General features: G+C 42.3%; 1 protein-coding gene across 1 annotated transcript; it reads left to right on the forward strand.

Annotated features, from left to right (window-relative positions):
• The first annotated feature begins 51,355 nt into the window (after nt 1-51,355).
• Nucleotides 51,356-60,125, forward strand: acta2 (actin alpha 2, smooth muscle). The gene is made up of 9 exons (XM_048551199.1): nt 51,356-51,486; nt 52,871-53,016; nt 53,882-54,010; nt 54,166-54,276; nt 54,524-54,608; nt 54,695-54,856; nt 55,774-55,965; nt 56,590-56,771; nt 59,420-60,125. Exons 2-9 carry the CDS (start codon nt 52,888-52,890, stop codon nt 59,561-59,563), a joined length of 1,134 nt encoding a protein of 377 aa, XP_048407156.1. The 5' UTR covers nt 51,356-51,486; nt 52,871-52,887; the 3' UTR covers nt 59,564-60,125.
• The last annotated feature ends 823 nt before the right edge of the window (nt 60,126-60,948 follow it).

A 60,948-nucleotide genomic window follows, 5' to 3' on the forward strand; every position in this document is an offset into this window, starting at 1 on the left:
ATTTGCCAACACAAGCTCTAATAATGTTTTGGTGAGGATATGGGAAAGACAAGAGAATGTGTAAACTTGGGCCTCATATCTAAAAAAAGGATATCTCGCCTCGGAGGCCTCTACAGGAGTTTACAAGATGGATCCTGGGGATAAAGGTCTTGCCATATGTGGAATAGTTGAGGACTGTGGGTCTGTGCTTGATGGTGTTTAGAATGATGAGGTGGGGGATCTGATTGAAACATACATCAAACTGAAAGGCTTTGATAGAATGGATGTGGAGAAGATGTTTATGCTAATAGGAGAGACTAAGATCCAAGAACACAGTCTCAGAGTGAAGAGACAACACTTGGGAACTGAGATAAAGGGAAATTTCTTGAGCCAAAGAATGGTTAATCTGTGGAACTCATTACCAAAGTCATTGAGTGCATTTAAAACAGAGATAGATGAGTTTCTCAATTGGAAAGGGGATCAAGGGTTATGGGGAGAAGGCAGGAGAATGGAGTTGAGAAACATGTTAACTATACTCAATGCAACAAATGGCCCAATTCGGTCCTTATATGTTATGGACTTATGGTCTTATGGAGGTAAAACCAACTCAGTCACATAACTTCAAGCAACTGCTGCCAGAAAGCATGCAGCATGGGGCAGTGATGAGGTCAGGTGATGCAAAGTATCCTTCTCCCAAAGCTGTCCTGTACTCAGTTACTACGATTCCCAACCTTCCTGGTGAAACCCTTTCAGTGCCATTAGCAGCTGAGCCGCCATTTCCAAAGCTCAGACCACCCCTGTCCACATCAGCATACAGCCATATGCATCTGCAAGACATCTATCTCAATTTTTCTGGAGCTCTTCGAAATTGAACACCATCATTTGCAAGAACAGGGAAAGGATGCTATGGCAGCACTTTGCGATACCTCCAAGAATTCTTCCATTATTTCTCCTCATTACCTACCTGTATCATTGACAGTGTTGCATCTTTGTCACGGACACACGTTCCTACAATGCTGCTGTTTGTCCACCCAAGGCCTGGCATGCTGCAGCCAGCGATGCCAGGTTGAACTCATAATAGAAAAATCTCACTCACCTCAGCAGAGTGCAAAAGTTCAGTGAAGCACTCTCAGCACTTGCCCACTGAAGACAGTCACCAGCAGAGACTAAAAACCTCCAGGGCCTTCATTTGAACTCCTTTTGTGGTGGCAGCCGGAACTTCAGTGAGCAGGATGTTCCTGGATATATTAACTTCTGTAAAGAGGATGTCCATGTAGTGATCTATAAAGCACGGATGTGCCCCAGGATTCTTCAGTCTGCTATCCTGAGATGGGGAGGGGGGGAATGTAGTGGGTGGAGCCTAGCTCACACTGTACGGTACTATAGTGTGCCCCACATTAGCTGTGTGGAGTGTAATATTGAATGACGGAGTGGCATTGTTCTGTGTGTGCCATGTGAAGAAAGGTTTGCACGACATGAGTTTAATGTCCTCAGCATTCCATGTTAGTTGATAGGGTGGCAATCAGGATTGTTCAGCAACTGTTGCCCAGTTGCACAAGCTCTATCTCATATTGGATACCATGGGCTTTTGCAAGCACAGGCTGATTGGATACAGTGACTAACAGACATGCTGTGTGATGCCATTCCCAGTCTTTGGAACATATGGCCTACATGCTTAACATCAAGCCAGCAGTGTTCATCAGTGTGATGGGCAGAATGCCTTTCTTGCTTAATAGAAGCTCCTGAATACCAGTCATGTTGCTGTTGCACAGTTGCCATGTGAAACAGTGAGCTTCACCTGTTGCTCAAATGTCATCCATTTTTGGCCCTGTGAGGTGCCCAGTCTACATCAGCTTACTCTAGAAGGCCAAGGAATTTCAAACATTTTAGCTGGAAAATGAGGTTATGGGATGGGACAATTGAGATGCTATGGCAGAAATTGAAGGAGATGTTTCAGACTGCTCAGAAAAGATATGTTGCAGTGAGGAAATAAATAAGGGAAAGATGTGCATCGATGATTTAAGAAGGAAGTTAGAGATAGAATCGCATTAAAACAAGAAGTGAATAATAATGCAAAAAGAAGTGACAATTTAAAAGAATGGACAGAATGTGAAAAACAGCAAAGAATGACCAAATGACAAATAAAGAAGAAGAAATTGAAATACAAATGAAAGCTAGCTAGAAATATAAATACAGTCAGCAGGAGATTCTACAGGTATTTGAAAGGAAAATAGTGAGTGTTGGTTCTCTAGATAGTGAGTTTGGTGAATAAATGATTCAAAATAAAGAAAGGATAGCTCAACTTAACAGATATTAATTGAACTGAAATATAAATAACATTTCAAATAACTGCAAATCAGAAGTGAACGGCAAGGAAGAACTTAAAACAATTATTCACCTGGGAAGGTGCACTTGGAGGAGTTATCAGAACTAAAAGCTGATAAGTCCCATATCCTGATAGACTTTATCCCACGATCTTAAAAGAAGTGACTCCTAACATGGGTCAATACAGAGGATTTTATTTTTCATAATTCCTCAGATTCTGGAAAGGCCACATCATATTAAAAAACAGCAACTGGGACTTCTCTATTCAAGAAAGGAAGAAGTAAGAAAATAGGGAACTATAGGCTCATTAGCTTAACATTTGCCGTGAAAAAAGTACTGGAAACTTCTTTCAATGCCAATATACCAGGCCACGTGGAAATCCTTCTGCAACCCAGCTAAGACAACATATTTTGGTGAAAGGGAAATGACAATGAATTAACTTATGAGAATTTTTCTGAGGAATTAACAAGCTGTTTAGAAAGGATACAGAAATGGCTGACCAGGATGTTGCCTGATTTGGAGGGTATTAGCTATGAGGACAGATTGGGCAAACTTGGTTTGTTTTAATTTGAACATCAAAGATTGAGGGGGCGACCTGATAGAAATTTACAAAATTATGAGAGGCACAGATAGGATGGATAGCCAGAATCTTTGTCCCAGGGTAGAAATGTAAATTACTATGGGACATAGATATGAAGTAAAAGGGGTAAGTTTAAAGGAGATTAGATTAGATTAGATTCCCTACAGTGTGGAAACAGGCCCTTCAGCCCAACAAGTCCACACCGCCCCTTGGTCCATCCCTCCCAGACCCATCCCCCTATAACCCATACACCCCTGAACACTTTGGGCAATTTTTATGTGAGCAATTAGTGTAGGTTAGATGGGCTTCAGATCGGTATGACAGGTCGGCACAACATCAGGGCTGAAGGGCCTGTACTGTGCTGTAATGTTCTATGTTCTATTTCAATTAGTTTATTATGCAGAGGGCAGTAGGTTTCTGGAATTTGCCGCCAGGGTAGGTGGTCGAAGGGTGGAGGTGAATACAACAGCAACATTTATGAAGCAAATTGACAGATTTATGAATAGGCAAGGTATAGAAGGATTCAGACCATGTAGGGCAATAGGTTTTTAGTTTAGAAAAGCATTATGTGTCAGCACGGTCTTGGTGGGCTGAAGGGCCTGTTCCTGTGCTGTACTGTTATTTAATACTGATAAAGTGGAGCTGTTGGTATACTCTATTTGGAATTACAAAAGATGTTTGACAAGGTGCCAATTTAAAAGTTACAATGTAAAGTGAGAGCTGATGGTGTTAAGGGTTACATAATAGTGTGGGTAGGGGATTGGACAGTGGCAGGAAATGGAATAGGCATGAATGGATCATTTTTGAGTTAACATGATTTGGCAAATGAAGCATCACAGTGGTCACTGCTGGGGTTTAAACGATTTACCATTTATATTAATTACTTAGGCAAAGAAATGTGTGATAGCTGCATTTTCTCATAAAAACAAAGATAGGTAGTAAAACAAACTATGAAGCAGACATAAGGAGTCTGCAAAGGAATTTTGATAAGTGAGTTGGCAAAAATTTGATGGAGCATAATGTGGGAAAGTGCAAATCTGTCCATTTTAGCAGGATGAGGAGGAGAACAGCATATCATTGAAATTACGAAAGATTGCAGAATCTGGGGTACAGAAAAATCTCTGTATCCTGATGCATGAATCAGATAAAGTTAACATGTAGGCACCACAAATGATTAGGAAGGCAGGTGAAATGCTAGTGATTGTTACACGAGGAATGTAATGTAAAAGTAGGCAGGGTTTTCTACAGTTGTGCAGGGCAGTAGTGAGACAATATTTGGAAACTGTGCATGGTCTCCTTAGAACACAGGATACAGAACTGTCCAGAACAGGAACAGGTCCTTTGGCATAAAATATTGTGCCAAACCTGATGCCAAATTAACCTAATCCCTTCTGCCTGCCCTTGGTGTATATCCGTCCATTCCTTGCATATTCATGTGCTTATCTAAAAATTCCTTAAACCCAGCTATTGTATCTGCCTCTGCCATCACCCCTGGCAGCAAGTCCCAGACTCCTACCACTCTCTGTATAAAAAATGCGCCCCTAACATCTCCTTTGAACTTTCCCCCTCTCACCATAAATGCATGCCCCCTAGTTTTAGACTTTTCAACTCTGGGAAAAAGATTCTTTCCATAAACCCTATCTACGCATTTTATAATTTTATAAACTTCTATCAAGTCTCCCCCCGGCATCTGCCACTCCAGAGAAAACAACCTGAAATTTTTTAGCCTTTCCTTATAGCTCATTCCCTCTAATCCAGCATCCTAGTAAACCTCTTCTGCTCCCTCTCCAAAGCCTCCACATCCTACCCTTAATGTGGCGACCAGAACTGGATGCAATACCCTAAGTATGGCCTCAACAAAGTCTTATAAAGCTGCAACATAACATCTTATCTCTTATACTCAATTCCCTGATCAATAAAGGCAAGCATGCCATACACCTTCTTCACCACCCTATGACTAGCGTGACCACTTTCAGTAAGTTATGGACTTGAACGCCTACATCTCTCTGTACATTGGCTGTTCAGAGTCCTGCCATTAACTATACACTTTTCCTTAACTTTTGATCTCCCAAAGTGCAGCACCTCACACTTACCCACATTAGACACCATGTTTTATAAGAAAGAATATAAATGCTTTAGAAGCAGCTCAGAGAAGGTTCACTCAACTGTTACTTTTGGATGGAGTTTTATCTTTTCGGAAACATTGGACAGGCCGGGCCTGTATCCATTGGCATTAAGAAGAATATGAGGTGATTTTGTTGACTTTACTGATTTTATATAAAATCCTGGAAGGACATCACAGACAAGACACAGAAAGGATGATTCCTCTTGTGGGAGATACTGAAACAAGTGGGCGCAGTTTAAAAATAAGGTGCCTTCTACTTAAGATGGCTTAAGAAATCCTTTTTTCTCAGAGGCTCATGAGTCGTTGGAACACTCTTAACCAAACAATGTTGGTAGCAGGGCCATTGAATAATTTTGAGGTGGATGTAGATTGGCTTTTGACTAACAAGGGAGTAGGTGAGAATATGGAGCAGAGATCACAACCAGATCAATCTGAAACAGACTGAATGGTGGAGGAGACTTGAGAATGCAGAATGGCCCATTCCTGCTCCTGATTCATATCACCATATGTTCAAACATCTTTTATTTAAATACTGGAATTGCCAGAAACATGGAATTATTTGTTGTCACTCTGAAGGACTCAAAAGATGTTTCAGTGATGATTCCCCAGTAACGTTCTTCTCAGTATGAGTAAGAATTAAACAAATTATTCACTTTCAAAATGATTAGTTCTTTTCTAAATTTGGATTGCCACCCACTCCATTATCACAGCTGCATTCAGACGGGATTGTAGTGTGACAACTTGCATCTTGTTGTATGGTGAGAATAGAGGATTTTCTTAAATAACATCCTGAGTGTAAAGTGATCAATGTTAGCATATATACCAGGTATTCTACTATGCTCATAATGATGTTTTCAGAATATTTTCATGGGATGTAGTTGCAATTGTCCATCCCTAATTATCCTCAGGAAGGTGGTAGTGATTTTCCTTCTTGAACCACTGCTGTCCATCTGGTATATGTACATCCACAGCGTTGTTAGGAAGCCAATTCCAGGATTTTAATCCAGTGACAGTGAAGGAATGGTGATATAGTTCCAAGTCAGGATGGTGAGTGACTCAGAGGGGAACTTGTTGGTGGAGGTTTACACACACATGCTTTCCCTGTCCTAAGTGGTGGAGGCCATGAGTTTGGAAGGAGTCAATAAAGAGAATTGACGTGTAACAGCAGTGGACCCTGTAGATGACACATTTTGTTGCTACAGTGCATGGTTGTAGAGAGACTGAACCTTTAAAAGTGTAGAAGGGTGCCAATCAAGCAAGCTGCTTTGTCCTGGATGGCGTCAGACTTCTTGAGTGTTGTTGGAGCTGCATCCATCCAAACAAGTGGGAAGTATTCCATTACATCCTGACTTGTGCTTTGTAGATAGTCGAGACCTTAGGGAGTCAAGAGGTAAGTTATACTACTGCAAGATTCCCAGTCTCTGACCTGAACTGACTTGCTATATACATGTTTATCAAAGCACCAATTTATACCATTCAGTCTCAGTGAAAACAAATGACCACATGAGATGTGATGTAGGAATAGATATTTATTTCTAACAGAGAATTCACTTTTAAATTTTGATAATTATAATTGCAATATTTCAAGTTGGATCTTCATGAAATATTTTAAAACACTGTTTAACCCACAAGTAAGTGAAACTTGCCCAAGCTAGTCAAATGAATCTGACTTATCCAACTTGATCCTCATACAAAGTCTATCTTTGGACTGCATGATTAATTATAATACAATTAATCTCAAATATAGGGGTAATGAATTCATTTTATTGTTTTAATGCAAATTTTTATACTTTAAATTATTTTAAATTTAATTATTATTATTATTATTTAATTATTATTAAAAATTATTATTTTAAATTTTTTGATCATTACTAATTTTCCTGAACGTCAACCCACTTTGATTACAAGGTTTATTTAACTATCAAATTCCATTGAAGTCATGGGCCTCACAAATCCCTGGGCATGATTGGTCATTTATTTCTTTAATGAGAGGCCTGTATTATAAGATTAGAGGATGGCTCTGAATTGCACAATGTTCCAAATGAATGTGATTTAATTATCATTTCCTACATCAGGCCATTTTTCTGGCTCAGAAAGGAAAATATGTTTGCCTGCATCTTTTTCATATGTGTCATCTCTTACTGGTGATCATTTTTAGAGTCATAGAGTCAAACAGCGTGGAAACAGACCCTTAGGTCTACCTAGTCCATTCCGACCATTTCCAAACTAAACTAATCCCGCTTGCCTGTGTTTGGCCCTTCAAACCTATCCTATTCATGAACTTATCCAAATATCTTTTAAATGTTGTAACTGTACCTGCATCCACCATTTCCATTTGCAGTTCATTCCACACACGAACCACTCTCTGTGTAAAAATTTGCCCCCATGTCTTTTTCAAAACTTTCTCCTCTAACCTTAGAAATATGCCCCCGAGTTTTGAACTTGCTCAACCGAGGGAAAAGATCCTTGCAATTAGGTGTATCTATGCCTTTCATGATTTTCTAAGCCTCTATATGGTAATTCCTCAACCTCCTACATTCCAGCGAAAAAAGTCCCATGCCATAGCTGGACTACAGTGTGCAGTTCTGGTCACCACACTATTAGGAAGGATGTGACTGTATTGGAGGAAGTGCGAAGGAAATTCACCAGAACGCTGCCTGACTGGAACTATGAAGAGAGGCTTAATAGGCTCAGGTTGATTTTGTTGAAGCAGAGAAGTTTGAGGGGGTCTTGATAGAAGTGGATAAGGATTTTGAGAAGATCCGAGACCAGGTTGTTGATGCAGTTGTTTACTCGCTCGCTGAGCTGGTAAGTTTGTTTGCAAATGTTTCGTCACCCTGCTATTTATGTGTCTCCATTTGCTGGGGTGTGTGGCGTCGTTTCTGGACTTGTTTCTTCGTGGTTGGTATATGGGCTCCAGCTCTGCATGTGTGTGAATGGAATTCCGATTTGAGTGCCAGGCCTCCAGGAATTCCCATGTGACTCTTTGCTTGCCATGTCCTGGGGTGGCTACATTGTCCCAGTTGAATTGATGTCCCTCTTCGTCCTCATGTATTGAGATGAGTGACAGTTGGTCACATCTCTTGGCAACTATTTGGTGTTCGTGAATGCTGATGGCTAGTTTCCTTCCCGCTTGCTCTATACAAAGACTGCCAAAAACATTAGAGATAACACAGTGTGGAGCTAGAGGAGCACAGCAGGCCAGGCAGCATCAGAGGAGCAGGAAAGTTGATGTTTCGTTTCGGGACTGACTAGTAAGATAGTTCTTACTGCCTCTGCTAAAAACATTACATGTTTTTCTAGTACGCACTGATGATGTTACCTAGCATGGTGACGAAATGTTTGCAAACAAACTTACCAGCTCGCTGAGTAAGTAACCAGGGTGAATAGAAAGCAGCTATTGTCCTGAATGGAAGACTCAATGACAAGGGCACACATTTTTTTAAAGTGAAAGGCAAGAAGTATAAAGGGGATTTGAAGAAAGTTATTTTTTCACCCAGAAGATGGTGGAGAGCAGAAATGCACTGCCTGAGAGGATAGTTGAGGAGCATTACCCCACAACTTTGCAAAAGCACTTGGATGTGCACTTGAAACATCATAGCATTTCAGGCTATGGGCCAAGTGTGAGAATGTGGGTCAGGTGTAGGTGGTAGTGCATTTTTTGAGGTACAAATCTGATTGACTGAAGGGCCTCTTCTGTACTGTATGAATTTATGATTCTGTGTAAACTCAGCTGTAACCTTTTTTCTTATGGCAGTGAATCCAAAGTCATTTTGAAAATAATCTACAAGCCAGGGACTTAGCCATAGAGTCATAGAGTCAGACAGCACAGAAACAAACTCTCCGGTCCAACCCATCCATGCCGACCAGACATTCCCAATCTGACCTAATCCCATTAGCCACTGTTACCTGCATCTTCAAAAAGGACATGTGAATTGTTATACTAAAGCTCTTATATCAGGTGCCTTCATCAGTGGGAAGGAGGTCTTGATGGATAGTTTAAAATCCTATAAGAGTTTTGTGTGTGCTTGGAGGCAGCATTAATTGGACGATCACCTCTTCACTGGCCATGTCTGATACCATGTTTCACAGGGTCTTGCTGCAAGCCTGACTGCACAGGATCAGTTCCCCACGACAGAACTCCCTGCGATATCGAAAAGCCCCAGTGGAAGTGTTTTGAATTTCATGACTGAAAGGTCTGACTCTCATTTTTAGACTGTGTCTTTGAGCCCTGGATTCCCCAACCAGCAAAAAACAATGTTCCTTCTATTTAGGCTACTCTTAATATGTACATTGAAAAGCTTTGGTCAAATCACTCCTTAACATTCTGAATTCTAGGGAATGCAGCTCTAGCTTGTACTATTTTGTCCCATAAATTAACTCTTGGAGTCCAGGTATCAGCATTTGACAGAATTAAAAGGCACTTGGGCAAGCACAAGGATCGAAGGTTAAAGGCCAAGTGTGGGGAAATGGGCTGAGCATGGATGGACATTTTGGTCGGCTTGGACCAGTTTGGACTGAAGGGCTGTCTCCATGTTGTAGGACTCTATGACTCTAATTACATACTATTAATTTAATAGTATTTAAATAAGGTTAAATACTCTAACACTAGCTGTTAAAAGAATGGAGCAAAGGCAGGTATATGCAATTATGTCACCAATCTCCTGTGGTGTTCATGATTGGTGAAACAGAGTTAAGGGACAGAATGGCCTCCCCGTATTCCTATGTTCTATTACCAACAAGACAGCTCACCCACTGTTGCACCCCCTACCTTGGCTTTCATTGGCATTACCATCAGCAAAGCCCTCCTCTGTGGTGAATGATTCATCTCCTGAATCCCCAAGGCCACATTTGTGTGATATTTGGTGAGATATTCTCCACTTGGTCTTATGTGTGGACTCAAAATGCTTTCACTCCTAATGTAATGGATTATATGTTTTCACCCTGTCACCCTCAAAAAATGCCCTGTGTTCAGTCACTTCATTTAAAACCGAGCACTCTGCAGTTAAAATGTATTTACAATAATTTGTAACACTCAGATACAAACAAATTGAAGCAGGTGAGGTTTTTAACGCATGTTATGAAATTGAAGTATAGAAATCTTTTTTTCATCTTCCATGTTAGTGAATGCATCGTAAATGGTTATAAAACCAGTTTTAAACGGCTGTGAACAGAGCAGCAAAACTTGTGAAACTGCAACGACTTCCTTCACTGCAGCAAAGCAATAGAAAAGAAGTTTTGTTTTTCTACAAAAAAGTACCTGGCCTTGTGTTTCACTCTCATGACCATCTTAACTTGTGCAATTCATGCTTTAGGGGAAGTTTTAGAGGGTTTGTATCAAACAGACTTGAAAGTCAGTGGAGTGATATATAATCATTCCCAATATGAATCATCATTTCAGGCCAATAATTCACACCGATGCATTAATGGAAGGTAAGAGATCAGTTTGTGGAGCCTGGAGGAAGAAAATGGCATCTGCTCAAGAAATGATCATACTGTCTTCAGAAGGTGCTGAACTGTGCATTTTAAATGTGTGAAACAGAGCATTGAAAACAAAACAGTGAACAGTGCAGTAAGTAAGTGAAATAGTGCAGGAAGTACCAATACAGATGGTAGAGACCAGCACAGGACTGCACACTTGGTAGAGAAGGATACAGATCATAAGAATGTAGAAAATAGGAGGAGGAATAGGCCATCTGGTGACTGAGTGTGCTCCACCATTCAATAAGATTTTATCTGATCTGATTTTTAGCCTCAATTCCACTTTACTATCTGCCCTACACTACTCCCCACCACTCCACACCTGATAGCACTTCACTCCCTACAGATCAACAATTGGTCTAGCGCAAATTCAGAGACCCAGCCTCAACTGCTTTCAATGATGGAAGATGATTCTAATTAAAAATAATTATTGGAGAGAAAATAAATCCTCCTTATCTCTGTCTTAGGTGGAAGTCCTCTTATTCTGGAATTGCTCCCCTTTAAGTCTACATCCTTCACGGGGGAAAATAGCCTCATAGCACCTACTTCGCCAGACCCTCTCAAAATTTTGCATTTCAATGAGATCATGTTTCATTCTTATACACTCTGATCAGTGTAAGCCCAACCCTCAGAACATTTCCTCACAAGATTACCCCTTTCACCTCAGGTATCAACGTAGAGAAGCTTCTCTGAATGGCCTCAAATGCAATCATATTTCTCCTTACATAAGGAGACCGAAACTCTATGTTTCTAATCATTAATGTATTAATATTAATATATTAATACTGTATTAATATATTAATAATAATATTAATATATAAATATGTTAATCTTCCTAATTATTTGCTGTACCTGAAGCATTAGCTTTTTGTGACTCATGCGTGAAGATATCTAAATCTCTATATCTGTCCCACAGCATTCTGCAATCTGACTCCAGTTAATTAATATAAAACACAGAAATGGGGATGCAGGACATCTGAAACAAAAACAGAAATTGCTGGAGATACTCAGCAGGTCTGGCAGCATCTATGGGGAGAAAATCAAGTTAAGGGCTTGAGTCTGGTAACTCTTCATCACGATTAAATTTAAACAATTAAATTATATAATTAATATTCTGCTTTTCTATCCTTCCCATCAAGGTGGACAACTGTACATTTTACGCCATTATATTGCCCATCCATAAACCTATCTATTTGCTTTCCTGTCTATTTTTGTATTGTCAGTTAAAGCGGCTTCAATAGAATTGGTTCATTCATCCAAGTCGTTAGTAGACTGTAAATAGTTGAGGCCACAGTGCTGATTGCTGTAGCACCCCAGTAGCTAGAGTTTCACCTTGAAAAGGACTAATTTATCCCATTTATCTGTTTACTCGTAGTCTGCCAATCATCTAGCTCTGCTAAATATTACCCACAACATTATACATTCTTGAATGGTACCCTTACGAGGAGGTGGTATAATGGTAATGTCATGGATTAATAACCCACTGCCTGGGCTGCTATCCTGGAGGCATCAATCCAAATTTTACCACTGCGGACAGTGAAATTGGAATTCAATGAGGGAAAAAAATTGGGATTAAAAAACTAGACCAATGGCAACAAGATAAGCACCAGGAACTATTGTTAAAACCTATCAGGTTCATTCATGTCCTTTAGGGAAGGGTATCTTTCGTTCTAACCCGGTGTGGCCAAAACCTGATCCAGACCCATTGCAATATGGTTGATTCTTAACTGCTCAGAGGGATGGACAATAAATGCTGCCATAGCTCGCAAAACCCAAACCTAATGAATGAATACAAACAAAAACAAACATCTTTTGGAAACCCAAACACTGTTTCCTTTTTATCCACCCTGCTTCCTACACACAGAGAAAATTCTAATAAATTTGTCAAACACAGTGTGCTTTCATTAATCCATGTTGATTTTGCTTGTCTGATTAATTATTTTCAAAATATCTAACTACAACTTCCATAGTAATGAACTCCCATGTTTCCCCAATGACAAATGTTCAACATACTGGCCTTTAGTTTCTTGATTTCTGTTTCTCTCCTATCAGAGCATTAGATTTGTAGTGTACCCATCATATTCTAGAATACGATTACTGGGCAATTACAAAAAATAATTCGAGTAATTCTTCACATATTTTTTGAGACCTTCAAATGCAGGCAACCAGTCTAAAAGACCTATTATCCTTTGGTCTCATTAGTTTCCCCAATACTTTTTGTCCAGCGATATTAATTCTTCAGAATTTCTCACATTCTTGTTTTTTTTATTTTCGACTATTATTGGAATTCCTTTAATGTCTACCATGTTAACAGTTGGAAAGTTTCCAACCAAAGTCTCTCTCATTCACATCATTTATTTTCCAGTCTCACGGAGCACTATTCATCTTAGCTACTAACTTCCTTTTCAAACATTTGTATGGGTTCTTGTGGTCGGATTTTATACATACAGTTAGTTTGTGCTCGTATTCTAATTTCTCAGTTTTGGAGCAGATTTTTCCCAGCCATTGCAATGAAGTGTCAGGAGTCACGAGACACCAGGTTATAGTTCAACAGGTTTTTTTTAAATCACATGTTTTTGGAATGCTGCACCCTGAAAGCGTGTGAGTTCAAATAAACCTGTTAGACTAAAGCCTGGTGTCATGTGACTTCTGACTTTGCCCACCCCAACGCTGGCATCTCCACATTTTTCCATGAATTAGGCATAGGTGAATCAGTCGGGAAGAACGTCCAAATCTCCAAACAGGTTTTGAATGGCATGATGCAAATCTTGCATGCATTAGCCTATCATTATCCTTCCCAATCTAATTTTATCAAACAGGCCCTATATCTGCATAATCAGCCTTAGTTAAATTTAATAGTTAGAAAGGTGTTCACATCTGCATTTAGGCAGGGTTTGGAACTTGCCCGTTCTAGACATATTTTAATGAACCTGTTCAGAGATGTTATTATATGCCACTAGTGCAGAACCCAGGAAGGACGAGAAGCCAGGCCTCCTAGATCAGAGATAAGGACACTACCACTGCTCTATAACAGACCCATCGTTTGCCAATTTTATTGAAGCAGCCAGATTGAAAACAGTGCACTGACTCCTCATGACAATGGTCTTAATGTCCAGCCCAACATGTCACCACGCTGCTGAGTAGAGGCGCAATCAACCCAGATCCCAGCAGTGTACAAGGCTTATGACATTCCAACAGCCTCCAGTTCTTAAAGGCTGTCTGTCCCTCTTAATAGAAAACCTGTGTCGAATCCAGGAAGGTTGCTTGTGTCGGCAAGCTGCGATTACTGTCCCATTAAAGGCAACGTAAGCTGTAACAATTTCCAGAGTGCTAAAAACATGACTCCTCCAAGTTAAAAGGAAGCGTTTATTTCTGGTGCAAATGTTTTTGTTTTAGAATTCATTTTATAGGTACAAAAACTAAACATGGAACAAATATAGAAACATTGGAAGTAGGAGCATGAGTAGGTCATTTGGCCTTTCATGTCATTTGGAGTAATAATCCAGAACCCATTGTTAACATTCTGGGAACAAATACACAAATTGCTGGAGAAACTCAGCTGGTCCGGCAGCATCTGTGGAGAGGATGCAGAATTAACATTGCGAGTTCATTATGACCTTTCCTCAGAATGTTCTGGGGACATGGGTTCAAATCCTACTATGCAGCTGTTTTAAATCTGAAATTGGAAGCTCACTTAATGGTGCCATAAAACCAATATTGAATGTAGTAAGAGCTCCATCTGGTTCTCTAATGTTCTTTACGGAAGGATATGTGACTCTAGACCTATTGGAATGTGATTGATTCTTAACTGCCTTCTGAAAATTTAGATATGGAAAATAAATACTGGCCTAGCCAGTGACACCCACATTCTGTGAAAGAATCAAAACAAATGAAGAATTAACATTGTGTAAAGCCATCTAGTGGTGTGAATTGATGCATGTCTATATTTAATAAAAAGCCACAGGCAGGATGGTTCAGGGCATGGCTGCCCTCTCCCCAAAAAAACGTAAAATGAGACCAAATGCCGGTGTGACTAGGCCTCACCTCAAATTTTGTTCTTGTTCAACCTTACCCAGTATACTGAAGTTATTTGGTTTGTGTCAGTTTTACATTAGCAGTGCAGAAGTTTTCACTACTTTCTATTGTGTATAAAGTGTAACACGTGCTGCAGGAGATTTCCTTTGAGCTGCTGTTGAGAAACCAGTGAGTTATATAAAATGTAAAAAGAGAGTACTTCAGTATTAAAAGCAGAAAGTACGCAACAGGTAAGATTACAAGAATGCTTAGAGATATAGGCCCTGCAAATCTATATGGTCTAATGGCACTTTTTGGTGGAAAATAAACTAGAAAGGCATTTATACAGCACCTTTCACATCCTCAGGGTGTGCTTTATAGCTAACACAAAGCTCAAATTTAGTCAATGCAACCAATTTATGAACAGAAATCTTCCATACAGAGCACTGTCATAATAGCTAGATAATCTTTCTGAACAATGTTGGCTGATGGCTGATATCTTCTGAAGCACGAGAGAGAAATCTTTGGTTGCCTTGCAAGTGTCATGGGAGTTTTTCTGTCCAATTGAGAGGAAAATGCCTCAGTCAAAAGGCAACATTGTATCTGTGCTACACTCCTGCAGTGTCAGCCTACATTTTGTCTCTGTTGGTCTTGAACCCATAATTTTATGATTCAGAGGTGATTATTTCATTTCATGTGGGTTGTCAGGAGTTCCACAAATGGGCCTACATAAAGGCAGGCTGGTGAAGGAAAGTCTCCATCCAGTCATAAACTGGGCTTTGATCACAGAAGGTAAGGGAAATTATATGCCAGAAATTCTCTTCACATTAACTTCTTTTTAGGACCGGAATGGACTTGTAATTGTTACCTGTACTATCCAATAGTCCAATGACTTTTAATGAGGAGATTAGCAACCAATATCAGAAAGACTAAACTCAATCATATTTTTCTATTTGGTCTAATGTATTTTTATGAATACAGTCATAGAGTCAAACAGCACCGAAACAAAACCTTGGGTCCAACCAGTCCATACCAGACATAATCCTAAACTAAACTAGTCTCACCTGCCTCCTCCTGGCCTCTATCACTTCACACCTTTCCTATTCGTGTACTTAGCTCAATGTCTTTTAAACGTTGTAACTGTGCCTGCATCCACCACTTCCTCAGGAAGTTCATTCCACATGCGAATCGTTCCGTGAACTTTGCCTCTTATGCCTTTTATAAATCTCCTTTGTCTCACCTAATGATGCAAACCTCTTTCTGTGAAACATTTGACAAAGACAAATTTACGGGATTGTCGTGAGAAACTGTCAGAAACACTTTTGGACATCTCTTAATCAACCTTGAAACACTTATACAATTAATATTTACAAATTACAGAGGCCTGTAGTGCTCCAAAGCAAAATTCTTGCATAATGGATGAGGTTGGAAATGATTCCGATGCCGAGCATGTCTACCTTAAATAGAGGCTTTGGACCACGTGAGGTTGTGAACTCACATGCCACCCCACCAACTTCCGAATACAACGCATCATCCTCCGACACTTCTGCCATCTACAATCCGACCCCAGCACTAAAGACATTTTTCCCACCCCACCCTTGTCTGCTTTCCAGAGAGACCAATCTCTCCGTGACTCCCTTGTCCACTCCACACTCTTCTCCAACCCCACCACACCCAGCACTTTCCCCTGCAACCACAGGAAGTGCTACACCTGCCCCCACACCTCCTCCCTCACCCCATCCCAGGCCCTAAGAAGACTTTCCACATCAAGCAGATGTTCACCTGCACATCCGCCAATGTGGTATACTGCATCTGCTGTACACGGTATGGCTTCCTCTACATTGGGGAAACCAAGCGGAGGCTTGGGGACCACTTTGCAGAACACCTACGTTCGGTTCGCAGTAAACAACTGCACCTCCCAGTCGGGAACCATTTCAACTCTCCCTCCCATTCCTTAGATGACATGTCCATCCTGGGCCTCCTGCAGTGCCATAATGATGCCACCCATAGGTTGCAGGAACAGCAACTCATATTCCGCTTGGGAACCCTGCAGTCCAATGGTGTCAATGTGGATTTCACCAGCTTCAAAATCTCCCCTCCCCCGACTGCATCCCAAAACCAGCCCAGCTCATCCCCGTCTGCCTACCCTGTTCTTCCTCTAACCTATCCACTCCTCCCACCTCATGCCGCACCTCCATTTCCTACCTACTAACCTCATCCCACCCCCCTTGACCTGTCCGTCCTCCCCGGACTTACCTATCCCCTCCCTACCTCCCCACGTATACTCTCCTCTCCACCTATCTTCGCCTCTATCCATCGTCGATCTGCCTCCCCTTCTCTTCCTATTTATTTCAGAATCCTCTCCCCATCCCCCTTTTCTGATGAAGGGTCTAGGCCCGAAACTTCAGCTTTTGTGCTCCTAAGATGCTGCTTGGCCTGCTGTGTTCATCCAGCCCCACATTTTGTTATCTTGTTGACTTGCTCACTGGGCTGGCTTGTTCTTATTCAGACAGTTTGTCACCGTGCTAGGTAACATCATCAATGAGGCCTCCGATGAAGCAATGTTGTCCTACCCCTGCTTGGAATTTATACTGTCCGGTCATAACTCACCATAACGGACCAAGTTACAAATCTTTGCTAAAAGCTTTGGACCAAATGCCTAAACCTATCCCATGAACAACTTTGAAATATCAACATTACAGACCAAATTATCAATAATTTGATGGCAGGGCTTTGGGACCCGAGAGCAGCCTTGTGATGATGGAAATGCTCCTCATGGGATATAAATAGTACAATGTTGGCAAAGTTTGACAGAGAGAATGTAGATTTGAAGAAATAGGCTCATGTAGAGAATTGCCTTAACAATATAACAGCAAGACTAGAGCCTGATATACCTCACTTTACTAAGTATTAGCATCGAGATTTAATATGCAATAAACAGAGTTCTAAAGAAGACCTAAATCTCAAGATAATACTTGACCATGCCTTCTTCATAACCTGTCTATGTTGGACCCTAACTCTTAGGTGTGAGCATAAAATTGCAGGATCAAGTGTATTAACAATGAAAGGATCCACTGCCTAGGAAATCATGACAATCATGAATATCGAGAAAAAAAATTGAGATTGTTCAGAGAAGAGAAGGACTTGAAACACATTTTTTTGCCAAAAACATATGTGTACAGCTTGAAGACCAGCCAGCAGCCAGAACTGCCACTGTGATGGGAAAATCTCTGAACAGAAAACAGAAAAACAACAAAAGACAACTTTAACTCAATCTTCCTGGCATCAGCAGACCATTCAGCCCACCCAGTGTGCCAGCCCTTTGAAAGATTTATCCCCTGAATTTCCCACAGCTCTCTGCATTCAAATCCAGCTGTGATGAAGGCCAGCTCACTATTTGCCATGCTAACTCTTTGTTGCAGCTGCACACCAGCTCTCACTGAGCCAGAGGCAGGGTGAAGCTACCCCTCTCACTGCTCACTGTGGGAGCAAGCCCCACATTCTCCCCACTCTGTGCTTGAAGACATTTTCCTGAATTCCCAACCTCTGCCTCCAGTTGATGGCCATCTTACACCTTTAGTTCTGATCTCTCGTGACCAAATCGCCCTGCCACAAGTGCAAGTTCCTTCCCATCCTTAACCCACCATAGTCGCTGACTACTCAGCTCCTCAGGACCTGCACTTGCATAAAGGAACAGGCTGTGGAGTCAAAGTTGGGAGAATGGGAAATATAAAGATATGGAAACTCAAAGGGGTAGGCCATTCAGCCCATCAAACCTGCTCCCTCATTCATTACGAACATGGACAATCATACAACTCATTAGCCTGTACCTTTTCTCCCCGTAACCTTTTCCACATCAGGCACTGGGTGAAGACGTTTCTCCTCATCTCATTTTTACCTATTCTGTGAAGAAAGACAGTTGAGTCAGCCAGAAAGGAGCAGGATTACCAGCAAATAAATGAATGACTTGCATTTAACAGCAGCTATCTTGAGCTCAGGATATCCCAGAGCATTTTACAACCATTGAACTACTTTTGAAATATAGTTTACTGCAGTAATGGAAGAAATGTGGGCAACTAATGTACATCCCACAAATTAAACATTACAATAATGACCAGAAATCAGAAGTGAGCACGCACCGTTGGAATTTATCAGTGGGTCGTTGCTGTCAGCAGGAACTTTCTAATCTGTTTTAGTCATGCTACTTGAGGGACAAATATCAGTGAGGTCCACCTTACAGTGTAGTGTGAGAGACAATCAAACAAATGCTGTCAGAGTTTAATTAACTTCCCTCCATCATAAGGTCAGAAATAGGAACATTTGCTGATGATTATATAATGTTCAGCACCATTGGTAACTGTTTAAACAGTAGATAAATGCAGAAAGTCATGGACAATATCCAGGCTTGGACTATAAATTGGCAAGTAACAAACATGCCACACAAGTGCAAGACAATGGACATCTTCAACAAAATGAAACTTAATAATCATCCCTTAGCATTCATTGGAATCATCATCTCTGAGTCCCCCATCGTCAGCATTCTGGGGCTTACCACTAATCAGAAACTCAACTAGGCTTGCCGCTATGACTACAACAGCAGGTCAGAGGCTGGGAATATTGCAGTCACTAACTCAATTCCTGAATCCTCAAAGCTTGTCAAGTTTCTACATGGCACGGGTCAGGAGTGTGATGGAATACTCTCAATTTGCCTGAATGTGTGCTGCTCCATCAACACTCAGGATGCTTGATATCATCCAGGACAAAGCAATTCACTTGATTGGCAACACATCCACAAAAATTCACTCCCTCCACTGTCGATTCACAGTAGCAGCAGTGTGTACCATCTGTAAGGTGCACTTTAGAAATTCACCAAGGTTCCTTAGACAATGCCCTCATGACCACTTCTGCTGAGAAGGACTAGAGCAGCAACACTTTCACCTGCAAGTTCCCCTCCAAGCCACTGACCATTCTGAATTGGAAACACATTGGCATTCCTTCCCTGTCATTGGGTCAAAATCCTGCAGCTCTCCAATACCCCCAACAATGGCATTGTAGGTCTACTTCCAGCACATGGACTGCAGTGATTCAAGAAGGCAGCTCACTACTTCTCAAACGTCACTGGAATCAAAAGAACCCCCGCAGCATGGAAGCAGGCCATTCAGCCCATCAAGTCCACCCCACTGTCCACAGAGCATCCTACCCAGACCGACTACACGTAGCCTACCTTTTCCATGGCTAATCCATCTAACTTGCACATCCCTGGACACTATGAGCAATTTAGCACAGCCAATCCACCTAACCTTCACACCCTTGGATTGTGGGAGGAAATTCCCACAGATACAGGGAGATCATGCAAACTCCACACAGACAGTCCCCCGAGGGTGAAATTGGATCCAGGTCCCTGATGCTGCAAAGCAACAGTGCGAACCACGACAATAAAATGTGAGGCTGGATGAACACAGCAGGCCCAGCAGCATCTCAGGAGCACAAAAGCTGACGTTTCGGGCCTAGACCCTTCATCAGAGAGGGGGATGGGGAGAGGGAACTGGAATAAATAGGGAGAGAGGGGGAGGCGGACCAAAGATGGAGAGTAAAGAAGATAGGTGGAGAGGAGAGTATAGGTGGGGAGGTAGGGAGGGGATAGGTCAGTCCAGGGAAGACGGACAGGTCGAGGAGGTGGGATGAGGTGAGTAGGTGGGAGATGGAGGTGCGGCTTGGGGTGGGAGGAAGGGATGGGTGAGAGGAAGAACAGGTTAGGGAGGCAGAGACAGGTTGGACTGGTTTTGGGATGCAGTGGGTGGAGGGGAAGAGCTGGGCTGGATGTGTGGTGCAGTGGGGGGAGGGGACGAACTGGGCTGGTTTTGGGATGTGGTGGGGGAAGGGGAGATTTTGAAGCTGATGAAGTCCACATTGATACCATTGGGCTGTGGGGTTCCCAAGCAGAGTGGTCTCTCCGGAAAGCAGACAAGGGTGGGGATGGAAAAATGTCTTGGGTGGTGGGGTCGGATTGTAGATGGCGGAAGTGTCGGAGGATGATGCGTTGTATCTGGAGGTTGGTGGGGTGGTATGTGAGAACAAGGGGGATCCTCTTAGGGCGGTTGTGGCGGGAGTGGGGTGTGAGTGATGCATTGCGGGAAATGCGGGAGATGTGGTCAAGGGCGCTCTCGACTACTGTGGGGGGAAAGTTGCGGTCCTTGCAGAACTTGGATATCTGGGGTGTGCGGGAGTGGAATGCCTCATCCTGGGAGCAGATGCGGTGGAGGCGGAGGAATTGGGAATAGGGGATGGAATTTTTGCAGGAGGGTGAGTGGGAGGAGGTGTATTCTAGGTAGCTGTGGGAGTCGGTGGGCTTGAAATGGACATGAGTTACAAGCTGGTTGCCTGAGATGAAGACTGAGAGGCCCAGGAAGGTGAGGGATGTGCTGGAGATGGCCCAGGTGAACTGAAGGCTGGGGTGGAAGGTGTTGGTGAAGTGGATGAACTGTTCGAGCTCCTCTGGGGAGCAAGAGGCGGCGCCGATACATCAATGTACTGAGCCACCATGCCACCCAGTAGGGAAGGACAATGAGTTAATAATAAGCAAAGTCAAATTATACCTTGCATTAATTACCTTTAGCAATTTAGCTATTAACCTTTAATAGTTTTCTCTTAATATATTTAAGACTCAATTTAAGCAAAACTTCAAAAAGAGACAATGAATTCCCATTTCATCAATGCAACCAATATTTTCCATTTTAAATCCCATCAGTGCCAATCAAGTTCTGATCTTAAATTGGTCCATCAGTCTAGCTCGCAGCTCTGACTGAACCAGATGTGGTGTTGCTTCAGCAGTTTACTTGACTCTGAGCTGACCTTCTATGAGTATCTGTGAGTATCCATCTGAGTCTGTATCTTTCCACTTCTGTAACTTTGTCCTCTCATGTTCTACATCTCTCCCCTTACCATATAAAAAATGTAAGCATCACCTGAAATGTATACTTAGGAGCAAACTGGCAGCAACTCATTTCAAATTTCCCATTTACATAGACAAGTTTCATTGGTTCCACTTAAACCTTACCACATCTCCTTTCAGTGTGTGAGAATACAATTGATGTTATTGCAGCAGATGCATTTATGAAAGGACGTGCAAGGAAATCAATTAATTTATAGACAATTAAAAGATTTTCTGCAATTTTAATGGAGGGGAGGGGAGAAAAATAAATGACACTTCAAACAATTTCCTGAAGCTTCCATTTCTCCTGTTTTACTGTCAGATCTCAAGCTACTCTCTTGCTTTATTCTGCACTTTTGGAACTCACATTTACTAACACAGTGATAATGGGGACTGCAGATGCTGGAGAATCCAAGATAATAAAATGTGAGGCTGGATGAACACAGCAGGCCCAGCAGCATCTCAGGAGCACAAAAGCTGACGTTTCGGGCCTAGACCCTTCATCAGAGAGGGGGACGGGTGAGGGTTGTGGAATAAATAGGGAGAGAGGGGGAGGCGGACCAAAGATGGAGAGAAAAGAAGATAGGTGGAGAGGAGAGTATAGGTGGGGAGGTAGGGAGGGGATAGGTCAGTCCAGGGAAGACGGACAGGTCAAGGAGGTGGGATCAGGTTAGTAGGTAGGAGATGGAGGTGCGGCTTGGGGTGGGTGGAAGGGATGGGTGAGAGGAAGAACAGGTTAGGGAGGCAGAGACAGGTTGGACTGGTTTTTTGGTGCAGTGGGTGGAGGGGAAGAGCTGGGCTGGTTGTGTGGTGCAGTGGGGGGAGGGGACGAACTGGGCTGGTTTTGGGATGTGGTGGGGGAAGGGGAGATTTTGAAGCTGGTGAAGTCCACATTGATACCATTGGGCTGCAGGGTTCCCAAGCGGAATATGAGTTGCTGTTCCTGCAACCTTCAGGTGGCATCATTGTGGCACTGCAGGAGGCCCATGATGGACATGTCATCTAAAGAATGGGAGGGGGAGTGGAAATGGTTTGCGACTGGGAGGTGCAGTTGTTTATTGCGAACCGAGCGGGGGTGTTCTGCAAAGCGGTCCCCAAGCCTCCGCTTGGTTTCCCCAATGTAGAGGAAGCCACACCGGATACAGTGGATGCAGTATACCACATTGGCAGATGTGCAGGTGAACCTCTGCTTAATGTGGAAAGTCATCTTGGGGCCTGGGATAGGGGTGAGGGAGGAGGTGTGGGGGCAAGTGTAGCATTTCCTGCGGCTGCAGGGGAAGGTGCCAGGTGTGGTGGGGTCGGAGGGAAGTGTGGAGCGAACAAGGGAGTCACGGAGAGAGTGGTCTCTCCGGAAAGCAGACAGGGGTGGAGATGGAAAAATGTCTTGGGTGGTGGGGTCGGATTGTAGATGGCGGAAGTGTCAGAGAATGATGCGTTGTATCCGGAGGTTGGTGGGGTGGTGTGTGAGAACGAGGAGGATCCTCTTGGGGCGGTTGTGGCGGGGGCGGGGTGTGAGGGATGTGTTGCGGGAAATGCGGGAGACGCGCTCAAGGGCGTTCTCGACCACTGCGGGGGGAAAGTTGTGGTCCTAGAAGAACTTGGACATCTGGGATGTGCGGGAGTGGAATGCCTCATCGTGAGAGCAGATGCGGCGGAGGTGGAGGAATTGGGAATAGGGGATGGAATTTTACTAACCGTGTCAGCTTCACTGGGAGGTGCCTGGTCTCATCCACACTGACAACATTGGCCTCAGTCCCTGTTTGGACAGTGACTTCAACGTCACAAAGTAATAGAAACTACTTCACTGTGACACTGAAGCTGACATACCAATGCACTTGAGATGTTCTTTGAAGAAGGGATATTAGGCACATAAATGATGTTTTCATCCATGCCATTCTGTTCTCACATTAATGGTGCAATCATGTATTCCTGTCAAGATTCTTTACTGATGTTTATGCGACAGTGGTTAGCATGAGCCTCGACAGTAATATCAGGTAAACACCCGTAGGATTTGTTACTGCAGAAAGGCAGGGGGAAGGGTAGTTGGGTTCACTGGTGAAATTACAAATTCGGTATTGGAAATGGCAACAGGTAGGTGACCTACTGAATGTGAAGGTTGAAGGTGGGTTTCAAGAAGGGAGACCCATTGTTTGTCTAGGAGGAGGGGAAAGGGGTGAAAGCAGAAGGATTGAGGGCCCTGTCAGCCATGATGTGGGAAGATACTTGCTCAAGGAGAAACGAAAGGATGTAAAAACCTCTGACATGGCAGGGGGCATCACTCAACAGATATAATGGAGGCAGATAAACCAGCAGAATGGAACAGATCCCTTACAGGGAGCTGGGTGGGAGGAAATTCAATGATTGACTGATTTGTTGTCACATGTATGGTGAAAAGCATTGTTTACAAGCAGTACAGGTAGATCATAGTAAGCAAGCATGTACAGATTTAAATGACTTGACCAGAGGTACAGGCTACATTACACAGAGCGTGCGCTAGGTGAAGTCAATGTTAGCAAGATCAGCATTATTTGAGGCTAGAAAGTCCATTCATCAGTCTGATAACGCCCGGGAAGAAGCTGTTCCTGAAATTGTTCGTACATGTGTTCAAGCTACTGCGTCTTCTGCCTGATGGAAGAGGTTGTAGGAGATCATTACTGGGGTGCGATGGGTCTTTGATGATGTTGGCCGCCTTTCCACAGCAGTGGCCCATGTAAATGGAGTCCATGGATGGAAGGTTGGCTTCTATGATGGTCTGGGCTGTGCGCACCACCTCCTGTAGTTTCTTACAGTCCTGGGCTCAAGGTAACTGCATTTAGGAGTTGACAAAATAATGGCTATTGGTTCAAAGCCTATCCCCAAAAATGGAGACAAAGTTATAAAGGAATGGAAAGGAAGAAGCTAGACCATGTGACGGTGAGGGAAGAGTGGGCATTGGAAGCAAAGTTCATGAATTTTCCCAGCGCATGGCATAGACAGGAGGCAGAACTGATACAATTACATTGTAATACCAATTAAAGAGATGAGTAATGGGACTTGATTACAATGGAATATAGAATGTCCCACTTCCCCCAAAGAAGGCAGGCATTGCTTTAACCCAAGATAACAAAGTGTGGAGCTGGATGAACACAGCAGGCCAAGCAGCATCTTAGGAGCACAGGCTTTTGTGCTCCTAAGATGCTGCTTGGCCTGCTGTGTTCATCCAGCCCCACACTTTGTTATCTCGGATTCTCCAGCATCTGCAGTTTCCATTATCTCTGATTGCTATAACCCATTTAGCTGAAGGGATGGGCTAGCAGGGCAATGCCAGTTATGCTTTCTGAGACAATTTAGAAGTGCTGTTACAACACTGACAGCAACAAGAAAGCAAACTGTCACCTTACCCGTCAAGGTACTATCGCTCAAAATCTAAAGATAACATCTAGAATAAAAAAAATCAAGAAGAATGCAGCAATCAGTAGAATTTTCTCAGATACAAAAAGTGATGGTGAAGTTTTCAAATATTGTACACAGCACTGCTGTAAAGAGCATTAGGTGCGAATGATCAAGGCACTAACAAAGGAGTAAACATTGTTCACATTTGCAAACTTCCAAAACTAATGGGTAACCTTGTGAATCTAAAATACATGACTGGCATTCCTTGAATCAGTAATAATGTTTATTTTCACTCGTAAATGCAGAGTGTGTTAACCTAGTAACTTTAGAAATAAAACCAGATTATTTCAGATCTTTAATTTTGCTATCTTGTTTCCAGAATGCCTACTCAGTTACTTGCTTTGCAACAATTCTTTTATGAGATTATCAAATATAATACCTTTCAGTAAAATGGACAAAGTGGTCATTTGGCCAAATTAGGGTGCTCAGTCCTTTGATTTTAGGCCAGCTCCTGAGTTATAAAAATTCCATTGATCCCCATTACAGCACATATATATTTCCTGTACTAATCTTGCATATTTATCGTCATTTTTGTTTTACTCATTTAATGTGAAATTTGGTGCCTGGTGCTGAGCAACAAGGTACCTTTCAGAAGCATACACACTTGTGACATCCCACCTTCATCCTTGGCTCAACTATGTTGAAGTTGGCAGGCTGTCACTGAGACCTGTAAACTCCAACAGGTTAGTAAAGTTTTACTGCAATTAGTTGCCTGTCACTGAGGTTGGTGGAATGTTACCGGTTCTCGAATGTCCTTTAGGGAAAGAAGCTGCCGTCCTTATCTGAGATAATGGGAACTGCAGATGCTGGAGAATTCCAAGATAATAAAATGTGAGGCTGGATGAACACAGCAGGCCAAGCAGCATCTCAGGAGCACACGCCGTCCTTATCTGGTCTGGCCTACAGATTCCAAACCCACAGCAATGTGATTGACTCATAACTGCCCTCAGGGCAATTAGAGATGGGCAATAAACGCTGGCCAAGTCAGCGATGCCCTCAACCTGTGAACGAATAAAGAAAAAGAAATTGGTGCTGATAAGGTGCTTATGAGGCCAAAGATATTTTAAAATATTTGTTTCCAAGAATGTGCCATAAAGTTCCACTGAACTAAAAATAGACTGTGCCAGTTTTCAGTGAACTGTTTTGTTCCAGCATAGTTATGAAACATCCTACCAAGTGGCAGCATGTTCAGCAGACCGTCCAGGTGCATTTGTGGTTAGCATAAGTTATAACTAAACCGCACCCTTAAAGTGGAAGTGCTTTTCGGCTTCAACAACTGGTGGGTGGATATATCTAAACAGGTTTCAAAGAAGGAGTAAGAAGTAATAAATGGAGCAGACACTCTCTCAAAGAGCTAAAGGCCTCCCATGTTTGTTCAATACCGTAAATGGATCATCAATGGTATTTTCGACTCACTGCAACACCAACTTCACACATTGCTCAATATACCACACTGCCATTACTCATCCCTCAGTAATTTCCAATGTTCTGATATCCCACCCTTAGCCTTACACTTTTAGCAGTCGTGCAAGTCTCAGTGAGCATCTTCCAACCTATTAATTGACACTGCTTTTGTCTCTCTTGAAGGACATAACAGAGAATCAGAAAATCAGTGGTGGACAGATACATGGTCATAGAATCATAGAAATCGACAGCACAGAAAAAGGCCCTTCAGCCCCATGAGCCTGTGCCAGGTAAAAGCGCACACCTAAAGATTCTAATTACATTTCCCGGCACTTGGCCTATAGCCTCAGACGCCTTGTCATTGCATGTGCACATCTAAATACTTCTTAAATGTTGCGAGAGTTTCTGCCTCCACCACCTTGCAGTTTGAGATTCCCATAAACGTTTTCTGAGGGGAAAACATTTTCTCCACATCCCTTTTAAACCTCCTGCTCCTTACCCTAAATCTATGCCCCTGGTTATTAATCCCTCCACCAAGTGGAAAGTTCCTTTATGCTGTGCATGCCCCTTGTAACTTGGTGCACCTCAGTCACACTCCCCTTCAATCTCCTCTGCTCCAAGGAAGACAATATTAGTATGTTCAATCTCTGTTCATAACTAAAACTCTGCAGCCCAGATCAACCTGGTAAATCTCGCCTGCTGCCTCTCAAGTGACTCCCTGAGCCACTTGGGGGAGACAGAGCTGCAATTTATTTGCTGAGTGGCAGTGGCATTTTGCAATTAGCATGGCCAAGAAAAAGATAGTATCTTCAGACCTAACACCCGCTCTCTAATCCCACCTCCACCCTCATCTTCCCATCTGGAATGGAGTGCAAGCTGTGCATGAATGATGTGACGTTGGATTGCCTTCCTCCCGTATCCCCTCCCTTTCATTCCTGCCTTCACCTTTTACAATTACACTTTCAAACGGTGAAGATCTGCTCCCTGGCAAATCACTGCAGCCTCATGAGGAACACGAGTACGAGCAAAGACACACATGGAAATGTGATGTCACTTGGTGTGACACTCATGGCAGCCAACTCAGATACAGAGGCTGGACACAGAATTGGGATCAGCACGGTTTGTATCACTGACAGAGCAAGTGGACCACAGCCAGACAGAAAGGGAGGAGACATCATGGATGAGTTTAACTGCAGTGGACTCAAATGAGGATTTCTATGGGGTAATGGACAGGGAAAAGCTGACAACAATGCACGCAAAGATGTTTTGTGTGTTGGACTCCTATTGCAGTCATGGTGCATGGAGGTGTTTGACTCCAACACAGCAGAAGTCATTGCAATGATACTGGAGTCCATCCTTTCCAACTCTGAAGTGGTAGCCAATTCGATGAGAATACTATCTGCAATGTGAGATAGTAAGAACAGCTGATGCTGGAGTCAGAGATAACAGTGTGGAGCTGGAGGAACATAGCAGGCCAGGCAGCATCAGAGGAACAGAAAAGCTGATGTTTGGGGTTGGGAGCTTTCTTCAGAAATGGGGAGGGGAAGGGGAGCTCAGAAATAAATAGAGAGAGGAGGGGTGCGGCTGGAGAAGGTAGGCAGGGTGGTGATAAGTGAGTGCAGGTAGCCAGTGGTGGGGATCGGTCAGTGAGGTGGGAGGAGCAGGTAGATGGGAGAGAAGACAGACAGGTCAAGGAGGCAGGGATGAGAGGAAGGATTGGTCATGGGATGAGGCTTGAGGTGGGGAGATTTGGAAACTAGTAAAGTCCACATTGAGACCATTGGCTGTAGGCTCTCGAGGCAGAATATGAGGCGCAGCTCCTCCAGTTTCTGGGTGGCATCGTTGTGACGCTGGAGGAGGCCCAGGATGGACATATCATCCAGGGAGTGGGAGGGGGAGTTGAAGTGGTTCACGATTGGAAGGTGCTGTCGTTTGTCATGATCTGAGCGTAGTTGTTCTACAAAGCGATCTCCAAGCCTCTGCTTGGTTTCCCCAATGTAGAGGAGGCCACATCAGGAACAGCGGATACAATAGATCACATTAGCAGATGCGCAGGTGAACATCTGTCTGATGTGGAAGGCTTTTTTGGGTCCTTGGATGGAGGTGAGGAGGGAGGTGCAAGGGCAGGTGTAACACTTCTGCTGTTGCGGGGAAAGGTGGCGGGTGTGATGGGGCCAGTGCAGAGTGTGGAGCAGACAAGGGAGTCGTGGAGAGAGTGGTCCCAACGAAAGGCAGATAGGCATGGGAAGGGAAATATATTCATCATTGTGGCGTCAGATTGAAGGTGGCGGAAGTGACGGAGAATGATGCATTGAATCTGGAGGTGAGTGAAGTGATACGTGAGGACAAGGGGAATTCAGTCTTTGTTTTTGTTGTGAGGAGGGAATGTGAGAGCAGAGGTGTGGGAAACACAACAGATATGTTTGAGAACATTTTCAACCACTGAAGAGGAGCAAGTTGCATTCCTTGAAATACGAGGATATCTGGAATATTTCGGGAGTGGAACGCCACATCTTGGGAGCAGGTACAGTGGAGGCAGAGGAATTGGCAGTAGTGCATTGTGTCTGCTGGCTGATCTGTCAGCATCCAGAGTAGCATGGGGATAGAAGTCACCCAATGGCTACACCAGAAACACAGGATGAGAGTGTAAAGCCAATATGTGTTGCCCAGCACGGTCACACTGCGAAGGGATCTATAGGATCTTACAGCAGGGCAGCAACCTGTGCTCCAGCAGATTAACCAGGGTGCTGATGGGCCATCCCCGGAGAGCGTCAATAGTTGCATGGTTCGTGAACCTGCTGCCCTCTGTCAGGATACATCCTGTCCATTTGTGATCAGACAGCAGAAAGGAGTCATGAACCATGTGTTGCCACTGTCATACACTGGTTCATCGTGTTCACTGACTGAAACAGGATACAAACATGGTGGCGGTTGCCAGGATAGTGGGCCTCCAGTGACATGATGCTCTGTATATGACAGGACACCAATTGCACATCAATGGACCAATAACCTTCAGGTCTCAATACATACCCCCATTGAGATGTGGCATCTGCAGAGTTACCATCGTGCAATCAGTGGTTCCCTGTATCCACTGAGAAAGTCTGTACCCTGGCCAAGTCATGTGACAGATGTTAGGTTGGCCAGCAAACAATGTAGCTCCCTCTCCTGGTGCACAGGGCCCCTGAGGTAATGATGCACATTGACCCACAAAATGTGGACAGTGTCATCAGCGATAACAAGGTGTAGAGCTGGATGAACACAGCCGGCCAAGCAGCATCAGAGGGGCAGGAAGGCTGACGTTTTGGGCCTAGGCAGCATCAACCTCAAAGAATTCTGAGGCATGGAAATGAAGAGCCAGAGCGATCTCCAGTGGCAGATCCATCCTCAGCTGGTTCTGCAGCTCCAATAGCTGAAGTAACAGCATTCAGCCACCTCTCTCTTGGTGAATTCTAACCCAGTTGGGGCGGATTTAAGACAATGAGTCCCATGTAGATGGCTGTATCCACTGAGGATATTGAGGGATCACTTCTCTGACCTCCACCTCAGAAAGGAGTTGTCTCTGATGCAGTTACAAGTCATCAAAGCAGTGCAGGTCACTCCACTGTGCCATCTCCTACAAACAGAGAATTGCCCTCTACTTGTCCCAGAAGGATATGCTTTTCTACTGAAAGCCTTCCATCACCTCCTCCTCGTCCACCACCTTCTCCTCTTCCTCCCTGTATGCACACTGACCCCTCTCTAATGCCTGTGATATAACCTGGCATGGGCTCCAAGTTTAGAAACTGGGTGATGGGGGATTTTTGCTCATCGGTAATCTATTGACCTCTTTGGAAAAGGTTAGCCATGGGACACAGCAATGTTTCGAACTTCTCAACATCATAGAACACAATTTTTCTGTTAACTCTGCAGCAGCAAAAGGAAGTCCTGTGCACTTTAGCTGAAAGGCCTGTGCTGATGTATTTAAGTGACACTACTGATGTGCAACTGAAGCTGAGAGTTAATGTGAGTTTGATATTGATGAACCTCCTGACCCCACCTACTCTGCATGTTTCCAGCACATGCAGGACAAGACTCCATTCAGTGCATCATGCAGGCCACAGTGGAAGTGCAGATAGCTGCTGTTTTCAGGACTTCAGCCTCCTACACTCCCAATACCAGGAATGCTACAATGCTGAATGTGGAGTCATTAAACCCTAACGGTACTCTTTCCAAGTCTGCCACAGCACTGGTATTACATACATAATTTCACGTTCTAATAACACTATCATACCCTCATGTTAAACACATCTCTGCAATGCAATGTCCCAGGATTTAGATGTTTCAGTTGTGACAGAAAGGGATGTAAAAGAGTGAGAGAGTTGCATTACTGGTGAAGAAGTGTCTCACAGCTGCAGTGGGGGAGGATACATCAGAGGACTGGTGCAGCAAGGTAATATGGGTAGAACTCAGGAAGAAGAAAGGTGAAATCACAATGCTGGGAGTATACTACAGGCCCGCCAACAGCCAGCAGGGGATAGAAGAGAGAGTATGTAGACCAATTTTGGAAAGATATAAAAACAGCAAGGTTGTTGCAATGGGTGATCTCAGCTTCCCCTAAATTGACTGAGACTCACTTCGTACTATAAGCTTGCATGGGGCAGAATTTGTAACAACCATTCAGGACAGTTTTTTGACACAGTATGCAAACAGTCCAACCAGGGAAGGAGTTATACAGGACCTTGTTTTGGGAAATGAGCCCGGCCAGATGAGAGAAGTTTTCGTGATGTAGCATTTTGGGAATAGTGACTATAATGCCTTGAGATTTATGTTCCTGATGGATAGGGATAATTCAGCCCTCGGTTGAAGGTTTTAAACTGGGGGAAGGCAAACTGCAACAATATTAAGCGGGAAGTGGAGAATTTTGATTGGAGCGTCCCCAACGGACATTTAGAAGCATTTCAAACTGCAGTTGATAAAAGCTTAGGAGCAGCACATTCCTGCGAGGAAGGATAAGTATGGCAAGTTATGCAAATCTTGGATGACCAGTGATGTTATGACTTAGGTCAAAAAGGAAAAGGAAGCAAATGTAAAGCCTGGGAGGTTGAAAACTGATGAAGCCCTTGAAGTGTATAAGGAAAGTAGGAAATAACTTAAATAAGGAATTTGAAGGGTTATGAAAATTCATTAGCAAATAAAATTAAGGCGAATTACAGGGCTTTTTATACATATATAAAATGCAACAGGGTAGACAGGGAAAGGTTTGGCCCACTCAAGGACAAAGGAGAGAATCTATGTGTGGAGCTGGAAGAGGTAGGTGAGATCCTAAACAAATACTTTGTGTCTGTGTTCACCAAAGAAATGGAATTGGTGGAAGATGATCTCAGGGAAGGGAGTGTCAAATTTCTAAACCAAGTTGCTATTAAGAAGGAAGAGGTGTTGTGTGTCTTAAAATGTATTAAGGTAGATAATTCCCAAGTCCTGATGGGATCTGTCCCAGAATATTGAGGGAGGAAAGAACAAAAATGGCTGGAGAATTGACAGGCATCTTTGTATCCTCTTTGGCCACAGGTAAGGTCCTAGAAGCCTGGAGAATAGCCAATGTTATCCCATTGTTTAGGAATGGCAACAGGGTTAATCCTGGAAATTACAGCCCTATGAGCCTAATGTCAGTGGGCTGGAAGTTATTAGAAAATATTCTCAGGAACAAGATCTATACACATTTGGAAGCAAATGGACTTATTAGTGATAGATAGCATGGGCTTGTGTGGGGAGGTCGTGCCTCACTAAGTCGATTGAGTTTTTTTGAGGAGTTGATGAAGATGATTCATGAGGGAAAAGTGGTTGACGTTGTCTACATGAACTTCAGTATGTCACATGGTATCAGGGGTGAGCTGACAAGATGTATACAGAACTGGCTTAGTCACACGAGACAGAGGGTGGTGGTGGAAGGATGCTTTTCAGAATGGAGGGTTGAGACTAGTGTGTTCCACAGGATCTCTGCTGTTTGTGGTCTACATAGATGATTTGCAGGAGAATGTAGTTGGCGTAATTAATAAGTTTGTGGATGACACAAAGATTGATGGTGTTGTGGATGGTGAGGAGGAAAGTCAGAGGATATGGCAGGATATAGATCAGTTGGAGGTATGGGCATTAAAATGGCAGGTGAAGTTTAATCTGTACAAATGTAAGGTGATACATTTTGGAAGGTCAAGTACAGGCAGAAGTTATACAGTGAATGGCAGAACCCTTAGTAGTATTGATATGCAGAAGGATCTGGGTGCGCCAGTCCACAGCTGGTGGCAGATAAGACAGTGAAAAAAGGCTGTGGCATGCTTGCCTTCAGTGGAAGGGGCCTTGAGTATAAGGACAGACAAGTTATGCTGCAGGTTTATAGGATTTTATTTAGGCCGCACTTGAAATATTGTGTACAGTTCTGGTCACCGCACTACTAGAAGGATGTGTTTGATTTGGAGAGGGTACAGAAAGGTTTACCAGGATGCTGACTGGTATGGGGGGATTTTACGTATGAAGAATGTTTGGATAGACTGGGTTTGTTTTCATTGGGATGCAGGAGGTTGAAGGGCGATCTGATAGATGTTTATAAGATCATGAATGGCATGGATAGAGTGGAAATTATGAAGCTTTTACCCAGGATGGAGAGGTCAGTTACTTGGGGACACAGGTTCAAGTTGAGGAGGGGAGGTTTAAAAGAGAAGGGCGAGACAGGATTTTCACAAAAAGGGTGACGTGTGCCTGAATTGCGCTGCCAGAGCGGGTGGTGGAAGCAGATACAATAGCAACATTCAAGAAACACTTGCACGAATATATGAATAGGAAGGGAATAGAGGGATATGGATCCTGCAAGTGATGGAAAGGTAAAAATGTGTCAGCGCAGGATTGCAGGGCCAAAGGGCCTGTTCCTCTCTTATATTGTTCTTTGTTCTCTTTGTTCACTAGCATAAGAAAAGCTCATATTCAAATTAATCCAAGTTACACTCAAATCCTTTCCATTTGATCACTTATAAGTCTATTTCTCAATAATGATTCAAGCTTACAAATTCTAATACAGCAACATGCATTCTTCTTAGGAAAATGGATGCTAATTATTCAAAATATTTCCTGAAGCATTATTGCCTTCTCTGTTATCCCCACCATGGTGGCCATACATGCAGGTTCATTGGCAATTAGGAACGAGAACGGAACATTGGCATTCATTTCAAGAAAGTGTGAATACACGATTGGGGGTGTACTGCTGAAGTTGTATATGGCTCTGGTCAGACTGCATTTGGAATATTGTGAGCAGGTTTGGACTCCATATCTCAGGAAGGATATGCTGGCTTTGAAGATCCAGAAGAGGTTGACAAGAATGATCCCGATAATGAAGGGCTTGTCATGTGAGGAGCAGTTGAGGATTCTGCATCTATAATCGATAGAATTTAGAAGAATGAGGAGTGATTTAATTGAATCTTATATAACACTGAGAGGCCTAGATAGTATAGAAGCAGTTTCCATTAGTAAGAGAGACTAGGACCAAAGACACGTCCTCAGAGTACAGGGACAACCCTTTAGAACTGAGATGAGGAGGAATTTCTTCAGCCAGAAAATGGCAAATCTGTGCAACTCGTTACCACCAAAGGTTGGGAAGGCCAAGTCATTGAAGGCCTTTGAAACAAAGTTAGACAGCTATTTGATTCGTAAAGGATTCAAGGGTTATGGGGAGAAGGCAGATGAATGGGGCTGAGAAACATCAAACATTATCAAATGACACAGCTAACTCAATGGGTTGAATAGCTTTGTTCTGCTCCAATATCTTATGGTCTTATGCGCAGGTTTCTTTTGCAATGACTCTGTAATTCACTTACTTTTGCTTCAGATTCATGGCAGACACCATCTCCCTGGCCCTACATTTATGCCTGGAACATCTGGATAACAAGGTTAGAGACAAAAAAACTGCAGATGCTGGAATCCAAAGTAGACAAGCAGGAAGCTGGAACAACACAGCAAGCCAGGCAGCATCTGGAGGTAAAGAGCAGTGAATGTTTCAGGCATTATCCCTCTTCAGCACTACAGCTCTGCCTTCAACACCTTAATTCCAAACAAACTCATCTCCAGACTCTGAGATTGTTTCCCCACTTTGTGACTGAATCCTCGACTTCCTGACCCATAGACCAATAAGGACAGGTGACAACACCTCCTCCATGACAATGCTCAACGCCAGTGCTTCCCAGAGATATGTACTCAGCCCCCTACTACTATACTACTTAAACATTCACAACTGTGTGGCCAAATTCTACCCCGACTCCATTTTCAAGTTTGCTGATAACACTACCATTGTAGGTTGGATCTCAATAACAGTGAGACAGAGAACTAGATTCAGACTGAGTTCTTAGCTGCATGTATAAAGACAACAATCTCTCCACCAACATCAGCAAAATGAAGGAGCTGGTCATTGACTTCAAGAAGCAGAGTGGGGGGCACACCCCCGTCTGCAACAATGGTCCTGACGCAGAGTTGGTCAAGAGCATCAAGTTCCTGGGAGTGATGATCACCAACAACCCATTCTGGGCTGTCCACGTTGATGTGATGGTCAAGAAAGCAGGCAGGAGGCCAAGGAAGTTTGACATGTCCACATAGAGTCTTGGCAATCTTTTAAATGCACCATAGAAAGCTTCATAGCTTGATGCATCACAGCGTGGTGCGGCAACTACTCTTCCCAAGACCACAAGATACCACAGAGAGTCGTGGACACAGCCCAGTCCCTCTTGCAAACGAGCTTTCCCATCTACTGACTCCACCTATACTTCCTGCTGCCTTGGGAAAGAAACCAACGTAATCAAAGACCACCCCTTTCCCCACCCCAGTTATACTCTCTTCCACCCTCTTGCATCCGGCAGAAGATATTAAAGTTTGAATACACTCATGAACAGAGCCAAGAGAAGATTCTTCCCCACTGTTATGAGTCTTTTGAACTAATCTCTCAGATGTTAGTTCTGACTTGTCTCTGCACCTTCCCTGTGGCTGTAACACTGCATTCTGCACTCTGCTCTGCCACCCTGATGAACTTGGTATGGTATGATTCGCCTGTGTTGCTCACAAGCAACACTTTTCACTTTATAGCAGTACAACAATAAATCAAATTCAAACTCAAACTTTCAAAAATAGATTATTTAACTTTAGCTAACTTATGAATTAAAATTTTTACAATATGAGTAGAGCTAGCCAACATGCACTAGAAATTATTCCATTCGGTTTGGCCCCTGACAGCTGGAGCTCTGTCAAAAACCTAGGGCCTTGCATTTGGGCTGTGCCCTTAATGAAGCGACAACTGTACCTCAAAATATTGTTACCCATTGCTGACCATTAGGGTGGACACTTGCAACTCCTCCTTTATCTGTCACTGCCCTGTATTATCCTGGCTATCAAGAACCTCCCCCATCCTCAATAACCCGACTTATTCAGCTACAATTCATGAATATATTCTAACAATGAATTGTGATTACATTCCTGTGGCTGTACAACATTTCATTCTCCAGACCGGTGTGAATAGTCCCATGGAGATGTGTAATAACATGATATTAAAAATTGGCATGCAGGCCTCAAATTTTGGATTTTACACCAAACACCAGCAAAACACCACTTAACAGCCTAAAGAGAATACCTATGAAATGAATAAGAATGTCAATCATTTCCTGTGGCTTTGTCTGGCCTTGGGAGATACTGGCAACTTCTCAGGCTTTATAGCCAAGCAATTACCATCAACAAAAAACTTCTAGTACCAACATTAATTGGTTCCAGAAAGGGTGTGCATTTTTGACTACCTGTCCACAAGTAGGCTCAGTTATACTCTTGCAGCGATAAGCCAGTTCAGTAGATAAACTACAGCCTAGCAATGGTGTTGCTCAGCATAATTTTCTCAAGTGCAGGTTGAAATTGAGCCATCTGCGACATCATGTAAGGGTGACCAAGAGGACTCTTTTACCCAATGCCAACCATGTGACATTAGGTTCCTCACAAATGCAAATAAAGGGTCTATCTAATCTCTCTAAGTTTATCATCCCTTGATGTAGCATCACACACAGACAAAGCAGGCATAATCATCTCCTCAAAAGAAAAAATATATCTAATGACCATCCCATTTACAGCGCCTGATCCCCAACCCAGACTTGACCCCAGCCCTGCCTAAGTCAACTCTGACCAGACTATCAGACCCACCTACCTGACGGCCACTGAGATGCTTGCAAATTTTCCTTTACTTTCCTCTGATCTTTGTGGCAGCTTCTTCGATGAATTGGCTGTATTAAAACAAACCCCAATTCAGGTGTTGTTTTCAATGCCACCATTCATTGCCAAACCATTATATGTGTTCCAGGCCTCAGCCTATCCATGGGCAGTGCCAGAGGCGATTCAGCTACTAACTCTTAATAAATCCTGGAAATCAGGAAATTATGAGCTTTCTGCACAACAAGCAGAAAACATATAAATGCCCTGATCTCTATTCCACTGAGTAACTATGCATGGCCTGCCCTCATGGTAAATATGATAAAAATAGGTGTTTGCTGCTTGTGAGTAAAGCTTTCAGAGTGGATAAACTGCATATTTGTTTTGGAATGAGATATTGGCCAGTTCAGTGGGTAAAGTTGTCTGGAGCCTAGAGTTCTTTCTTAAGAGGCTGATGTTGCCAAAGCTCTCAAATGTCTATTTATGGAAAATATAATCACACTCGTTTTTTTCATGAAGATTCTGCAGTGATCCCAAGCAGTGGCCACAATATTAGATGTAAATTCATCACTCTTCAGCAGTTCCTTTAACCTATGTGATTAGTACCTTGATAATGTTAATATGATCACCACTACTTCTGCTCTTCCAATTTAGGTAAGGCTTTCAGCTCAGACCTTTTAATGTAAGAGGAGTGCAACTTCTGAAAATGTTTTATGCTGGTTGTGGAGGGGTCTTTCAAGATAGCTGCCCTGTGTACAACTCAAATTGTGCAACTCCTGAATTCCTGAGCCTCTGCATTCTTTGCACTATAATGGCTAAATAAGGAAGAGAATGTCAGAAATGATTTTAATTCCTTGGATTTTGTTTACAGATTAAGTCAGCAGCACTGATACATTCCTTATATGATGCATTTATGGGAGGAGATGAATTTAACCTGAGAAATATACTCTTTAGGGCAAAGCTATCACTCGTTTATTTAGGAAGTGATTTGAACTGTGCCCTTTATGCTTATAATTGCCGTATCAATGATCCCGTTCTACAATTGAAAGTAACTGATTTACTTGCCATTTTAAACCTGAAAGACAAGTCTAGAAGAAGACTAATCTGTCCCAAAATGATGATTGCTACAAAATAGAGACTACCTACTTAGAACAAAGTTAGCAAACTGACAATGACATATGCCAGTTTTCTTTTAAATTTGAGATTCAGCTCAGTATTTGTAAGTATTAACCCAATTGTTTCATAATTAAAGTTTTCTGGAAGGATTGCCCAATTAATTTATGGATAATTTATTACTCAGTTTCAAACAGTTTTGAGTCAACTTTAATACAATCACTGAAATCAATTTCTTGAGATCAATTTCACAAAAACACTTGTGTATTACGGCTACAGATTGAATTACCTCATACAGAATAGACACTTCTCCTGATGCAAAGTTCTGTATTATTCCTTACAGGGAAATGTTTTAAGTCATACAAACAGATTACTCAGTCTATAGGGTGCTTGATATGTTTGAGATATCTTCTACAAAACACAAAATCAGCAGTTTGTTTTACCCAAGATGGGATAGCAATTGCTACGGAGTGTTCTGTCGATGAACATCACTCACCAGAAAGGGAGTGCCCTTAAGGTGTGGCTAATAATGGAAAGGGGCTGATCGGACATGGGTGACAAGGTCTCTGGCAGAATGAAGTACAGCTTGAAGAGCAAGCAGATGTTTGAAATATAATAGATACAAATACATTTTATTTCCCAATAGTCCTGCTGCTTAAACTCCTATTGCTTAGCCAGGGAGAGAGCTGCTTTACTCTCGCTTGGGTTAATTCTCCATATAAGGATAATGCTTGAAATGTACTCTGTCAATGAGTATAATCAGTTGCCTCAAGGTTTCTATTCAGCTTTTTAGGAATTAAAAGGCTGGTTCCACTTTGCAGAAATTGTTTGGGATTCATTTGGAGAAATTGTCCTAAGATCTAAAATTATTTATCACCTTACCACTCCCAAAGATATCAATTACTCTGAACAATTTTTTGGACTTCTTATTAACAGTAGTCTAATTCCTGAAAATAATCTTTATGAACTTGAGTGATTTATTCAGCCTGAGATGTGAGTCAGAAATCACGATTTATTTTACTCTGATAGGATTTATTTTTACTAGCCATAGGCTTACTGTACCTAGATCACATTCTTTTGTATTTAGGGTTCAATAATAGACACCCCATGCTCTGTTTTGTATCTATTCTCATAGAAAGTGATGAACAGATGAATTTATCTTCTTAGGACTGCAATTCTTCTTTTCTGTTCTAATCCAACCATAATGCAAACTCCAAATCTATTTGGCAAATTCACTAATCTATATTTTGATTGCTCAATCTAATTTTACATTGAAAATGTCATTTATCAAGGCTTTAGTGGGTTTAATAAAAATGTAATGTTCAACAATCTGAGCAGTGATATTTTAAGCATTTTGAATGCCTTGGGAACAAAATGTCTTTTACAAGTAATGCTGTGGGACATTTATATGTGTTGTTCAGGAATCTTGAATACAGTTCATATTACCTTTAAGGTGGTCACTATGTTAAATGTGTAGTGTAAGTGATAACTCTCCATAAAGCTGTAGAATTAAATATCATGGCATTGAAATCGGTTTCACTCAAGTGCCCATTTCTCAGGTACTACTGAGGTCTCTGATGTTCCAATATGTTGGCAAGATGCCTGCACACATTTCTGGCCAGAGTTGTTCACTATGAACTCCCAGCTCCATTAGCCGTGTCCTGTACCTTTCACATTCGTACTCATTGTAAACAGTCTATGTTGATGAATTAGTACCACCTTGGAATCTTAGCTGCCTCAGGCATTACTTCTGGCAGTGAAGCTGTTGAATAAGGTAAACATTCTGAACGGGTTAACATTCATATTCCATTGGCTCCACCTATTCTCTTGATAGTCTGCAGGTGGAGGAAACGTGTTCCATTCTCGCTTTTGTGAGCAACAGATGTCTGTACCACCTTCCCAAGTCCCAGTTATTATGTCCAAATAGATGCAGTTGTACTTACAGCTATCATTCAATAAACCTTCTTGAGCAGTGTAGATACTGTAGATTATCTGCTGTGTGTATCCTCTCCCACTCACCACTGGACAGGCCCTAGCCAAAGCGAAGATGATGGAAGATTGGTGGGAATAAACTACTTCAATAATCTTTACCAAATATTACATACTGGTAGAGGTGGCAAATATCACAAAATGTTAGCAGTGATCATCTGGGAATACACTGAGGAAGTGCTGAGCTGCAACATTGGATGAGATGTTAAATCAATGTGTCCTGTCCCATGGACATTAAAGATCCCATATCGTTATTTTGGACAAGAGTAGGGCTTTCTCCCAAGAGTCCTGGTCAATGATTATCTCTCAATCAATAACAGAAAGATAGATTTTCTGGTCACTATCACTTTGCTGTTGGCAGGGCGTTGCTATGAACAAGCTAGCTGTTACTACCATACAAATATGGACACTTCTCTAAACACAGCATTAGCCGTAAAATGCTTCTGAAACATTCAGTGGGTGTGAGAAGTGCTATATAAGTGTAAGAGTTTCATTATTTTCATATGCATGGCTCCTAATGCGTGTTTCAAACTCCCCCTCCAATATAGCTTTGCCCTGAGGCAGCGCAGTGCCACTACGACATTCAGGGAACATAACCTTGGGCATCGGCCGAAACACAGAATCAATTTACCTAAATGAGGAGCTGAGAAAAGTTGAAGTGTTCTTTCCAATCTCATTTGAAAGGAACCGACCACCAGTGCTATCTGGCCCCCATTATTTTCTGCTTTAGTCCCAGTCCCTGATCTTATGGCTCGAATTCTCCATTCATTCCTCACACCTGACCATTTATTTTCCCAACCTCTGAGCTCCTGGATCCCACACCTCACCCCTTCTCCGTCGTGTCCTGATTTCACAGCCTCATGGGACAATCACTCTGTCCAGGCTTCCACCTTTTGATGCATGACACAAACAAAATACAGCATGGCCTGGAAATCTGAAATAAAAACAAACACACTGGACACGCTCATTACGTCACGTTGCATCTGAGAAGAAGGAAACAGAAATAGTAAGTAAAATATAATGCTCCCTCCCCACCATGGTGAGATTGTTGGTGGTTGGTATTTAATCAGAAGATCCCATTACTTTTTTGGCTGCACTTCACTAAGTCCATAATGTCCTTCCACGCTGCCATCAATCAGTTACCTTTAATTTGACCATAAATATCTACTTAAAGACTTGTCCAGTTCCCACTAATACTAACCCATCAACTGGAGGAAAGACTCACCATGTGAGGGACATGACCCAGTCTCATCACTGACCCATCAACAGCCTCAGTGAATCTAAATTCAGCGCCCCTTCTGTAAAACTAATGAGTTTCTTTGGGATCGCAGAAGCTTTCAGAACACAGCCCCTTTGTCAGGTGCAGTGTGAGACCAGGGTTCACAGACACAGAAATAACAAGGTGTAGAGCTGGATGAGCACAGCAGGCCAAGCAGCATCAGAGGAGCAGGAAGCTGACATTTCTGGCCTAGACCCTTCTTCAGAAAATTTTATCCTTGTTATCTCAGATTCTCCAGCATCTGCAGTTGCTACTACCCCTCACAGGTCACATGATAGGTCTCACAATGCTGCATTTCTCTAGCTTCCACCCTAAACATGTTAAAGGAGCCATCCCCTAGGCTGTGCTCATACTCAGGATCTGCTCAGATGAGAAGGAAAGCGACATGCACCTGATGGTTTTGAGGGATGCCCTCATATGAACGGGATACAATGCTCAACTATTGATCGCCAGTTCCGACGTGCCGCAGTGAAAAACCACAAAAACCACAACAATCTCCTCAGAATACAGACACAGGATATGACTGATAGAGTACTCTTTGTCATCCAGAACTTCCCAGGAGCGGAGAAACTATGCGATGTTTTTCTCAGTCTTCAACATGTCATCAACGTCAATGAGTATCTCCCCAAGATCTCTCCAAGTTCTTCCCTGTGCCTCCACTTCTCACCTTCAAACAACCACCAAAATTTAAACAAATCATTGTTCATAGCAAACTACCCAGCCCTCAGGACAAAATTGACCACAATACCACCCAACCCTGCCATGGCAACTTCTGCAAAACATGTCAGATCATCAAATGGATACTAGCATGACACGTGGGAATGCCACCCAACACGTACATGGCAGATACTCATGTGAATTCGCCAAAGTTGTCTATCTCACATGCTGCAGGCAGAGATGCCCTGACGCCCTGGTCTCATTGACGAGACCATGCAGACGCTGTGACAATAGATGAATGCATACTGTGCAACAATCGCCAGACAGCAATGTTCCCTCCCAGCAGAGAACACTTCAGGGGTCAAGGGCATTCGGCCTCCGATCTTCAGGTAAGTGGCCTCTCCACAGCGGATTCGAAGATATTCAACAACACAGAACCACTGTGCAGATACTGATAGCCAAGTTCCACACCCAACAGGACAGCTTCAACCATGATCTTCGGTTCATGTTGTGCTACCTCAATAAAACCTTCCTTACTGTCCTGTTTTGAAAGCATCATCTTGATAAATTGTGATGATCTCTCTACCTTAATTAGTTTATACAGTTTTGAATTACTTGGTATATTCTTTCCCCCCCCCTCTCTCTCTCTCTCTCTCTCACACACACACACACACACACACACACACACACACACACACACACACACACACACACTCGTTCTCACACATGCACACACACACACACACTCACACACACACACACTCGTTCTCACACATGCACACACACACATACACACACATACACATACACACATATACACACACACTCGCTCTCGCACACGTGCACACACACACAGATACATACACACATATACACACACTCGCTCTCGCACACGCGCACACACACACAGACACATACACACATATACACACACTCGCTCTCGCACACGCGCACACACACACAGACACATACACACATATACACACACTCGCTCTCACACACGCACACACACACAGACACACTTGCTCTCTCACACACACACTCACGTTCTCACACATGCACACACACACACACACACACACACACACACACACACACACACACACACACACACACACACACACACACACACACACACACACACACACCCTATGGTGTGAATCATTTCATCCAAGATGTTTGTTTATTTGCAGATACATTCTATTTTATTCAAAATATACACAATTTGTAGTCACAGTCAGTTAGTGTGGCATTTATGAATTCCAGCCTTCCAAGTAAAATCAGCCTGATTCCAGGTTAAAATTCTGAGACAGATTCTGTACAAGGTCTCACACCTACAGTTCAGTATCTGACCTGGGATGGTACCCTGGTATGTTCCTGATGGTTATATGACAGCACAGCACTGACATTGACTCTATGAGCACTTTACGCACCATCTAACACCCCTGGTTATCTGTGGAGACTTATCACTCCACTCACACCAGTTGTACGATCTTTTGATCTCTCTGCCCTTGATCTCTCTGCCTATAAACTCTGGATTCTGTGTGCTCTTCCCTCTCACTGCACCTGATGAAGAAACTGCACTCTGAAATATTGTTTGATTTCAATTAAACCTGTTGGCCTGTAACCTGCTGTCATGTGACTTCTGACTTTGTCCACCCAAGTCCAACACCGGCACCTCCACATCACAATGAACTAATGGCATAATAAAGCTGTTATTGCTTGAAATAAAGCAGCAAGGTCCAATTAATGCAGTAATTCTTTCAGTACATGGAACTTTTTCTTTAAGTTCACTCATTGGGCATATATTTTCGTCACTGGCTGGCCAGCATTTATTGCATGTCCTAAGACCTTAGTACAACGTGAATTACGGAGCTTCAGATTCCTTGTTTGCAAATCTGACCATGAGCTCATCCTTCCATATCTCTGTACTCTCCTTCAACTCTCCAACATTGACAGATTATCTTCTGCAAAATCAAGCAGGGGCCTTCAGTTCTTTCTTATGGACATTTTGATTAAACTAAATTTTCACCCCGTTGACACCCTCCACACACCAGCCCAACTCCCCACAATACTAAAATTCCATTGCTGAGTTTTGTTTTACCTGGACTCTCAACAAATTATCTCACCAGGAACATTGTGCTTCCGAAGCTGGCATTTTGCCAGAACAAGCACTTCAGTAGACAATCCTGGCTGAAAAATGGAGTTTGGATATAATTTAATCTCAGAACAGTAGTCAACATTCATGAATGAAATTTAACTGATGTTAGAATCGTCTCACTAGTTTAGCACTTTAGTACCAAGAATTTTTTGCAAAAAGAAATTTATGGCCTGACTAGTGGAGAATATGGGCTTATGCCTATAAGATTCTCCACAAGTTTCTGAGCTTGGTCATTCGATCAAAAGAAAAGTTTAGCAAATTAGCTTTACTAGGTAACAATAGCACAATTGGAGGAAAAATGCGCTGAGCCTCCTCCATTCATTTTGGTCAAACATAGTACTATTGTTTTACCTGTCAAGATAAGTTAACTAATTACACAACAGGCAAAGAATTCTCCTTCAATTCTGGATTAATGAAATGTCTATGAAAGGCATGTTTCACAATTCACAACGCCCAAGTTTATCTTTTGATGAGAAACTTTGTTAACATCTACCAATTATTCCACAAGACTTTTCCACTCAGTGTCACAGATTTATAAATCTCTTTCCTCATACTTGGACGTTATTCTTCCCCAGTAGTCTGAAACAATGAATAACATACAATTGCAACTCTTCGATGTTTCTATTAAATTTACAAGAAATGTAAACACCGGTTCAGTTTGGTAAATAAGGGATACACAAGTCTCTTTGTGCCAATCTCCACATCAAATCCTCCAGACTAGAACGGTGCAGTGAATGTAATTCATGGGAGGGGTCAGAACAATTGGTTTATGCTGGGAGCTGTCATGATACGGAATGCTTTGTCACAGGGATTTAGGATAGCAATGGAAGAGCACAGTCAATGCACAGTCTCCTGTAAGAAAGGCAGCTATATATATGACAGAGCAATCAGGAACGATCAATGAGAAGCAGACATTCCCATGAAATCCACGAATCACTGCTAAAAGATTTTTTGCAGCTTCCAACAAAAAATTGACAAAGATTTAAAGCAGAAGAATAACGACGGCTATAAAGAGAGTGCAGGGCTAGAGGAATAGTTCTGTACTGCATTAGGAAGGAACCAGCTCCAACACGTTGAACCCCTCACCACGACTTCCACCCCAGGTGGAGATGGTAGCTCCAATGGCAGTTCAGCAGCTTTCCCATAGATTCCTTTTTCATTTCACAGCATCTGCACCTTTAAAAATGCTCCACTAACTAAAGCAACTAGTTTCTTCACAGTGCCACTCATGCCCTGCTATGTGCAAAGGAGAACAGTAAAATAATGGAAACCAGGACAGCTCAGGAAAAGCTCAGGGCCAGGTTACAAACAGAGAAGGTGGTGCCAATCTTGTTTCCTGCAGATAGGACGAGTTTGTGACAACTTGAGTTCCTGTGTCCAAAAATCAGGGCAAAATTCTATTTGTTGCTTAATCAAAGACATCGTTGGTTTAATTTGTTTTTCTTTTACTTATGAGTTCATGAAGAAGGCAACAGAGATTACTGGATCATGATAAGATGTCTCTCAATCATTGTAACAACTCTGGCTGTCTTGAGAACTGAAAAATTACTTAAATGGTAAAACGTGGGACCGAAGGGCATTTAGAGTTAACTGACCTAAATTTTACACCTTCTAAAGAATAAACCTTTGTTACTACATTGGAATCTGCTGATGTCAGCCTTCAAATCTTGTTGCTTCACATGTTTCTTTTTCCCTGTGAGTAAATGCACTTCTAAACACGGTCTGTCACACCAGCTGAAGTATTCCATATCTTACAGCTGTACTGAGCCAGATGTCAATGAAAACCCATGCCAAAAAGAATTGCTGCTTTCCAAACTTACATAAGATCAATTTTACTCTCTGAAGTCAAATGAATTAAACATGCTCGTGAGGAACAATTATTCAATACTTGAATATTCATCCTCTTTTGATGCAATGTCTCAACTTTTTCTATGATTGCCTGTGGGCTTCCTTCTCAGACTGTGGATTAATTCTAATATACATCTCTAATCTTTGGACAAATTTGTAGTAATTAGTTACGTCACTGTTAGACTAGAACATCTGGAGGAAATAACAATGCATCAATCTGGCAGAAAACATACTGAATTTTAAAATCCATGAGTAACTTGAACAAGGAAGCAACTTAGGAAAGGATTTAAGCAATTATTATTGGACATTATTTGCTTACACTTCTGTTTGTAGTATCAAGATTTTTTTCCACTGAGAATCCAGCAGCACAGTCAACTGCACTTTTTTTAACCATGTAATTTTGATCAGCAGCAATGTTACCTTGAAAGGTGATTAGATTTGAACTTTTAGAGAACTGCAGTCTTGTAGATATTGCATTTCCAGGACTGGTATCTTGCAGTCTCAATGAGGAACTCTAGGTCATGCTGCCCCCAAATACAGCAAGTAGAAAAATATCTTAATTATAAATTTTCGAACTCTAACATCACTGCAGTTAAGTGTAGTGCAACATAAAAACAGCCTGGCATATTATCCAACAAGCTCCAAGAGCATTAATTGGCTGCAGGCCAGCATTCCGACCCGCACTCAGGGCTTGAGGCATACCAATCAGATTGGATGGCAACTCTTGTAGGACCAGAAATGCCCTGAGAACATTGACCACTGCTGGAACTCTAAACAATCCCCTGAGTCAACGCACAACTCTACAGTGAGGACTAGATGGAAGGCCATGGGAGTAGGAGTAGGACGGTGAGGGGTTGGGGATCCTGAGCTGAAGAGCTGGTGTATCCATTATGCCCAGACAATGGAAGGAGAAAGGACGGCCTGAGCTTCAAAGGGGCCTAACTCTCCACCCACTCAGGTCTGAAAAAGCCTATCCCAATCCCTGAATTCCATATGCTGGCCTTAACATTAACCACTTAAGGGCCTCAGGTACAGCGAGAATGAGTGGGCTGCTGAGGCCTTAGTCTCATCTGATGAAAGGGAAAACATAGTGGGCAGGACCGCAACAAGTAGGAGGTGGGAGAGTGGCACAAAGACTGCACCCCACTACCACAAAGCTGTTGGGTGGGACGCATGAAATTCTGAACACAGTTTCTACCAGTTGTCATCTCACCTTATCCTGTGAGTATCATAAAAACAATAATTGTTGAACAGTCACATTCGTTTCAGATACTTGTCCCGTCTTTCTTTAATCCTGGCTCCAAGAAAGCCCAATATAAACATTTTGTGAATTAATTTAAAACAGTGGTCCAAATCTTCTAATCAATATCCAAACTGTTGTTGTTTGACACTGATCAAACAGAAACTCTGCATTTATCTAGGTACCTTTGAAAGGGTCTGCCTCCTGAGCAACTCCCTCCATGTGAGAATTCACGGACAGAGCAGTGAAGAGATCTCCTCCTCTCTTTACTGCAGTGGCTGCCATAACCTAATTTTCAATGTCTGGTGTGACTGGGTGAGTGGAGAGGGAGGTAGAATGGGGATGTGGCTGAGATAAGTGGGTAATGGAGGCAGTTGGGTAGGGTGGCAGGTACTTGCGATGGCTAGGTGGTGAGTGGGTGGGCATACTTTGACATAGTCTGGAAAGTAGGGAGTTGTCAGGCTGGGGCCCAGTCAGGTCGGCTTAGGACTTGGGTCTACAGGGGTACTTGGAGGGTTCTCAGGTGATCATTAGGGTGCTCAGATTGGAAGACAAGGGGATGTGTAGTCATTGGGAAGGGTAAAACGGTATCAGTAGTGGAGCTACCCAGAGGCTAGAGACAGACCTTTCTCATAGAATCCCTCCAGTGTGGAAGCAGGCCATGCAGCCTATCTAGTCCAAACTGAGCCCTCTGAAGAACATCCCATTCAGACCCAACTCCTGCCATTGTCCGATAACCCTGCATTTCCCATAGTTAACCCACCTAGCTCGCATATTGCTGGACACTATGGGCAATTTAGCATGGCCAATCTACCTAACCTGCACATCTTTGGAATGTGGGAGGAAACTCCACACAGTCATCCCAGGCTGGATTCAAACTCAGGTCCCTGAACTCTGAGGCAGCCGTACTAACCACTGAGCCACTGTGGCATCCTAACTGTTTAACCCTTTCTGTCTAACCTTTCCTGGTCAATACCCAGATAAGTAATGTTGGAATTGCCCACTCCACACACCACTCCTAAATGGTCCATGCCTTCAAAGATAAGTTTTTAATTAAAAGCCTTCTAGATGTTTCTTCTAGCAGGAGGGTGTGTGTGGATTGTCAATGTCAACATCTGCAAAAAAAACTAAGCTGAGGAGATTCAGCTCTTTTTGTCCAGTGTTAAGAATAAAGTAGCAGTAAATCAAAAGAAAGCCATTCATGGTAATTGAAGTAATGCATTAGTGATAGTGCAGTGGATCATTGCTTCGTGAACATGTAGGTGGCTCATGTATCCTCAATGTTATCCTGACAAGATGCTCTTCTAGCTTGCAAATATCTTTCAGAATAGGTTGATCTAGTCTATAGATGATTGTTCTCCTTGACTCCCTGCATGACCTGGAGGGTCACCCTACATGGCTATAGGTGTCAAAACTATGGAGCGTACATACAGCAGACGACATTGGCTGCACAATCTCATCTATTCAGGCATTTGAGTGTTTCTTTCAATGTGTAGATAATTTGACTACTTGATGGATGTTGAGGCTGTTTGCGCTTCATGACTCTTGTAAGGATGCTATTGGTCAGGGTTGCAGAGAACACCTTCTATTTTACAAGAGGGTTCTTGGAACTTGTTTCTCTTCAGCAAACAGGCTGCATGATTCAAAAATACCTGGTAGCCCACTGCCATATTCACAGGGATGACTAAGGATTGGAAAAAGCATACCAACATTGCAAGCAATGCCAACGTTCTGAGAATGAATAGATATATAATATTCAAAGGAAGCATTTACAATCCATGAAAAGAAATTGTATCTGAAGCCAGGGCCTCAGATCCCATGCAGCATGTGCAGATTCCATTACAACTCTTTAAATGCTTATCAGAACTGTCCTTGAGTCAAAACATCCACATTCTGGAGCAGGGGTAGTCCACTCCACAGGCCATCCCTAATTGGTCCATGTCTTCAAAGGTGAATTTTTAATTAAATACCTTTGTGTGTGTGTGTGTGTGTGGACTGTCAGTGTGGAAATGATCTCAACTTCCACAATAAAAAAGTTGAGCTGGGAAAATTAAACTCTTTTTGTCCAATGTTACAGAATAAATTAGCAGACGTCATTATCTGTGGGAAATCCTACAATATAACCACTTATTTAATAAATTCTGGTGTTAATTTCCCTTTGAAATTTGTACTAATTGGCAATGAAGCCAATTATAACATTACACAGTCAGTTTCAACAAGGAGAAATGTTTCTGTCCATTTAGCCCGCGATTTAAACTATTGCCTTGTACATTTCAATCTTTGAAATCCATTTGTTGACCAGGATCTTGAATGAATTGTCAGTGATTTTAATTAATACTCATGTGTTGTAATGAGCATATGTGTTTGTTAAATTTCATTTATGCTCCAGTCCAAGACTTCAGTTATACTTCTGTGCATTTTTTAAGAATGTAATGTATAGCAGACAGAACTAATTTGTACTGGGGCAGTGCAGAACTGCAACTCACATTGAAAACTGCACATCTTCTCAGATTACTGAGACACGAAGGAAAATGGTTCACATTTAGTAGGATGTAGGTTGGTTATGTGGAAGGAGCCTCAAACAATTTGCTTTTAATCAGTTCATGAACAGCTTGGGCCTGAAACCTAAGCTATTCATTTGAACACAAAAGAGGTGCATTATGCAAGTGGTGCCCATACTTCAAACACTAAAATTAAGCTAAGGAATTACTGATACTCCTTTCAGTATGTCTGTGTCTTGAGGTGGAAGTGAAGCTTTCCCTGCATCTTAAAAGCCAAATAAAGCTCATTATAATAAATGAATTCATATATTCATGCTTAGGAATGTTTGCATTATATTGTTCATCATTTGAGTTTTCCTTCAGCTTCATTCTTGATCTGCTATTGACTGCTTGGTGTATGTGCTCCTACTATCCTATTAAGTGGAGAGTTTCAGAACTCAATTGTATCTGTTCAAGTTGGAATGTTGTGTGACTTGAACTGGAACTCAAGAGTTGATGACGTTTCCAGACTCTTGTGGCCTTATCCTTCTCCATAATGGATGCCATGGATTTGAGAGGTGCTCTCACATGATTTTTAATAATTTACAGCAGATAGTACACGGGTGGACGGAACTCTAATTAAATTGATGTCCCCATCTAGATATATGAAGAGTATTCAATTAATTCCCAAACTGATCCTTGTGGTTAGTGGAGAGCTTTACTCATGAGGAGTTGAACTACTTCTGGTAGGGCAGACTGCCTTTCACCTGCTTTAGTAACAATGGTGTTATCTGGCTGGTCCAGTCAAGCTTGTGTACATGTGGTCTTCCCAAATGGTTAATGGCGGGATGTTGGTCAAAGGCAAAGCCACTTAAGATGGTCATTTGCTGGCGCTTCATTCACAAAATATACTTTATTCACAAACCATCCAAAAGTGCATTCCAAAAAAATTCAAGTTGCCCTTTATGGAGGTGTAACAAAATACACCTTTTCTCCATTGGTTGTGTTACACTCTTGGGTACCTCATTCCAAATGCAGTACATGTGACATTTCCCAAAAACATTCAATAACAAGTATACAAGCCATTGGATAGTGCAACTGGCTGCACATGAATAAAGTGTGTGCATTAGAGCTCTTGTGGTGCAGTGGCAGTGCCCCTACTTCTGGACCAGGAGGCTCTGGTTCACTCCCACCTGCTCCAGAGGTGTGTAGTGACATCTCTGAACAAGTTGATTAGAAAAAATATCTACAACCCAGGGAGTTCTACAAGTGACTGGTGCTTCAGCACATTGCGTCGGTAAGGTCTTAGCCAACAGCCTCTCCTCACTGCTTGTCTTGCTGCCCCAAGCTTTATAGTGCCCCTCAGCACATAGTCCTGGACCCTGGAGTGCGCCAGTCTGCAACATTCCAATGAGGACAACTCTCTGCAAAGGCCAAAGAGAGACTTTCAGCGAACAGACACCACTTTGAACTCTGACTATTAAAACTTTAACTTTCAACACGAGATGAGCCACAAGTTCAACGACACCCATGTCATCGTGGTCCAGGGCGCCTCAAAGGAGCAAAAACCAGTCAGACAGTACACCAAGGGCAAACCATCTGTTTTCAAGCAAACCGACTTTGGCAAAATACTTGCACTTCCCTTTCTAGTGATAGCCCCTTAAATTCATGAAATTGAGCGCTTTCGGAGAGAGAGGGATGTGGCTATCTCTCGGCTTTACCATCTAAGGATATTCCTCGTCTCCCCAGAGATTGTGTTGCACTGAATCCTCTCGATTCAAGTGAAACTTTACGCTGCCGCTGGATGTGCCTCAGAGATCAAAAGTGATGTGCAGAAATATTACTTCTGCGGTCATCTTATGGCAGGAAGTTTAATCCGCCTGAGTTAAGATTCTTGAGTGGTCACGGAGAATGATCAAACATTGGCAAGTGCCATCTATCAGCGGGCTGTCAGCGTATATTTGCAGCTGCCCCCTCGTTGTGGCTCTGTTTATGCTAAACGCTGATATGCCCCTTCACTTCAGGAACTGCGCAGTTGGAATGTACCTCGGCCACCCAGAGAAGGGCTTTTGTGAGAACCGTATATGGCTGTGGAACAGCAATCGGTGCAGCCGGGCTCGGGGTCTGGTCCTTTTTTGGGGCTGATGTGGGTGGATCAGAAGGTGACGAGACTCAAGGGCTATAAAACTTAACAAAGCGGGGAGGAAGAGTACACCATCCCAGAGTAAAGGACCCCGGCAAAGCAGACAGGGTGAGTCCCAGGCAGGGGTTAATACCTGCCTCTGTACCTGATTCAATATCTGGATTTATCCTCAGCTTGTACCGATGGGCAAACCGCGAAAACAGGCTGCATGCATGGGGTTTCTCTCAAATAAAAGCCTGGCATTTATTAACTTTTTTTTGAAGAAAATGCTTCATCCGTTTTAAGGCACATTGATAACTACTGCCTGTCGTTTGCTTATTCCAAGTGGCGATAAAATATCAGAAAATTTAACGTGGAAATCTACCTTATCTAGCTTATATGGGGTTTGAAAAGTGCGCTTTAGGACTGGTAACAGAGTGGAATTGATTTTTTTGTAGTTGCTGATGATCGGACAGACTTATTCCAAGGATTTCTTCACCAATTTAGTGTCGGCACAATTACTGCTTGCGTCTAGAAGTAACGAGTAGCTGCGGGATAATTCATAAAATTGTTCTCCAGGTTTTGACAGCTATATGTCTAGTTAATGCTTGCGTAAACTCCCAGATCCGCTCCTACCTTGTTTATATAAACGAGTGACTGCTTTCAATGCATATTTGTTAAATGCTGTCGTTTAGATTTCAGAATCTCCTACTGTTTAGTCCTGAACGCAAGCCTCTTTTTTTCAGTATTGTTTTCTGTATTTGCTTTGCAATGGGCTATCGGCAGAACAGAGAGTGACAGTGTCTGGCGAAGGATCACTGCAAAGGGAGCCAGTTCTGGCGATGCAACCTGCTTGACGTGGATTAGCTGTAACACTGTGTAGCAGCCGCTGAGTGTTGTGGATTTTCTGCGTTTATGACTAAATATGGTCCTTTCCCAATCCCTTATCCAGCGCCCCTATCGTCGCTCGTGGTACTGCAAGTCCGAGATGAATGCTTGAGGATAGGCAGGAGCAACTTGGACTGAGAAATACATACCTGGGAGAACTTTTATGATGTTGCAGGCGATTTCCTAATTAGGGAGAAAGATGCATTAAAAGAAAGCTCTTCAATGAATTTGTACTTCCTGTTAGACAGCAGGGATCTAGCGGCTCTTTTGAAAAATTCTTACCAGCCTTGAACTGAAAAGACCTGTGAAAGTGGGATTCAGGATTTGAATAACATCTATTTTTGCTGAATATTCTGAATTCACAAAGGATTTCAGAAACACTGCTGGGACGTTTAAGTTAAATAAGCACAGACGCGCTTCAGTCCCAATATGGTTTATATTGATCTAACAACTGCAAAGTTCAGGTTTGTCCCATCCTGTTCTGGAACAAACCATTGAATTTAGATTGTATGAATGTATTGCTAACCACATGAATCAACACACACACACACACACACCCCAACACACAGAGGTCTCTGGCTGTGTTATCTGGATTGAAATGGTGTCTCTCCTTTATCCCCACCAGACCCTTACAGATTGACCATGTGTGACGAGGAGGAAAGTACAGCGCTGGTTTGCGACAACGGCTCCGGACTGTGTAAGGCTGGCTTCGCCGGGGATGATGCTCCCCGAGCGGTCTTCCCCTCGATCGTGGGCCGCCCTCGCCATCAGGTCAGCCGCCCGGCCCCAGCAGCGACTGCTCAGTTACAACAGCAGCCTTTGGGCTTGTTATTACCATTGCTGGTTGTGTGCACTAGATAGAGATCACTTTTAGACAGTGAGACAAAATGTTGAGTTTTAATAGAGAGGCGGATGGTCTACATTTGCCACAGGGCGAGATGGAGGGTACGAGCAGCTGGGGGAAAAAGGCAGACTGGAACTGGGATATTTTTCACACTAGAATCATTCCGATCTGGAATTCACTTCCTGGAGAGGTGGTGCGAGTAGAATCCTGGTAACTTTCAAATAGTAAATATACTTCCTATAATACTTTAGAAGGCTTTAGGGTTAAAGCATGGGAGTAGAGTGAATACCTTTTATTGTGAGTAGTCACATGTGGGAGCAAATTGCGCTGTATAATTTAATGAAAATAACAAGCTTCGGTTCTGGATGATGTTTATCCCATTCAAGATCAACAAGAACCAAAAGTCGTCGCAAGAGTAAATTACTGTAGATGCGGGAATCTGTACTGAAAACCAGACATGCTGGACACAGAGGATCAGGCAGCATCTGTGATGAGAGAACATTTCGAGTCTAGATGACTCTTCACCAGAGCTGAGTCATAAAGAATCATCTCGACTCGAAACGTTAGCTTGCTCTCACTCCACGGATGCTGCCTGATCCGCTAGGATTTCCAAAAGTTATTGTAACAGCTCTGCAGCTATATAAATGTCAAATTCACAGGAGCTCCATGTTAATTATTGCCAGTTGTAAGTGTTGCACTCTGCACCCCCCCCCCCCCAATTGTACATTCTCAAACATTGCTTTAGTGTGTTGCTCATACATATGGACTTTGCCTGTTTGTTTAACCTTACAGGGTGTTATGGTCGGAATGGGCCAGAAAGACAGCTACGTAGGTGATGAGGCTCAGAGTAAAAGAGGAATCCTGACCCTGAAATATCCAATCGAGCATGGCATCATCACAAATTGGGATGACATGGAGAAGGCAAGAGACTATTTGTATTCTTCCTGAACCAGTTAAATCAACCCAGCTAGAAACTGCTCCAAAGGCCTGATATTGAACCAAGCAAATTGATACTATAATTGCAAGAGGGATGAACAGAACAACTGTATTTTAAAACACTGGTCATTTTCCCACAGATCTGGCACCACACTTTCTATAACGAGCTACGTGTAGCCCCTGAGGAACATCCAACTCTGCTCACTGAGGCTCCCCTGAACCCCAAGGCCAACCGTGAAAAGATGACCCAGGTACTGCACTGCCAGTTTGCTGCTAGCTTGGCAGTAATCAATTTGCTCTTGACTAGCTACATTATGCTGGAAAGATTTGGCAAACCCCCCTAATGCATCTAGTACTGCTACTAAATAAACATTGTTAAAAATATTGATGTAACTATTTCCATGCCATTGAACACTTTGGATATTGAATTTATACTGGCATAGCTGAAAACAATGGACTAACATAATGGCACTACATAACTATTTTGTTCATTTCCAGATCATGTTTGAGACCTTCAACGTGCCAGCCATGTATGTTGCTATCCAGGCTGTGCTGTCCCTTTACGCGTCTGGCCGTACAACTGGTAAGTAAAGGAGCTGTTCTCTGCCCTGGGAGACAGGAGGGCCTACTCGTGGCTGTTTCTGATCAGGTAATTGTGCCTGTGTGCAGGTATCGTGCTGGACTCTGGAGATGGTGTCACCCACAATGTGCCAATCTACGAGGGTTATGCCCTGCCCCATGCCATCATGCGCTTGGATCTGGCTGGCCGTGATCTCACTGACTACCTCATGAAAATCCTTACTGAACGCGGCTATTCATTTGTCACTACAGGTGAGGAGCAGGGTGGCTTTTGCTTTCAAAATACAGCAATGACTTTACATAGCCTTGGTTATAAGGACGACCTACTTTATGTTCAAAGTACATTTAAGCCTGCAGTAATGCTAATAAATGCAAAGCATGAAGTTTTCACAAGTGTTTAAGTGTAAACATGTCGTGCATCTTTCTAATAATTATTTTTATAATGAAAGGAAATAAAAACTGTTTGAATCCCAATTCAGAATAACTTGAGAAATGCCTAATTCTATAGCAACCACAAAACCCACTTCCCACAGTTTTCTGATGTTTCCAAAGCCAAGTCTTCATGTAGGATCCTTATGAATGTTCAACCAACAAATGGAGACAAACAGCTCCTATTAAAATTAACTCAAGTTCACCCTTGCCTTGGGAAAGACAAGCAAGGCAGCAGTTTATATACCAAGGAAAGACTGTGGTAGATGTTATCCAACTGGAACCAGTGCAAATTCAACCGATGCAAATGATCAGATTGGTAGGAAGTTATTGACACGATATTCTCAATTTTACTGGGTAGCTTTGAATGATTTGTTTAGTTTTACTTTATTATTTTTCCAAGAAATTCCTTGCAACATGATACCGCAATTGTTTTTTGCCAATTTAAATTTAGTAGGAAGGAGAGCAATCACAAGCCTATGTGCAGGTGTATATTTGGCACAGCCATGAGATCCAATCAAGTATTATCAAAGACAAGTCTAATGTACTACTGGATGAACACAGCAGGCCAAGTAGCATCATAGGAGCAGGAAGGCTGATGTTTCCAGCCTAGACCCTTCATCTGAGGGTCTAGGCCCGAAACATCAGCCTTCCTGCTCCTGAGATGCTGCCTGGCCTGCTGTGTTCATCCAGCTCCACACCTTGTTATCTCTTATGTACTACATCTGTTTGATTCCCAGCTGAACGTGAGATTGTCCGTGATATTAAGGAAAAGCTGTGCTACGTGGCTCTCGACTTTGAGAATGAGATGGCCACAGCTGCCTCCTCATCCTCCTTAGAGAAGAGTTATGAACTGCCTGATGGCCAAGTCATCACCATTGGCAACGAGCGCTTCCGTTGCCCAGAGACTCTCTTCCAGCCATCTTTCATTGGTGAGTTGATTTTATGCTTCAGCATTAGTTGCTAGTTCAATGGTTTAAAGTATCTAAAAAGATTGCATGGGTCAGCTATACAATAACATAGTATCCCAGCCACTATGGTCCATTATGACCAACACCCTCTTCATTGAATAGAAAAACTGTAGTCCGAAATGTGGACACAATTCACTTTTATTAATAATTCTACAATAATGCTAACTGACCCGGGAGCGGGCAGCTCTCAAGTGAGTCATTCATGGGCAGAGCCATCACTATTGTATCCTGAATCAGAGTACTATATGTGCAGACATCTCCATGGGTAAATGGAGTTCTGGTTAAGATTAGCCAGAATCTAACTGACTGGTGAAACATTTTCAAGGCACTGAGTGGCCTATTCCTGTTCCTATGGTCGCTATGTATCAGTAAGGTTACATGGAATCATGTGTCATAATATAACTAATGCAATTTTATCTAACCAGCATCTGCTTAATCCATTTGTGATCTTGAACTGGATCACGTCTCCATAAATAGTAGGTTTACAAACTTGCATTTTTCTACATGGTCAACACCATGAGATACCTTTCACATGGGTGTCAAGAATTCAAAACGTCCTTTGATCATATACTATTTACTTGGCAGGAATGGAGTCTGCAGGCATCCATGAGACCACATATAACAGCATCATGAAGTGTGATATCGACATCAGAAAGGATCTGTATGCCAACAACGTACTGTCTGGAGGTACCACTATGTACCCTGGTATTGCTGACCGTATGCAAAAGGAAATCACAGCACTGGCTCCCAGCACCATGAAAATCAAGGTTAGTTGCATAAGCATTAATGAAATTAAACAGCACAACTGTTATTTTGTGTCTCATCATTGCTGACTTTGTTTAATAATGTCAAGCAGAATGGCTGTTTGCCCAACAAAATGGGGTAAAAGTAATGAGAAAAGGGTTTTCTTTTCTGTGATTATATTGTTAAAGCCAGAATAAGGCAAAAATTACTCGTGTTGATGTTCAGATCAAGCAGTCACCGTAAACATCAACTGATACTCACATTACTTCTGGCTCAATGCATTCTGTCAATGGTATCTTATAACATGGTATAATACCGATAACACAGGTATACAGTTTCTGAAATCAAAGTTGCCCTAATGTCCATTCCATCAGTATATCCATTTATCAAGTGCACAACTCTAAATTATTTATAGCCAATCTCAACACTTCTTGACATATTATTATTTGGCTATTTCATTGATGCTAACCAAGTAGTTCAGCTTCTTGACTGTAGAGCTGGATGAACACCGCAGGCCAAGCAGCATCAGAGGAGCAGGAAGGCTGATGTTTTGGGCCTACACCCTTCTTCAGAAATGGGTCTTAAAATGAAGAAGGTCTTAAAATGAAAAAAAATGAAGAATTAAAATGAAGAGCGTCTAGATCAGAACCGTCAGCCTTCCTGCTATTTCTGAAGAAGGGCCTAGGCCAGAAACATCAGCCTTCCTGCTCCTCTGATGCTGCTTGGCCTACTGTGTTCATCCAGGTCTACACCTTGTTATCTCAGATTCTCCAGCATCTGCAGTTCCTACTATCTCTGAACCAGCTCAGCTTCTCAGTTTATTTCACTTAGTTTTGCAATAAATGCACACTGTGTAGATTAATCTCTTGTCTTCAGAGACAATTTGAAGAAGTTTCTTGACCTGACTCATAAAAGGCCTAGGTTAAATGTCCTTATTGATAAGATGCACTTCCAATTAGGTAGATATTTTGTTTATGTTCAGCAAACATGGCTCTCCATGGGTTACATATTAAAAAAAATCTGTAAATTTATTTTTAATTAACAGAGCTCTGATAAATTTCAAGGCATCTTTCTAAAATATATTAACTTTAAATAACAGTACATTAAAAAAAAACTTCACACTCTTGTATAGATAGATAAGATAGATGAATAAGGATGGATAGATGTTCATGCAAACTATTCGTCCAAGTCCTTACCTTGTCCACTAGGAGTGCATTTCCTCTAAGTGGTAAGAGAAAACATGTGTCTATCTCCTTGGGCTAGCCGAATAGTACAGGCGCAATTTATCTCCCTGACTATTCAGTCAGGCAATGATGTTTAATGACAATGCAGAAGGGAGGCTAAATGCATGAAAAGGGGCACAAAGTATTTGGCAAGTGGGAGTCCTTGGCAAGACCTGCATTTGTTGGCCATCCCTAATTACCCGTGGAATGTGTGGCTTGTTCAGCCCTTTCAGTGGAACGTTATGAGTTAGCCACATTGCTTTGTGTCTGGAGTTACGTGGAGACCAGACCAGGTAAGGACAGCAGATATTCTTTCCCAAAAGGTGTAAGTGAACCAGATAGGCTTTTACAACAATAGTTTCAATGGCCATTGTTTCAAGGACTGATGTCAAATTCCAAGCTTATTAAATGAATTTAAATTCCAGCAGCTGCCAAGGTAAGATTTGAAACCCTGTTCCCACGGAATTTTCAGGGCTCTGATTTACTTATCCAGTGGCATTATCATTACATCACACTCTTGATGGAATATATTTTAGCATTAGCAGTTGGCTGGATAAAAATGAACCATGTGGATTATCACAGTGTACAATACCTTATAATCAATGCTGTTGCTATATATAATAGAGTAACATTTTAATACTGCTTCCAGTCAACAACAATTCCAAGTTCTGTAATACTTCAGCCTGTAGTAAATTTTGTAAGTTATTGTACAATTTCAAAATAGTATGCCACTTTAAGATGCATTTTAATCACCATCATAAATAGGCTGTGTGCAACTTTTTATTGATAGAAATTCAAGTTTGACAGTAAATGTTTGCTGAGGTTGGGAGGTCGAAAGAAAGCAGGTGTATGATTTGGCTTTAGGTCACAATACTAAAAATAATGTGTTTTCTTTTAGTAATGTCAGGACGATTGTTTCATCATGAGCAGGAATAGATGACCTCATTTTAACATCTCATCCAAAAGAATGCACTTTTGGCAATTCAGTAGTTATGACTGTAGGTCATCCTAGAATTAATGCTTTTAGCCCTGATGTAGGTCTTGAACCCACAGCAGCGTTTTGACAGAGGAGAACCAGCCCTCTTCAGTGCCTGCAAATGGGCTTGTATCCACAGTACCAGAAGTTCTCAACATGGTGAGATTCCAAAGGGTTAGGCCCCTCTGCAGGTTCAGGAAGTGGAAAATCAGAAAGAAGCTAGGCACCTGGGATCACTGTCATGCCCTCGTAGCCAGCTGATCTGAAACAGCCTGATCCCCAGCCCACCTCTGCAGTTACCAAATGTTTGAAGTTGAAGAAAGCAAAATAAAAGTTGGAAAGCAACAATTCCAATACAAGCCACATTTTCAAAGAAACAAATGAGTGAACATTGCCTATTATTTAAGCTGTGATTGCAAACTGGTTATGCACAAGTCACTGATATCATTTTGTTGTGTACCTTTTATAATAGATCATTGCTCCTCCTGAGCGCAAATACTCAGTCTGGATTGGTGGCTCCATCCTGGCCTCTCTCTCCACCTTCCAGCAGATGTGGATTAGCAAGCCCGAATATGACGAAGCTGGTCCATCCATTGTACACCGCAAATGCTTTTAAACCGTCATCTTTCCTCTCTCCTCTTTTTGTATCTTTTTGCAACAAGAAAACTGTGAATGTGCAATTAGAGAAACATACCTTCTCCTGTTTTCATTCCGTTGCTCTGACACTAGATATTAGCTGTAGCTTTAACTGAATGAATGGGAGTTTTTAAAATAAAGTCAGAATGTGTTGCCAGTATATTCACAATTGTCTTGTGTTTCCTGAAATATTTGACACCTATTTATTTAGTAGAGTAATGGTGAACTAATCAGACATGACTAAAATCAAAGATAACAGAGGAAATTTAAACTGTATCTTGGTTTATTTATTTCAAGATATCACCTTTCATTTTAAATTTGGTTCAAAACTTTTGGCTTCAGATTAAATAATCTCCCATTGCTAATTTATGTAAATTGTGTTCACATTTTCCTAAACTGCTTACGTTTCCTTTCACTGTTGTCTGCTTTTACTTTATTTTCTGAGAAATGCAGTCATCTTGAATTAAATGCTTAAAAAAAATGACAGTTTAATAAACTATTACAGAGGATGCTTGATTCAAGCAGTCCACTGGGTTTCTGAACTCAGGTGTGTCTTGTGCTGTTAATAGAAATTAATAATCCAATTTAACAAAGAACTGAATTGAAAGACACATGTAGCAAGTTTTTTTTGTTATTCAATTTCAATTACTTTGAAGTCAGGATTATTTAAAGTATAGGCATTACATGTGGTTATCAGTACTGAACCTGAAAACTAAAGAAATTAACAATGTGTTTTTGAAACACAATGAAGCTACAAATTGACTTAAATCTTTAGATTTTTCTTATTATGTGGGAACTATGTTGGAATGTGTAAAGTCTACCAATATCATAATGCTTGTCACATGGAACTACTCACCATAAAAATTATTATTCAGCAAGCACTACATTTAAAGTATTCCATGTTGAATTCAGTAGTAATCCAACGTGTTGCTAATTGAGCATCATTCCTATCAGTGTAAGCTGTTCCTTTAAACTAGTTACTTTTTGTTCAACTATTACAGAAGATTAATTTTGGGTCATATAAATAAGTTAAGAACCAAACAAAAACAATGGGCTGTTTTTGTTTTAACTGCTTTTACAGTATGAATTTAGGAGGAAAATACAATTATTCATGCAATTCATACTAATGATGTAGTATTTACAATCTACTAATATGGCTACTTCCATCGAGACCCAATTGTGTTTGTACACCAGAACATGTGTTCACCAGTAGCAGTTACATCAGGGACATCCCACAGCAATTCATACGTTAAAACATTAAATTAATCACTGGTAATGTTTTTATCCCCATCCTCCGAGTTCATAGTTATCTAATTAGAAGAAAAACATAAATTTAGTGGAAATTTATAACAGAAATAGCTGACA

This window comes from Stegostoma tigrinum, chromosome 20 (assembly GCF_030684315.1).
Source record: "Stegostoma tigrinum isolate sSteTig4 chromosome 20, sSteTig4.hap1, whole genome shotgun sequence".
NCBI lineage: Eukaryota > Metazoa > Chordata > Chondrichthyes > Orectolobiformes > Stegostomatidae > Stegostoma > Stegostoma tigrinum.

Coding starts and splice junctions, on each gene's coding strand:
- acta2 (XM_048551199.1), top strand. CDS start 52,888: ATGTGTGACGAGGAGGAAAGTACAGCGCTGGTTTGCGACAACGGCTCC. Junction 53,017..53,881: donor TGGGCCGCCCTCGCCATCAG/GTCAGCCGCCCG, acceptor TTAACCTTACAG/GGTGTTATGGTCGGAATGGG. Junction 54,277..54,523: donor ACCGTGAAAAGATGACCCAG/GTACTGCACTGC, acceptor GTTCATTTCCAG/ATCATGTTTGAGACCTTCAA.